Source organism: Podarcis gaigeae, assembly GCF_964106915.1.
Source record: "Podarcis gaigeae genome assembly, chromosome: 4".
In the NCBI taxonomy this organism is placed as follows: Eukaryota; Metazoa; Chordata; class Lepidosauria; order Squamata; family Lacertidae; genus Podarcis; species Podarcis gaigeae.
Window position 1 is genome coordinate 72,387,183 of NC_139677.1, and position 72,089 is coordinate 72,459,271.

Below are 72,089 nucleotides of genomic sequence, written 5' to 3' on the forward strand. Positions count from 1 at the left end.
CTTTAGCTTTTTCTACAACCTCTTCATTCTCTAATAGGTATTCATTCAATCTCCATCTAAATCCACCCTGTGATCTACCTTTTATTTCCAGTGCAACCGGGTTATGATCCGAGAAGGTTCTAGGTTGGATTTCACACTTTGTAGTTCTTAGCGTAAGCTCCCTAGAGACCCAAATTTGATCAATTCTACTCCAGCTCTTATATGGTTCTGAAAAGAAGGTAAATTGCTTCTCTATTGCATGTTTATATCTCCAGATGTCTACTAAATCTAAGTTTTCCTCCATGTTTTTAAAGGATTTCGGCAACTTCCCTTGTTTCTTTTTCCCCTTTTCTATTTGTTTGTCTAATTCCGGTTCTGGCACTCCATTAAAGTCTCCCATTAGGATCGTCTTGTTAGAATCTAATTCCAATAACATTTGTTCCAATTTCTTAAAGAATTCTGGCTTATTCAAATTTGGGGCATATACATTTATCACATTAAGTTTTTCACCTTGGAAGTTAATTTGTATTCCCAAGATTCTTCCTTCGTTATCTTTACAAATCACTTTGGGGTCCCATTTTTCTTTCACATAAATTACCACCCCTCTTTTCTTTTCCGTTGTACAGTTTGTAAACTCCTGGCCCAGCTTTTTATGTATCAGGATATGCTTATGCTTTTTAGTTACGTGGGTCTCCTGTAAACATATTAGGTCCAAATTCTTTCTTTTCAACACATTCACAATTTTATTCCTTTTAACTTTTTCATTCAAACCGTTCACATTCCATGACAAAGTTTTCAAATTCATTATAATGACTACTATTCAATCTACAAAAACTTAGTGTTTTAAATACGAGTGGTTTTGTTCTCTTCCTCCTCCTCTTCTGCTTCCTCCGCCGCTGCTTCCTCTTCTTCCTCTTCTTCGTCTACTTCTTCTTCCCTACTTCTTCTTTCCTGGTCTCTGAACCCTTCTTGGTCTTTTCCTCTTTCCCCCTTCTTTCCTCTCCCCTCCAGGTCTCCACCCCTTCCCTCTTGTCTCTCCTCCATACCTCCCAATTCTTTCTCATATCTGCGCATAAATTTCTTCACTTCTTGTATCTCAGCAATTCTAAATTTTTTATCCTTATAGAAAAAAGAAATCCCTTCAGGAAACTCCCATCTATATTGTATATTGTTCTTTTTTAAGACATTTGTCAGATGTTTGTACCCTTCTCTTTTGCGCAGGAGTCTGGTTGGTATCTCTTTAAAAATAATGATCGGTTTACCATCAATAATTAATTTTTTCTGAAAACTTCTTTTTAATATCATGTTTTTCATTTCTATCGAGTTAAAGATAACCAGACAGTCTCCTGCTATTTTTTTTAATTTCACTTGTTTAGCCCTTGTTTTAATTCTGAAAACGTTTTCCATCGTATATGCAACCTCTTCTTCTTTCAATTCTAGCCATTTCGCTAGCTCTTGGATCATTTTTTCTTTAATGTTTTCATTTATCTCTTCTATTCCCCTAAACTTCAGATTTAGCTGTTTTTGTTTCATTTCAATCATCGCCAAATTATCTAAGATTTGGTCTTGGTTTTTATTTAAATTTTCTATCTCATCTCTTATCTGTCTCTTTTCTTTGTTCTTTCATTTCTTTCTGAATTTTTTTGTTAGTTTCTTCCATAGCCTTCGAACGGGATGTCAGATCTTTAATTTTGCCTGACAGTTCTCCTACAGCTCCCTCTATTTTCTTGTCTATTAACTCATGTATCTCTCCTAATTTTTTTTCCAGGTGTATTTCATTCTGTTTAAATTCTTCCTTTATTTTTAACCATAGAAAATCTAAATCCTTTATCTCCTCTTGGCGGGATGTTTTCCTTTCCAGTGGTGTTCCACCTACCTTTTTCCCATCTTTCCCTGCCATTTTCTTCTTCACCGGTTTCAAAATAGATGTCCTGCAATGCTTATTCTCTCCCCAAGGGGGCGCACACTCTGCACCCTATCTGCTAACTTATTAATCACTTTGTTCCAATACACTTTTATCCGTTCAGGTTGCCACTTCTAAAATACCAGTTACTAGATGGTAATGTTATTTTAGATGGTATTTATAAACAAGGAGCACCGTAAACAGTGAACAATGAGCTATATGGGAGTCAGACAGAGGGGGTAGATATGAAGGTCAGACAAAGCAAACAAAAATTCCCTCCAACAATTTTTATCCTTATTTTCTATCTAAACTTCTAAATTTCTTTTCCTAATTACTCCAATTCAAAATTTCCCCCAGAGTTTCCCCCAGAAGGCTATGTCAATACTTAAGAGTTAAACTCCCAAAAAGGGGAACAGCAAAAAACAAAGACAAAAAATTCTCTCCAACCACAGGAGGCGTAGAAGCATCAGAGCTGTTCTTAGAAGGAAAGAGAGTTTTTTACAAACTGGGCAGGTAGTTGTGCCCAGTCTTGGCAACACAGCTCAATGAAGACCACACCTTTGGGGTTCCAAATACGAAGAACAGGATAACACGAAATTTTTACTTGGCTTCTATCTCCTAATGTTAATGCTAGTATTTATATTCTTCAGCCACTTGCTGGCTTAATCCAAATTCGGGTTGTAAGAGAAGGGTGTGGAAAAGACAGGGGCAGGAACACAGATGTCTTGGCGTCCTAAAATCCTATGGAGAGTCCTAAGGGAAAAAGGAAAAGGCAAAAAACAAGAGGGGAAAAAATAAAATAAAAAATAAAAAATCAGGTATTAATATGTCCTCAATGTTCTGGTTTTGCTTCTCTCCTTTCAAGAGCCGAAAAATCTGAGTGTCAAAGTCTTTTTATGTCTCCAGTATTCAATCAGTCAGTCAGGATGATAAATTGGCTATAAGTCTGTAAGTGCGTCCTCTCAGCTCAGGAGAAGCAAGGGAGAGAGAGAAGAAAAAAGGTCCCCATTCACTCTAATGGGAAATCTAAACATGGCTATATCTTTCCCCCCTTTTGGCTAAAGTGGATAAAAATTCTTTTGTAATTTATTTATTTCTCAAGACTTACATTTTGCTTGATTGTAATTAAATCTCAAAGCAGCTTACAAAATTTACAGGTATAGGAAAGTCTCCAGAGCAGATACAGCCTGCCAAATTGCAGACAAACAGTTTTATGTGCTTCAGGGAAGCACTTGAGAGGTACCAAAGGGATATTGTCTCTCTGATCTTGGTGCTAACCACCAATGCTCTGAGAGATAAACCCTCTGCTTCCTCTTCAAGAGCAAGGAGCTCTCACCCTCACCCACCTGCACTTGAGTCAGGGGAAAATGCTGCATTTTACAGCTGAAAAGCATGCAGAGGGATTATTTCTGATCTCACCACTGTGGTACTTAGCACTAAGATTAATGTTAAAATATCCCTCCACCTGTAGAGAGAGCAGGGTGAAGGGTTTGATCTCCTGAAATTGGGAAAGAAAGCAGTCTGCCTGATCTCCCAGTAAGACAGGGAAATAAAGATATGGGGGCTAGTGGGACAATTTCTATGGCTTCTGTGGTTCTTTAAGGTATATTATGGCAGAGCTGAAAACTTGCCCTAGTGCTTTTGAAAATCACATTTTGATGCTCACTGCATATTTGTTCACGTTCCCAAACTGATCAATGTTTTTGTTTTGTTTTTCATAGTCATGGATGTTTCTCATTTCCCTTCTTTTAAGTGGCCCAGGGTCACTTGCCAAGAATGTCACGGGCTAATGGCAGCCAGGCTTTTGTCTCACTCTCCTTGACTTCATTTGCCCTTGGTCTTCATCTGATCATAGTTACATGTAGAACCAGAACATTCTCAAATGAATGCAGTTTCCTCAGAGAGTTAAGTATTCTTCAAGGCCTTAGGTGTTTATATTGTTCCATTGTTTTGCATTGTTTATTTCCCGCTATTAAAAAAAATAATCCCTGCTACCTTCCATGTTATTTGCTGCATTCATTTCTTTATCCCTTGTGCCTATCAAAAAAATAAAGGGGTCATAGTGTGAAGGTAGGAAAGAGTCACCCTCTGTTAACAGCTAGCCGTTGTGGACTACTAATTCCAGACAGCCCATTATTTCATATAGCGTGTTCTCCTTCATGAAGAGCACATGTTGCGGTGGGGGCTATCAAGACACACACTGTTGCTGGGCGGGAAAGAGATTGGCCACCATTATCACTGAGCTCTTCTTGTTGCTGGGGAGAATTATATGTTGCCATTTTGTGATTGACAGCCGTAGCCTCTTTTTGCTGCGTGCATCGGATCACCCGCCCTCCCTCCCTATTTTCAGGGTTGTTTGCTTGACCCTGCTATGCCTGTCATGGGGTCGCCTGCTTTGGGACAGGGGCCCGGTAGGAATTTTTTTAAAATAAATATTTATTAAAGTTTCAAAAAGTATATTAAAAACAAAACATAACAACAATACAAACAAACACAAACAAAAAACAAGTATAATTTCATTCCCTTATTTTCTTGTGCCTTACTTCCCCAACTTCCTCATACTTCCCCTTTCTGTATTCCAATTTCTAGTTATTAATTCAGCAAATCCTCACCCTTATTTTCCATCTAGTTTTTAACCTTTCTTTTCTATTTACTTAAACCATTACAGCTGGAAACCACATAATTTCTAAACCAACGTCATTCTAGCATTCATTAATTTTACAATGTTTCCTAAGATAGTCCTTAAATTTCTTCCAATCTTCTTCCGCTGTCTCTCTTCCCTGGTCTCTGATTCTGTCAGTCATTTCTGCCAGTCCCATGTAGTCTAGCACCTTCATCTGCCATTCTTCCAAGGTGGGTAGATCTTGTGTCTTCCAATACTTTGCGATGAGTATTCTTGCTGCTGTTGTAGTATACATAAAAAATGTTCTATCCTTCTTTGACACCAATTGGCCGACCATACCCAGGAGAAAGGCCTCTGGTTTCTTCAAGAAGGTATATTTAAATACCTTTTTCATTTCATTATATATCATTTCCCAGAAATCCTTAATCCTTGGGCATGTCCACCAAAGGTGAAAGAATGTACCTTCAGTGGACCCGGTAGGAATTTTGTCCATTTGGCTGATTGGCTGGTGCCATTTGGTTTTTGCCTACTACGTAGCAAATCGTCACAACTTGCAAGGTTGCGGTTAGGCACTGGTTTTAATTGGTTGGTGGAGGGGAATAGATTGGCTGTGCCTGCCCCTCCAAATGCTGCTGCTGCAAGGGTATTCTGTTAAAGGAATCCAGGGGCTCACCATGCTTTTGTCTGAACCCCTGCCAAGGGGCTAGGGCCATGCAAGAGCCCTGGGAGCATTTGGGGAGAGGTGAGGCATGGTACCCAGCTCCGTCTCTCTCCCCAAAATGTTTTCCCTTTCTGACTTTGCTGGTGGGCGAATGTCAGTCTGTCCCTGTGCGGGGTCAGATGGTCGCAACCAATGCCTAAGCAACCACTCACATTGCTCGTAATTTTAATAAAGTTGTGGCCAAAATTATGCCAAAAACCTTAAACTAAAATCATGTGTCAATTGTGTTTTATTTGGGGGGAGGGCTGTCTTGGGGATCTCGACATGCAATCTGGACATTTTTCAAAATAATAGGTTATATGACTGCCTATTGGTTACACAAAATGTAAGAGGGACTCAGTGAATCTTGAGTGAATAAAGCTCTGTCAATACTTGCAAATTTAAAGAGGTAAATGTCCCTCACTTTTATTTGCATGCTTATTTCACACAGATGCAAATTTTGCAATTTATAAACCATCAACTACTCATTTTATATGACCTTTCAGGGAAGTATTTTAATACGTTTAAGACGGTTTGTGGATCCCAGAAAGAATAATATTAATGTAACTTTTATCGGTCCTGGAAAATATATGATTCACTTTCCACAGAATAAAGCAGAACATGATTGATCATCACATAGAAAAGCTTCTGCATCCATTTGTAAACATGTGGGAGCCACTCTCGGATTTTCCATTGGATACACACAGGGTGGGGTCAGTCCACAAATGGAGGGAAGTCCACATCCTTGGGGCAAGGATGAATGGCAATAGAAGTTCAAGCAGAGATAAAATTGATTAAGATGGAAAATCAGCTTCAGCTTCAGTTTCCAGGGGTGACAGACGCAAGGCAGGAGGATGTCTCTCTAAGATCTGATTTGGGTTTCACAACGGCAGTAACTCACTGCTTTATATTTCTGTAAACTATCAGGAGCAGTTATGGAATAGCCAGTCACTTCCTCCCTTTCTACTCCTCATAATACTGCTTTAGTTGAATCTCTAAGGCTGCAGACAAGTTGGAAAGGAGATTGAAACCATTTCCTTTTTATTTTATATCATGGTCAAAAAGGAGTTCCCAGTGTTCCCAACTTCTGGAACTAATGAAAGTAATAAAAAAATTGGAGAGGTGTAAAACTGATATTTTAGCCACTGGCCTATATTGAAACCATTTATGATTAAATGATGCTTCATTCTTGTGGACTGCAAATGAAAGCAAGAGACAGAAAAGGGGTTAAGCATGCATTCGGTCTAGCCATACTATTTCATTAGATTGGACCCTGTTTAAAATCCTGGTGAGTCCTTTGAATTTCTGTTTTATTTGCATTTATGTGTTTTTATACTGTCATTTATTGACTTGAGATCATGTTTTTGTTTTAATATTTTATTTAATGATGTTTGTTAGTGAGATTGTATATCACTTTGAGATTTAATTTTGAAATATGAAGCTTTTTATAAATGTATTTAAATAAAATAAAATAATAAATAAATATGTGACCCACCCTGGGAACTTTGGTAAAGTGCAAATAATAAACGTATCTAATAATACACATTGGTATTTGTGTAGAAGCTAGAGTGACCTCCTGGAACTTTTCTCACAGGGAGAGCTGCCAGTCAAATGCCATGGAGGCTGAAGGAGAAGAGTGGAGAAGCAAGGAAAATAATAAAGAATTTCCTTCTTCTCTCTGCCCAGTCTGTCCCAGTCACTGGTGGCAAGTCTCTCCACTTGTAAAGGATATGATGGAGGGGAAAGAAACTGCACACATCTCGGCTTCTTCTTTAGTCTGTGTTCCATAATGAAAATTCACAGTTAGATTTATTTCAGACACTAGAGCTGTGGTGTCGAAAAATCTCAAAGCAATTGGGTAATGTGAGAAACCAAGGTGAGGAGGAGAAAGCCTAACAAGGAACCTCTATTAATGCCTGAGTCCCTTGATAACAGCAATGACAGAAGTGTAATCCTGAAGTTGACTTCAGTATCAAGTAGATTTTCAATTAAACTGCATATGGCCAGAAGACTTAGCAGTTATCATAAGGATGAGCCCAGGACAATTGCCAAAAATCTGCATACTTAAAAATACTTAATTTCGTTTCATGGGAAGAAGATCATCTGTGACAAGGGAGCAGGTGCTACAAATCAGAATTGTAAAATAATATCTTGTAGGGACAAATTATCTGCGGTATGAATTTAGTGCAAACAAGTCAAAAAGTAGCTTATTCATGGCATTTCAGCAGCGTTTCATTATTCTAATATATGAACTGGTTTGCCAAGTGTACAGAGATTTTGCAGGCCTTGAGAAATATGATTAATTTCTAAGGAAAGGAGTCGTGGAGATCATGCCCATCTAAAAGCCACATAGTTTGGCAACAAACCAACACAAAGTTCAGCACACTTAAGTCAACTGAAATCAATAGGGTTAAGTGCCTTTAGCTGTGTGTTGGATTGTTGCCTTTAACCTGGAAACCTTGTTTTTACAATACCAGAGCTGCAGGTACAAGTTCAGAGCTGTAATTTCTTCTTCTTTATGATCTCTAATTATTAGGAATGCCGCCAAAGTGCATCCCATGTCAGAAGTCTTTTGGGTGAGTCGGTGTGTTAGAGGCCCATTTTGAAAACAAGTACAGTGGTACCTCGGGTTAAGTACTTAATTCGTTCCGGAGGTCCATTCTTAACCTGAAACTGTTCTTAACCTGAAGCACCACTTTAGCTAATGGGGCCTCCCGCTGCCGCCCCGCCGCCAGAGCACGATTTCTGTTCTCATCCTGAAGCAAAGTTCTTAACCCGAGGTACTATTTCTGGGTTAGCGGAGTCTGTAACCTGAAGCATATGTAACCTGAAGCGTATGTTCTCATCCTGAAGTAAAGTTCTTAACCTGAAGCACTATTTCTGGGTTAGCGGAGTCAGTAACCTGAAGCGTATGTAACCTGAAGCTTATGTAACCTGAGGTACCACTGTAGAGTAGATGGTGACCCGTGAAGATCTGTTCCTCAGAACAGAGTTATTCAGATTTGCACAAAGAAAGCTAGCCATACTTAGGTATGGTTGGAGCAGCCTATTTCTGTTCTGAGTTAGTTTCATATGATCTCGATGATACATCTGTTCCAGCCTGTGTTTGTTTGCAAAATTTAAAATAAAATGTACGGGGAAATGTTGCAATTGAAATGCATGCACTTTTCTATAAAGTTTGCAATTCGTATGTGTTCTCCTAAAATACACAGTTTCTATGCTTTTCAGCTCAGTTCCCCCTAAAATACACATTTTTGTATTCTTTTTCTATATATAAATCGCACACTGTTTTAAAACCCAAACTGCATTACAAAATTCAGAGACATTTGTATCCTGATCCATAGCTCCATTCCAATCCACATTATATATTGTTGTTACTAATTAATTAATTAATTAATTAATTACTATCCCACCTATTGAGTGCTTGACAGGACTCAAGGCAGCTTATAGATAATAATAAGAACTGCTAAAACCACAAAAAAATAAGAATGAGTAGGTATTATATATAAATATGTAAAATATATTTTAAAACTATACAAATAATTACAATAAAAATAGCATGGCACCAGCCCTTTCATTAAAAGCAGTTAGTTCCCCAAAGCCTGCTAAAACAAGAAAGTATTTGTCTGCCATCAGAAGGACAACAAGGAGGGAGCCAGTCCAACTTCTCTAGGGAAGGAGTTCCAAGAACTAGGAGCAGCCACAGAGAAGGCCCTCTCTTGTGCCTGTGAGGATGGTGGGACTGAGAAAAGGACCAGAAGCAAAGAATTCACCTTAAAATGAGGATCACACAATTTCTCCTCCATTCTCTTTGCATGGACCCAGACTGATTGCGGAATTCTTCCAGATTCTACAGTTTACAACATAATTGAGTGGAGCAAAATGGAACTAATTAACACTGCCCTCCCACCTAAAGAAACAAAACTGGGTGCTTCTATGAATTCCATGTTCTAGTGCTAAGGAACTCTGTTTAAAGTGAATCCTGCAAAAACATATATTCCATAACTGAGAGCAATAAACGGCAGAGAGGAATCTGATCCATTTTTAATTGTTCAGAGTTAATGTATAATTTTATATAAATAGCTGCTTCATTTATATAGGATAGGAAGGGATAGGAAGGGGATAACGAAGGAGACAAAGACGAGAGATGGATAAAACCTGGTGGTTCCGAGTTCATCTATTGATACTAAATAAGGGAAAATCCAAAGCCCAGCAGTTTTAATCCACAAAATCTCCCCACCTCAAGTTTCAAAATGTTTTTGCTGTTCATCAGATTTCATACTACTTCACATTAGCAGGTATATTCTCAACTTGATAAATACTAAGCCAAAGCAGAAATATTAGATTTTCTGTGCGTGGATATATGCTATCCTCTATTTGGAGAAATAGTTGGTTTTAATGGATTTTTCATGAAAGTTCACAGTGTGGGTTTTCCACTATCACTGGATACAAATCTTTTAAAAACTAAAAGATTTAACGCTATTCTAAAAAGATTGAAAGGACTTGCAGGTACCTAAATGCAAAACTTTAAGAGCATTGGAGAAGTGGGCAGGATTGCTAGTTTTGCAGAGTGTCGCTGTGGAAATGCTCACCCCATCTCTTTCTTTGAAAAGGGAAGGGGAAGAAGTTCCAGATGGCAGTTTTTATCAAACGACCACATCAGTGCCTTGTCCTGCTCAAAGGCAGCAATATGAGGTCTGACACAAGGCATCAAAATGTAATATGAACTTCATAATGCACATCATTTCCTCCTTGGGAACTTGATTTCATTATAAAACTCGGTTGGAAGAAGCTACTATTTCATGTTTATCATTGGAGTATAGCCTTGACCTTCACAAAATATCATTTTTCTTGCTCCTTTATTTTTTAAAAAATAAGATATTTGGATTATGTTTCACCCCACCTCATTATACCCCCCTTTTCCTTCTTGTTGAGTTTGTATTGTGGTAGCATTTGTTTCTGACACATTTTGTTGTAAAGCAGGCATAGGGACAAAGGAAGCTGCCTTATACTGAGTCAGACCATTGGCTCAGCAGTGTCTACACAGACTGACTTTGCATCTCCAGGATTTCAGACAAGGCTCTCGCCCACCACTACCCAGAGATGCTGGGGACTGAACCTGTTACTTTCTGCATACAAGGCAGTGGTAGGAAGGAACAGGATTCATCAAGCTGGGTGTTTGGGTAGACCAGAAGGACACCCACCTTGGCGAGCTTTTTCTGGTAGGCCTTGAACAGCTACACAAACCCATATTTGTGCTCAGCAAAAGCAGCTGTTGATGTGCTGAATGGAGCTGGGCAAGAAAATGGTCTCCACCCCAATCATTCCGCCCGGACACTGAGGTCCAGCACTGAGGGCCTTCTGGCGGTTCCCTCACTGCGAATAGCCAAGTTACAGGGAACCAGGCAGAGGGCCTTCTCGGTAGTGGTGCCCTCCCTGTGGAACGCCCTCCCACCAGATGTCAAAGAGAACAACAACTACTAGACTTTTAGAAGACATCTGAAGGCAGCCCTTTTAGGGAAGTTTTTAATGTTTGATGTATTACAGTATTTTAATATTTTGTTGGAAGCCGCCCCGAGTGGCTGGGAAAGCCCAGCCACATGGGTGGGGTATAAATAAATTGTTGTTGTTATTATTATTATTATTATTATTATTATTATTATTATTATGGCAAGAGAATTGCAAAGTGGATGCCAGTTCTGATGCTTACTAGAGGGTTCAGTCTTGCAGGGCTCTGCTTCCCCAGTGTGTCCCTGCAGGGAATGTGCTTGCAAAGTAGAGGCTGCGTGCCTCTCCTTCTCACCTGACACCACACTGACAGCCCTCTGACAATACTGGATTGCTATGGGCAACCCAACCCAATCCAGGGTGATCCAGAGTTATCTGCATTTGACTCTGCAAAACCACCACCACCAGGCCAATGTCTCCTATTTGGTTTGGGATTTGGACAAATCAGATGCTCAGTCCTAGTCTCTATGGACCACCCTGTCTCATCTACCCTTGCATAACAAATACTTGTGTCCTTAGAGCAGGGGTAGGAACCTTTTTCAATGCCAGCATTGGTCAGGGTCAGAGGCAAAGGTAGTGGAGTAACATGTAAAATTTCACATGTATAGGAGCCTGAGTTTTTACACAAATACCCCTTTCTTTCCTCCATCAAGGCAAGCAAGAGGCATGATAAAAACTCAAGGGCACATTCCAGCCAGGCAAAACCACTCAAGGAGAGTGCAAAGCAGATGTAGCAGGGGGGGGGGTGGTCGGCCTGGGTGATGTATCAACACATTGCCTGTTAGGAAAACAGTCTTTAAGATACATATAAAAGTTCCTGGAAGCTTTAAAGAGGGTTCCAGAATTTTCTGTGTAGGAGTGGCACTCTAGTCCCTCTGCTAGCAGTGCCACTTTCAACATTAGGCAGCTGGTAGCAGAGGGACTCAGGAGCTTTGTCAGTTTCACCCATTATATACTGCTGGGTAAAGCTGCCATCACACACTGCCCCTCATACCACAGAGAGAGGAGCAAGCTGTATCACTAGGCCGATACAGCTTATCCCCCCCTCAGCTTCTTTAAACTGCTCCCACCCCCCAGCTAAGTGAGCCCTGATGTCTCACACGTGGGGGTGGGAGCCACTTGCATGCAAGTGAAAGGGACATTGGGGCTCACTCACTTGGGGGGTGGGAGTACCGGCACCTATTTTTCGGGGGGGGGGACACTGATTCTGCCTATCACTACTCCTCATCCTCTTCATGCTTGCTGCCACCCAACCACTTCTTGGGGCCTTTCAGGTGAGACACAGCATATCCTCTTTGCCACCACTGCTTCCCCTGCTCCTCTCAGTTGGTCAAGCAAACTGAATGTTGTGTTTCACCCTTCTTCCAGAGCAGGAGGGTTCAGTTCTGCTGTCTGAAGGGGTCTGGTTCATTTATTGACTGCTAGAGCTATCCAAAAGCCTATACAATAAAAAAAATAGAAATAGAATTTAACTTCTTGGCACTTTTATATTAAATGGTAACTTAAAGTGTTTAAAGCATCCCTAATTATCAATGAAATCTGCACCTGAAATGTCCATTTCAGATTTCCAGGTATTGTGTCTTAATTCTGTAATTACTGCTCTTCTGTAGTTCAATGAGTTACAGTAAATTATCCTGTGATATCAATATATAAAAAGACAAGAACAGTAGAAGATCCTGCTGAATCAGGCCAAGGGCCTATCAAGTCAATCATCCTGCTTTCACCTTGGATAACCAGGTGCCAGGGGGAAGCCTGCAAGCGGGACCTCACCATAAGAGCACTCTCCCTAGAAATTGGTATTCAGAGATGTCTGACACCAGAGACAATACATCACCGCCATAGCTCATAGCACTTGATATCATTATTATACATTTGTCTAAACCTCTTTAAAGAAACATTTAAGATTGTGACCATTCCTACCCCTTGCAGAGCAGATTTCATATGTTTAACTATGCATTGCACATCCCTTTTTCTGTTCTGAATCTTCCAGTCTTCAGCTTCATTGGACAGCCCCACATGCCAGTATTATGAGAGAGAAAAACGTCTCTCAACCCACTTACTCCACACCATTCATAATTTTCTAACCATTTTTTTTCTCAATTAAAAAGCCCTAAATGTTGCAACCTTTCCTTATAAGGGAATAATTCCATTCTTTTGATCGTTTTGGTTGCCCTTTTCTGAACCTTTTCCAGATCTACATATATCCTTTTTCAGATGAGGCATCCAGAACTGTACATAGTTCTCCACATGGAATTTCTATAATGGAATTATGGAATGGAACAGAATTATGATAGCTAAAAACATGCGAAAGTTGACATGGACTAGAAACAGATAGATTTGCTTATCTCCACGTTTCAGATGTGGCTAGATAGATAGATAGATATGGATTTGTGTGAAAGCTCCACATACCTGAGAGATTATTTCATGCTCAGTAGATCTCAACAACAAGGCTTCCCTTAGTTTACATCACCATTCAGTACCATTTTCCTTTCAACAGGAAACACATATGCTCTTTGCTTTGGTGAATATGGGGAGAAATAGTGCTAACTCTTTGGTTCTTGCTTCCTCCACCAACCGGCATTTTAAGGAAACTGCTTACTTCCCCGACTCATAGCTCTGTGCTGCTCTCTGCTGTTTGCTTGAAACTTATCTGATAAAGTAGTAGCTTTTATAAAGATATATTAATGGGGTATAGGAAAATAAGGAGGAGGTTGTCCTCCTGCTCAGAACTCAGTCACTTAGCTACATTGGCATATTAAATATAATCAAGAGCAAACTGCCTTCATTACATTTAATTTTATTTTGGTGTGCCATTCTTTTGTGTAAAATAACTGAGCCCCATGTTTTTGGAATCCCTATATTCCCTTAAGCACATACATGTTTAGTTGTAAGCACAACACACTTTTTTTAAAAAAACCTGTCTTTATTTGTAAGATCCATGAGGAGAGATTCCCAAACATGCAGACTTTGTCATGCTGTTGTTGCATTTGAAAAAGAAAGAGGACCCGACTTTCTAGATATAACTGAGGTTCTTTTTTTATAAGGTGGCACATATTTACACTATCACCTATTGTGATTGAATGATATATATTTGCCGATTAAGTGCTTGACTGATGGTTCCCAGCACGCCAGAATATTTATTCTTGAGTGATCAGCTTCCTCACCCTCAAGGGAGTCTCCATTCATTCTAATGCAGCAGATCTGCAGCTGCAATTTATTGAGCATGTTTATCTGTCTCCTTCATTGAAATGAACATGAACCCATGTGCATAACAAAAGCTCACTGCACAGAGCAGAGGAGTACATGCAGTGCTCTTAATATCTCTTCTAGGGATGATCAAGGGCACAAGTTGCCTTTTTACTAGTGCTGTGCTAAAATACTATCACCCCTCCCTCCCTCCCTCAATTCTCCGTCAATTAATGAGAAATGGAAGGGCATTTGAAAATTATCAAATGGGACGCAGGACCTGGATGGGGTGCAGGGGTTTTGGTGCACATACCTTACTCTCAAAGTGCCCTAGGGGTTGTTTTTGAAAGACCTTGCATTATATGAGTATGGCTCTTGTGGTCTGCACAATGTGGCCTTCCTGGATGCCAGGGTTTCCTGACATGCTTAGCTGGGCTATCCTGAGGATCATTATTCCTCATGACGCAGACTTTTTTTTAAGGTCAAAGGAAGCACTTCCCTTAAAACCAAAATCAATGAGTGCACCTATCTCTGGCAGCCAGTAGTAGGAGTGGCCACAGGCAAAAAATGGCAGTGGAATTGATGTGACACTTATCTTTGTACAGTAGGCTACATTTCAGCTATGCAAAAGTCAAAGGTTTCTACTCATACACATCTCTGCATCCTCCATCTAGGCAAAAAACAGCCATTACCACATTTTAAGGACATATTGAAGCTAGGCAACAGCACTTCTTCAGGCAGTGAAGGAGGACCAGTGTGGGGTATGGCCTGGGAAATGACTGTGTCCTGATGAAATAATTGAGAGCTGAGCAGAGAGGTATCAAGTGCTGAATCTGGCTCCCATGCCCTGGGCCCCTAACTCACAGAATAAATTGAAGATCTTAGCTGAAGGCTTGATGTTTTAATTCATTTTTGTTTCCCTTATTGGGTTGTAGCCAATGTTATTTCAATTCAGAATAGACCCATTGAAACTAATGGACCTTATATAGTTTTTCCCCTCCTCAGATTTTGGGGTATAAGTAACTTGAGGGTTGCAAACTTGTTTGTTTTTTCTCTACTTCAAGTGCAAATAAACTTTGCCCTCCAGATGTTGCTGAACTTGTCACCCCATGTCATTGACCATGCTTGCTGGGGCTGATAGGAGTTGTAGTTTAGCAAGATTTGGAGTGCCAAAGGGTCCCCCTATCTGTCCTACATCACCCGAGCTACATTTAATATTCACTGATTTAACCTGGTGAAATCAAAATAAGATAACCGGAAGCAGCTCCCTAGTTAAAGTGGAACTATTGCTTACTGCAAGGGAGAGTGGGAGTGGCAAGGTGACAGAGAGGTCAGCATGGTGCAAACACATTGGTGGAGGTAATGTGACACCACTGCCATTGTGTTTGCATCGTGCTGAGCTCTCCGCCACCTCATCCCTCCTCATAGCAATAGCAGCCCATCTGCTGGGAAGCTAGCACAGTGGCAAGCCGCTTCTGAAGACAACCATTCAACTTCCGTCCAATTCAATTGGATACTTCACATTAACTGTTGGTTGCCAACAAAGCAGTGGTGTTCAGGGAGAGATAGAGAAAGTAGTTAAGCAACTCTCATATGGAAGAACAAGGTTGGCAGCTTATAGGGCTGAGCATTTAGCAAGCAGATGAAAGCTAATATCTTAAATCAGGGCAGAGGTCCTTTTAATTTCAGTGGACTTTGGTGGCAGCCAGTCTGATCAAATGCAACACCCAGTGGTGAAACTGACATGTCTGCTGTTTAAAGATTTCCTTTGAGTAGCAACAGATAAGAGAACAATACACTCCAGCTCTTATCTACTGCAGTGAATACATTAGGTGGCAATGATAAGGTTGAAAATGAGGCATAGGCATGTTGAGTCTAATGACTTGTTAAGTGCAAGTGTCAGCTTCTTTTTTTAAAAGAAAACTTCAGGAAGAATTGCACAGTCCCTCCAAATTTATTTAAATTGCCACCCTCAACACACAAACAGAATATTATACATTAATTAAAATAAGAAAGTTGTTAGCTTCCCTGTATCACTAATGGAGACTGGCAGAGGAGTCACTTGGAAAGTTAAAAATAGAAGTCAGGCTGCCATGAGTGAAGGCAAAAATTCCAGGAAGACAGCTGCTTTATCAGGAAAATGGAGATTACAAATGTCTTTGTGGTGATGAGGGAGCCTGAGATATTTTGGAAATCACCACCTCCACAGGTAGGTATGTGTGTGGGGAACAGGATATCCTTCACTTCTTGCAATGACTGCCTTGAAGAATGCACAAATCCATAGGGTATGGGAGCAAATAAAATATACATGCAATCAAACCATCTTTACATGCTCTCTCTTCAAAAAAACACCAAACCCATGGTACCTTTAATCTGGTATGTTTAAATATTCTTTTATCAGTGGTTCTAGAAGGCAGGTTCCCAAAAAATCTCCTATAGTCAACATAAATGTCCCTGTGAATCTGCAGAGGTAGAATTGGTAACTCATGTTCTTATGCCTTGCTCTTTTTATTGTGATATTTGTAAGATTGAAGCCTTTTACAGAGATTCCCAGGATGATTGGATGCATTTTATCCTTTTTTCCTCCTTTTCGATTACAACACATTAATCTTTTCTAGGGTGGCTAAAAATTATGCTGCTGGTGAATGCAAAACTCACCAGGGACTAATTTTGGGGAAACTTACAATTTTGTTTTCTTTGCCTGGCGTTCTACAGTACAATACAATTATTAGTAATTTTATTATAATGATTCTTTATTTTGCTTTGTTTGGTGTTGTTTTATATATTTGTACAAAGTTTCTTTTTGAATATTGGTCACTGACTGTCATAAAGACATTGAATGGAATACTCTTAATTTATCACTATAATGTCTGAAGCTTTCCATCCAAGTTGCTTAATCTTGTACCCATTAACCAGAATAAAATTAACAGATGCAACTTCCCTAGGGAAAGAACATAAATTTTACCCTTAGGAATTTGCAGTCACTGATGGTGTAAAGTGTTACTTGAGTCACATTTGAAGGTGTGCCTACCTGATTCACATTTTCTGAAAAAATATGTGAGCCAAAACTTAGCTATCCTTTATAATTCACACTCTGCAAATTTTGTGATGAGTCGTCCAACCAAAACAATGTGTACTAAAATGCACATATCGGGGGAAATGTGCATAAACATGCATATATTGGGGAAAATACCTGTAGATTTAAGAAATACAATAAAATTGCAAACTCATGCAGACATGTGGCAAACTGAACGTAAGAATGGGAAAATGATAAATAAAGACCATATTCACACTGTACATTTAAACAACTATGATAGCACTTTAAACCCCTCAATTCTCGGAGTACTAAATGGGGTTTGTTAAGCCACTTTGGGAATTGTTACTCTTTGAGGGTAACAGGGGTCTCCTAACAACTCTAAACACCCTTAACTACAACTCCCAGAATACTTTGGGGAAGCCATGGCTCTTTAAAGTGGCATCATAGTGCTTTAAATGTATGGTGTGATTATGGCCTGAGAGGGACTGAAACTGGTAGATTCATCTACTCCTCATTGTAAGAAGTCATTCATCCTGTCCTGGTCCCATTCTGACTGTCCCTTAGTCATTTGTGAAATCAGGGACCTGAAGGAATTGCAGCATCCCACAAGTTTGGTATGTATTTTGTAGGAAAGAGTAATGCTGCAATACACTTTATCATTAGAATTTGAGCCAGGAATTAGAATGCACCTGAGAAACAAACACTTCACCAAAACAAACATTATTCCCCAACACCGACTTTACAACAAATATTTATCATTATATTATTATCTCCAAAGACAATCTATACACTGAATAGTTAGTATGTCTCAAAAACAGGCACTAGTGACAGTAATATCATACCAAACAGAAGGGTATTCTTCACCCAGTTAATTATGTAGCTTCCTCAAAGAGAGTTCTCTCACCCATTCCCCCCCCCCAAAAAAAAAAACCTTTCCTCAGTTGCAGGAAGAATTGGTTCAGGTACATGGCCTGACATTGGATTTTGCTGTTTTTTCATTGATCGGGTTTCTGATGAGCAATTGACATGTGGGTATCTGTCAGCATGTTTCTTCTAGACATACTTAGCAGGTTTATTGTTAGAAATTTCAGGTGGCATTCAACTGTTTTACTGAGAGTAGACCTACTGAAATGAATGAACCACACTTCATCATGTTCAAGAATGTATTCTGAGGTAAAAGTTTATCGAAGATATAAAGTGGCATTCAACTAACTTTTAATTTGAATATTTCAAATCCTCTGTATGTACAAGTTAGCCAAGAAGATAGTAAATATGATGCACAGGTGCATTTATTGTAGGCAACATTTTTCAGTCCCTGTTACTGGTTAACCAAGACTGTAAATCCCAAGAAGCAGCATAAGGAACTCATTAAATGTGGTCTGCATTACGCGTTGATGGTTATTCCTTCCATTTAACAAGGTAGACACTGCTATTTAATATCAACTGATGACTTTCAGATGCTGAGGTTCGGTAATCCATGCCTGAGTCTGAAATACGGCATGTTAAACATGGTTGCTACAGATCTGAAATCAAAAAATGTTTGATTCATATCACTGGAAGGTCTGATTTTAAATGAAGCAGATGTCTAACTTTAAAGAAATTGAAAAGGCTGTATCGGTACTATTTTAACACCAAATAAACCTCTAAATATATATTTTTTTTAACAGAGGAGATACTGAGTCCAAATGTAACAGTTTCTTTGTAAACATCTGGTTGACCACTGTAAAAGCAGAATGCTGGATTAGATAACCTTTGGTTTCATCCAGCAGGCTTCCTATGTCCCTTAAGTATCTTCTGTGATAGTAGATATGCAATGGGAGAGATTAGCAGGGGAGAATGTACCCTGTAGCACTGGCAGGGGGCTGACCTTTACTCCTTCAGATGTTGCTGGACTACAGCTCCCATCATCACTGCCCATTGGGGCCGTGATATCTGGGACTGGTGGGAGTTGGGGGAAAACATCTAGAGGGCCAGAGGTGAACCATCCTTACTTTTCTGCAATTCACTCGCCTGTTTTGCCTATAGAGTCAGGTCAAGGACAGAAAGGGGAAAGCCTTTATTTGAAAGTGATTCCATATTGTAGGGTATAGCCAACCCTCTTCTCACATTTCTCTCAATTTATTCACTCAATGGGTGGAGAGGGGTAGACTACAGCCATTGCATCTGACATGTGTATGGCAGCTGGCTCTGCCACCAACATGCTTAGCCCGTATACCGTATTTCTCTGTGTATAAGACGTTTGGTGGCTTCGGTGAGGCGTGCGATCGGCAGTGGCGGTCAGGCGGGTGAGCAGTTTTCAGCAATCCCCCCCGAAAAGCTCAACAACTCTGGGCAATATCTCTCCCCCCCCATTTTCTTTGGTGTCCCAAAAAATAGGGGTCGTCTTAAACACCGTGTTATACACGGAAAAATACGGTAGTCATCCCTGTGCCAGGGGAAACTATTCAGCCAGCAACCATGTTTCTGTACTATATTGACTGGGGTGCCCCTGCCTACCTGCCTCTCCCCTGACCTTGAAAAGTACAGACCAAAATCTTCTCTCACTTGATTGCTACTCGGAGACTGCTCCCAGTCTCACCTGGGAAATTAGTTCACCAGACACCACTGTAAGATATCATCATTTTTGTGGGGCTATAACAAGTCATTTCCCAAGAGCAGGCTTATCCTAATGTAGAGGCCATTGCTGGAACTGGGGAGCTGGCAAGCTATTTTGAAGCTAAACTAAATTGACGTTAGCTTAAATGTCATCTTCTGGGCATTAAACTATTAAAGGTATAAGCACCCTTAGAGCAGAGTGGGAAATTAGATTGAAGAGTCATTTCTTTCTAGAGGAAAATATGTTGCCTCTGAATATTTGGAGTGGAATTCACTCATAACTACCATAAGTAAGGAGCAAGTGAAGGATGGGGGAAACCTCCATATAGATCCTTTTGAATACAGCCTACCAGTGTTGTACAGGGTGTGAGGAGGGGCAGGATACCAGGGGCTGGTCCAGAACAGATGTTTAAACATTTGAAATAAGGGCAGTAATATACACCAACATTGAACAGAGCACTAGTTTCACTGAAAAAGCTGAGTTACAGATAGGTAGCCGTGTTGGTCTGCCATAGTCAAAACAAAAAAATTCCTTCCAGTAGCACCTTAAAGACCAACTAAGTTAGTTCTTGGTATGAGCTTTCGTGTGCATGCACACTTCTTCAGATACTGAAGAATACTTCAGATACTTCAGGTATCTGAAGAAGTGTGCATGCACACGAAAGCTCATACCAAGAACTAACTTAGTTGGTCTTTAAGGTGCTACTGGAAGGAATTTTTTTGTTTTGAAAAAGCTGAATTTAGGTAGCTTTAAGACAACATGAAAGTAAGGAAAGAACAACTGCTATTTGATCCCATCATATGTTTTACATTACTTGCTTAGGCAACTTAAATTATTTTGTTCACGTATTTCAAAATTCATCACATAATTAGTCTGACCATTGCATTTTGTGTTTTATCTTGATATGTTTTATAAGTATTTTTTCAATGAAAGTTTCAGTTAAAGTGAGCAATATTATCATAAATGACATTTAGCTAGTGACAGAATTGTAATTGCTTCCTCAATTCAACAGAAAATTCTATAATTGTCACCTTCTGCTAGAATTATGTGCTGGGTATTTGTATTTGCATTTGCAACTGATTAAACTGTTGTTAATTTATACATACATTATTCATGTTTGTTTCATAGGAATAGTTTACTAAGTTTTAAATTGAAAGGTACTTACCAACCCCTATTTTCCCTTTTACATTTTTTTTTCATTAGTGAGTGCATTTTTCTGGTATACACATAGTTGACAGGAACGTAAGGTATTATTTATTGATTTGCTGGCTGTTATTTCTGGGGGGGGGGGGGGAGTGCTAAGCAACTACTGCTATAGTATACTCACACATATTGTGACTCATAAGCTTTATGAGGCTTATTATCCAATTTATCCTAGCCATGAAATAGGCTTTCTTTGAAATCCTTAAGGCTGCTGACATTGCTGCATTTAAAATTTGAACATAAACCTATGCACTTGTATCTTAAGTTATAATGGTTTCTGATCAAATATGCAGCTATTTTGTGTACATGTTAAGGACGTTTCCGTGTGCGGCTCTGGCTCGCCAGATGCAGCTTTGTCACGCTGGCCACGTGACCCGGAAGTGTCTCCGGACAGCGCTGGCCCCTGGCCTCTTGAGTGAGATGGGCGCACAACCCCAGAGTCTGTCAAGACTGGCCCGTACGGGCAGGGGTACCTTTACCTTTACCTTAAGGAGGATGTAAGTTGAATTGATACAGTTCATAACAGCTGGCCATTGTAGCCCACAGCAGACTGCTCCAGAGATCAACTGCACACTTGGGGGGGGGGGGGGTTGGAAAAAGGCATGTTTCTTGGAGACTATGCATACTGACCAGAGAATGTGCAAAATTCAGCTGAGATATGGATGCTTCCCAAAGCCTGTTGATAATTATGTATACTGAGCAGGAAATGTACACCATTCCCTCTTCAGGGAAGTATATGCATATTCTCCATGAGAGCTGATAAATGTGCATAACAGCCAGTTGTTATGCACATTAATCACTCAACTTACATTCCTTACTGAAGAAAAGAAGTAAGCATTTTCTACACATTCAAAGACATGGAAAACTCATTGCCTACTACAAGACAAATATATATGTGTCCATACTGGAATATCCAGAAATGACTTGCCAAGACTGTGTGTGGAGCTGCTATGCTACCTTCCTGGCAGACGGGTTGATGGTAGTGGTGGAGAGGTTGCTATGTTGCAAATGTACTAGCAAGAAGACTGAACTGGCTCCATCAATGTGTTTGAATGTGTGAATGCATCTGGGGGAAGCTGTAATCACTGCAGTAGTTCCCATCCTTAGTAGATTGTGCAAACCAGCATTCTGTCCTACACATGTATTCTGATATTTGCTAACTGGCTAATCAGCAATATTCTCCCACTCAGAAGACCTGCTAGACGAGGCCTTCTCACTCTGTTGCTCACTTCTGGGTTGAGCCTGTTCTTCCCACTTAGACCATCATGGGGGCTTATTGGACCCATGCTGTGTCTAGAAACCTTATCTCTCTAATGTTTGCCCGTTCCTTTTTTGAGCATCTATGGCTACCATTCTAAGGAAATTTACTTGGAAGTAAGCTACAGCAAACTCGTTAGAGGATCTTTTTTGAAGCATATGTGCTTAAGATCAGCTTGCCAGACATTTCTCTCACTTTTCCACTTGGCACATCGCTTGGAAAAAACTCTGCTCCTTGGCAGAGATCCCATATAAATGATTTTGTCTTAATGAGCCAATTAAGAAAAATCTAAGCAGTGGTCATCAAACATTAATGCCACATAAACTGGTTTTTGGAGTAATATTTTGTATGTGTGCACACACACACACACACACACATATATATATATATATATATATATATATATATATATATATATATATTCTAACATCAAAAATCATTCCATGGGGAAGTTTTCTTGTATGCCTTGAATCTAGTTTTTTATTTGGACTCCTAGTTTCTGCTCATCAGAACAATCACACCAGAGACTGAAGTCCTTGAAATGCCCAAGCTGTCAAAAGGTTCACCACAAAACTATGCTGTGTGTGCATGTTGTGTATGAATTACAACATCCCCTTACACATTCAGACATGCAAAAAACAAAACAAAATGCAGAGCATTTGTCACATGCAGTATTGTCATTTTCTAGTTGAAAGAAAATCATGCAGAAACTGAACCATGAATATCACATCAGTGTAAGATCAATCTGCATTCTGGCTCGATCTTCAGATAATATTGATAGGGAAATTAGGAGCAAGCCCAAAATGAGAAGAGGTATATATGCCTAAGGTATGCTGATAATATTAGGGCACAAAGGAAAAAGGAGGGGGGGAACCAATCAATTACTTGATTGTGAGCTTTTTAGGACCCTGTAGTTATTGTTTTATCTGAACATATGCAATCAGCAACCCTTGCCTTTATCACTAGTGATCATAATGACTCAAGTGAAGTGCTCAATGAGAAGAGATCTAATTATCAATTGATGAATCATGGTATACAATTTTGGCTGTAATCAATCATGTTCTGAATGGAATCCAAGTTACATGCAAGTAATTATCTACTTTGGATTAGAAGGCAGGGTGATTTATTTGTCAGATGGGTAATGCCATCTGATAAATAGCAGATAAGGCTGGTACAGGAGTTAGCTGCATAGCAAAAGGTTCATTCACTTTCTAAAGGCATGGCTGTTCTAGTTTAGAAAGTTTTGCCTGAAAGGCAAGACTTTTTTGGTGTGGCGATCCCACCTCGCACTCTTTTCCCTTTTTCCATTGAATTATCTTACAAACTTTCCAGTTTTGAAGACACTTTTCATATATACCTTTAATTTAACTTTGCAAAACACCTGAATCCACAAGACGTTATAATTCAGAATGGAGTATACATAAATTTATACAGGAATCCACAAAACCCACTCCATTCCAATGGAAAGACTGAAGAAAAAGTCAAAAGCAAAACTTAGATAGGTTAATGGAAGTCATTCCCCATGTATGCCATATCCTCAACATAGTTGATTGTTGGAATAACAACAGCAACAGCAGCAACAACATTTTTTAATTTATTTATACCCTGCCCATCTGGCTGGGTTTCCTCAGCCACTCTGGGAGGCTCCCAGCAGAATATTAAAAACATGATGAAACACCAAACATTAATTCCGCCCCCCCCAAACACAGACTATACTCAGGCTTTTTTTATTATTATTCAAAGAGGTGTGGTAACTCCAAGATCAGCCCTATCTTTGCCCTATTGGCCTTTTTTTGTCCATCGACTAGATCATAGAATAGAATCATAGAGTTGGAAGAGACCACAAGGCCCATCGAGTCCAACCCCCTGCCAAGCAGGAAACACCATCAGAGCACTCCTGACATATGGTTGTCAAGCCTCTGCTTAAAGACCTCCAAAGAAGGAGACTCCACCACACTCCTTGGCAGCAAATTCCACTGTCGAACAGCTCTTACTGTCAGGAAGTTCTTCCTAATGTTTAGGTGGAATCTTCTTTCTTGTAGTTTGGATCCATTGCTCTGTGTCCGCTTCTCTGGAGCAGCAGAAAACAACCTTTCTCCCTCCTCTATGTGACATCCTTTTATGTATTTGAACATGGAATTTGAAGATGAGGGAATCCTATCCTTGATAAACAACTCGGAAAATGAGGTCCATGTTGGTGTATGCACCTTCTTCTATTATCACAAATGCCAAGTGCCCATTGTGTCATTTAGGTATCCCCATGAAATGAAGTGGAAGTAGAAGCAGAAGTAGAAGTGGAAACAGTAGCACTTTAATATTTACTAAGGCTGTAACATGATTAATGAAATTTTAATAGATTAATAATATGAATATTAGTTGATTAGCCTATTGATTAAATGTGCATAAACTTCCATTTGGGTTAAGCAAGAAACGCTGAAGCAAGAAGTGCACACTTTCTTTGATTTTAAATCTTGCACACATATGTTTTAACAGGCATAATCTGAGAAGAGGCGTTCCAGACTATAAGAGCACTAAGGGTGATAGGGAGAAAAAAATGGATGTGCAATGGGTATGGCAGCAGTGGATCTAAGGAAGCCTTGCATCTATAGGATCTAAAACTCCATCACTCCCCCAACACCCCCCCCCCAAATGGAGCAGACAGGGATCAATTAGAGGAAAATTACAACAAAAACGTAGAGACTGTAAGAGAATCAGAAATAAAAATCTGGCAAGGTAAAAAAACAACAAAAAAATTGTCTGTATAGTTCCTCTCCCTCTGTGTGTGTGTGTGTGTTTCTGAGAGAGAGAGAGAGAGAGAGAGAGAGAGAGAGAAGGAGATAGTTTTTGGATCAGGCTATGTGATTAGGATTCTCGGCAGATTCTGGGGAGATGAACTGACAAGTGAAGATCGCTACAAAGAGAAAATATCTACCACCTTGTCTTATAGATGGAAATACTCTCTAAAGTCCATGCGTACCACTAAGGAAACGATAAACATTCATTAAGAGCAGCACTTAAACTATCCTCTATTAGGTAGGATGTTCAATATGTGCAAATGTTTTCATTGCTGAGCTTCCTTCACTGATGCTCCCTGTTAATTGATGCTTACTCACTAATTGTGCTGACTTCTAGTATCAGGCTGAAAATTACACGAAAGGCCAGAGAGAAGTACTGCACTGTATCCATTAAGAGTGGTCAAGTATCTCAATGCTTATGCACATTTCATGAAAATGGAATGAGAATGTTTTTCCCTCCCTAAAGCACTGCAAGGGTACGCAAAAACCCCCAAGAGAGATCAACTGGAATGAACAAATATATGTTACATAAACTAAAACAACCAATAATAAGGGAGTAGCACTAGCATTATTGTTTCTTCATTAGCTGTAAACACATATCCAGGTGAGAATGTTAGGGGAATCTTGATTCTATCTCACAGCAGCACTTATACCAGCCTTGATGTATAGTAACTAGAAGCTGTGCACAAATGGCCTCTTAAACTCTCCACCCTATCTGTGGGCAAATAATTTCACCAAATTTTAATTTGGTCAGGATAAATTTTGTAATAGTTCCTTGAGGGTGGCGCTCAGCATTAGCAGTGGCACCAGAAGTACATTTAGGGGAGTGTGGCTGGTTCAGTTGCACTGCGAAGGGAGCCTTAACTGCAGGGGACACAGCAACTATTCTTTAGAATGGAGTGTGAAAGGCACTAAATTTTTATGTCGCACAGGGTGCCATAAAATTTGATACCCCAAGTCCCACCACTAGTGGCAGTAGCACCTCTTTTCTACCTAAGTTTTGACTGAAAGTGGTGAGAAGAACCACAATGGTGTGGTCAGCCTGGCTGCCATTTTGCATATGACATTCCAGACCTATCATCATTCCAGACCATTTTGAGGCGAAACAGTGGCTGCCACTCACCCACAAAATGATGGAGAATATTTGAAGAAAAAAAATGCAAAGTTCTTCTTGGTTTCTCAGCAGGTGAGAAAAAATAAAATCTCGTTATTTTGCTCAAGGAAGAACTTTTGGCCCAGGTCTAATAGCAACAGTTGTGGACACTGTCCCATACAGAAACCTGGGTGCAACAGAACATTGCTATATTTGGCTAAATACACATTCTATGTGTACATGGGTGCATGGACTTTCGGGGACTGGTTCAGAAGCCCTTTTGACTCCTACTGCCATGCCAGAGTAGGAGCAAGCCTTTTGTTGAGTTATAATTAAAGTAACCTTCTACCAGTACTGAAAATCTGCCTCCAAATCTTAGGAGGTGTGATCAGGTAAGTTGTGGGTTGTGGAGTTCCAAATTATGCCTTGTCCCATTAGAATTTCATTTTATAAGAAAATATCTATAAGAAACTGTCAGCGTATTGTGACAAGGATTTTATGTAATTTGAATTTTAGTCAGGCCGTCAAGTTACTTCTTTTTCTCTTCCGACCACCTTGACCTTCTCTAATAACCATGGAGTTAACACAGAGTTTATAAAACAGGTATTATTTATTTAATGGCCCATAACAGCTTCCATAGAGAATTTATATTTCACAGATCATTGATTTGATAGATTGTGACAGCTCTTCTGAAGATGTTCTGGTCTACTGGGTCATTACGGACACCATGCATAGACAGTAAATCCATGTCCTAAACACCCTGGTAACCATTTTAACAAAGAAATATCAAGCTAAAATAGCAAAAGCAAGCTCCTGCACACTATTTAGTTTGCATTATTTGTATACATTTCAAGTAACTTAATGAACAATATGACAGCTATAGTTTGCAAGCCACCAACACACTCTGTGCATCTCAGAGCTGCTATCTAAAAACTGTTAATTCAACCTATTAGATGGAGGTGCTTTACTTAGAGACATCAAATACTCATGCAGCCCTTGTAGAAGCATAGCTCAATAGATTCGACTATCTGTTGCTGGCGGACTGATCCTTGGATCTCCCATTTTACTACGAATTCACAGGAATCTGAAGAAGTTAGGGCTTGTAAGATTGCTACTTAATACAAAGAGAGAAAGAGATAACTACAACTCAGAATTGCAACATAATTTGCTCTTCATTACCTCTGAGCCCTTATGTTGTCTGAAGATCCCAACATGCATTCATTGTGAGTTTGCTGCTCCATAATTAGTCCATAAATTTCAGTTGTATCTGTACTAATAGTTTTTAAGGCAGTGAAATATTATAGAGGCACTATCAACAACTCATTACTACACACTACTCATTTCATCTCCTATGCAATGCAAGGAAAATTCACCTACCCAAATAAAGAATCTGACTTCACATCATGATACGAGGATAAAATATATTATGTTATTTTATTTACAGGGATGGAGAATCTATGGCCGAAAAGATATTGTTGGGCTATTACTCTTGTCATTCCTGATCATTGCTTTGGGGGGGGGGCAAGGAGCCCATTGAACTTGGATTCCAAAGCAGTCTCACCTGATTCAATTGGGGTGAGTCATGACTAGTGATGTGAGGTGAGAATATTCTTGAGAAAATACTCTGGAGAACATTCTCCACAAACTGTAAATTCTGTGTTGTCTATACCTCATTAATCGAGAATATTCTCCAAAAGATTATTCTCGAGAATTTAACATCACTAATCATGACATGGATCAGAGATCATGGTTTCACTTCAGAATGAGCAGTTCTATGGATTCCTTTATGAGATGTTACATGGGTTGCATGTTGCCTTTGTTTCTCTCTTTTAAAAGATATTTCTTTTAAACTTCTGAAAATAGGACACCACAGCCTGGAATGGCTAGCATATAGGGTACCTTGCCGTCACTCACTTTGAAAACACACCAAGTCCCTTTGTGAACAATTGGACTTGATGACATCCTACCACTCTTCAGGGGAATTATACAACAGAAAAAATGGCTGCCTCTAGTGTTTCTACAATGGCAGCCATATTTTCCCATTCAACTCCGCTTGAGAATGCTGGCTCTATCACTCCCAGGAAGACTTTCTGAATTTTCAGCTTCTTTAGGCTATGGACAGCTGGCCTTTTTGAAAAAGTTTACAAGTAAATTTATTTTGGGAGGAATGGAGGTTGTGTGCAATTGTATTCCATGATGCATTTTAAAATGTGTTTCCACACGGATTTTAGATGATTTCCCATTACTGTAAAAATCATCCCAGACATGGAACTGATTTCAACCTGTACTCATACAGAAATGGGGCAGATCAGAATTTAATATTGCCCACCCATTCCTACTATTAGCCTCATTGATTGGTGCTGATGGGAGTTAAAAGTCCGATTCCTGTTAGAAAGTTTGTCATTTACTATTTTACATAGCAAACAATATAATGTCGCTGTGCACTTTTGAAACTGCTTTCTATTGACAAATGATGTTTTCCAGAGCTGCTGAAATTATTTACTCTGCATGCATTGATTTGTAATTGTTCCTGCTGATATTTTCAGGCCCACTTACTCTGTCACAAGCTCTGCATAAGACTATCATGCTGGATGAATGACATTTAACAAGTCAAAGATCAGCTCGGAATAGCTTCATTTCTTAACTGGTTAACAATCAAATGAAAGCAATGAATAGCAAACAGCATAGCCAGCAAAATTATTGAACTCGGTTTTACAATATATATAAAAATGAACTCATAAATGAGATTAAACTTCATATAGATATGCTCTAGCTTTCAAATGTGAAGATTAATCATGAATCTAGTATTTGAAATCAATTTGTCAGCTACTAAGGCCCAATTTATGTCAAGATGTTATTGTGATGTTTGAACAGAAAAACTTATATTTTTAGTAGAGTATCCTTAAAGTACACACCTTATGTTCCCTTAACACTCATCAGGGAAGAGGCACTGGGACTTCTTAGCTCAGCTACTCCATGAAAATAAGCTTACTTCATATTGTGTAGCCAGCCTGTCTAATATCTTTTCTGGGGTGTGAGAGTGATTGCATCCATAGAGTCCAAAGTGGATGGGGATTAGGACTTTATGAGTAGGCAGAAATGTGAAGATCCAAAGTACACTTGGAGATGGGGGAGAAATTCTGTATGATTCACAGTATAATGTCAAGCTCCCACATTTGCACTCCCCCAAACAATGCACAAACTGAAACACAGATATCCTTAAAAACGCACACTTCTCTAAATTTTGGAATGCAGTACTGCAATCAAAGAGTGATAACAATAATGTGTATATTACAGGAAATTGTGCATAAAAGTTCATACAATACTGAAAACAACATACAAAAACATATTAGGGAAAATTACTTGTAAAAAATTATATATTGGAGAAGATAGCATACAAAATGTGTATATATGTATTGATTAGGACACATTAACATTAAAATGCTGATTTATTTATTTCATTTATCCCTCATCTTGTCAATGTAAAAAAGCAAAAGCCTACATCTGATATGTTAAAAAGTTACCTAATTTAGAACCCTGAGGAACCCCACTTTAAAGGCTCCATAGAGGTACTCCTCAAGCACCACCCTCTAGAAATGACCATCCAAGTAGACTGGAATCACCACAAAATGATACCACCCGTACTAATTCCTTCCATTCCAGAAGGATATCATGGTCAATGGCATCAAAAGTCACTGAGAGGTTGAGGAGAATTAACAAGGACACATTTCCTCTGTCTCTCTCCTGAGAGATGTCATCATACAGGGTGCCCAAACCAGGCATAAACCCTGACTAAAATGGATCTAGAAAATAAATTTCCTACAAGAGTGTCTGGATCTGGTTCACAACCACCTACTCAAGAACCTTGTCCAAGAAGGGGAGATTGGCACCTGGCCGGAAATTCAGGGAGGGTTTCTTGAGGTGTGGCTTTATCACTGCTGTCAGGGCAGTTGTCAGGAGCAGGTGAGGAATAACTCACAAGGTGTCAGTGAAGTTAACTCATTATGCAAATAAACAAAACAGCTCAACCTTAGTAAGCACAACAACTCCTTCAAGTAGATCTTGCCCCAATTAGGCAGTTGGGAAGACTGAAGGTCTCTGCCTTCCCACAACTGTCAAGTCTCAATTTCCTTCAGATCCTTCCCAAATAAACTGGGGCTCCTTCAACTTGTCTGTCTTTGCTCCACTCTCTTCTTACCTCTTCAGGTTCTGGGAGACCAGGGGGAGAAGAGCTGGTCACACCAGGAGGGGGAGACTCCCTGCCTTCTTCAGCAGTTGGCCTTTTCTCTGCCTCTTGGCCTCCCTCCTCTGCAGCCTCTGCTTTTGCCTCTGATTCTGGAGCCTCTGCTTTTGCCTCTAATTCTCTCACAGCCTCTTCTTGCTCACTAAACCCTCTTCAGCTTCCAGCACCTCCTTCTCCCAGTCTGCTCCCTATTCTCCCTCTGACCATTCATCATTGCTACACCACCACCAATCCCCTAGTTTTGAGCCTTTTCCCCTTGGGGGTTCCTCAGCTGGTGCTTCCCACCTATCCTCTACATGCAGCCAGTCCATAACACCTGCCTCCTTCAAGCAGGCAGTGACCAGCCCCTCTCACAAGGAGGTATTAACCACTTCCCTGGCTCAGCCAGCTGTCCCCTTCCTGCTAATTTTTATCAGCCAAGATGGCCAAGATTCCAGAGCATGTGGTCACCCTTGCCAAATGCAAGCTCCTTGCCCATGACCTCGGGCCTTTACTTTGAAACTAAAAGAAAATATCAAGCAAGTGACACTGACATATGTAACCTAAAACTAGCTCAAACAACTTTCTCTCAGATTTTATTTGAATCTGCCATCGAGATGAAGTCATAGTTTGCCGTACTAAGCAAATTTTAATGGCCCAAATTACAAGCTAGTAAAATTAGAGGTCATCTCACAAATAGTGAGAGACCTTGAACTGCAGAGTTGTTGATGGTGCTTCTATAATATTTCACTGGCTTAAATCCTATTGGCACAGATACACTAGAAATTTATGGACTAATTATGGAGTAGCAAACTCATGATGAAAGCATGCAAACACAAAACAAGATGGAACAAGCAGGAGGAAACAAAGCAGGGAGAAATTTGTTAACAAAGAGCTCAGAGTACATTAAAAGTTTCAAATCATGCGCCTCTGCCCATTACATAATAAGCTCAAATTGGCTCTCTCATCTCTAAATATGTTGACTGGCTGCTGACAAAACAGAACAATGGGCTAGATGTGTCTGATCTACCAAGGCATATTTTATGTTCCAAATCTCTTAGCTAAATAGACAGTACAGTTCTCAGGATAATGAAGTGCATTGTTATAAAGTTGAGACTGAACTATAATGAGAATTTGGCAATCTGCATTTAGAATCTTTGGCCAAACCAATAGCACCTGGGGACCATAGTATGAAAAGCTTAACTAGGGAACACAAGCACACAGATACAAGTGACATTTATCCATTGGAATTACTCCAAACGGAGATTTTTTGTCAAGAGAGATAGAGAAATTGTTGCCAAGGAAACAAAAACATGCAATGCAAAATAATGAGCTTTGTATCAGTATTGATTACACATCACCATTCTGCATTCATATTAAAATGAATATTGTACTAATGGTATGAATCACTGACCAAATCATGTGTCGACAAATCTATTTTCCTTTAAAAAATCTGAAGTGAAAAAATAAGCATACAGGAGAGGTGAAGAGGACTATCCTATGTTTTCTTATGGGAAGGAAATTCATCATCCTCAGGTACAATATGATTCTAGATTTTGTTCTGTGTATTGTTGTATGTGACAAGTAGCTATTGTAATCTTTTATTAGTGATGAAAGAGAGACACGCATCAGTCCTTGAGAACGGAGGCCAATACCGAACCATATTCTAAATTTCTTGGCACCGTTTTGATCCACCTACAGTTGAGTTGTTCTTTACTGTTTGACACGGATGCTTATCTCATCCATAGGGTTTCTGTTTATGTTTTGGCAGCCTCAATAATGAATGAAAATATTGTTTCTAGTGTCTTAAGTCAATTCTAGCAGCTTAATGACATTGTACTCTTCGACTTAATATCAACTGAGTATGATGAATGCTGGATATTGTTCAAAGTCTTTCTTAAAACCTGATCTATTATTTAAGGAATAGACAGCTGTTCTGAAATCTTCAAGTTTAACATTTAAACTTTTTTAAAATCAAAAAGAGAGGAAGGATGAATAAATAAATAAATAGTGGGATCAAATTGATTAGCAGAATGATTGGCAATATATTTATTTCCTGTCATGAAGGAAAGTGCATTCTGCTTTCTAACACCAAAGCTGCTGATGCAAACCTGGCTCTGTGCCATAGTCCTTTAGTATCAAACCTCTCCTGTGCTAAATTTTGTGCACATGTGAATGCCGTTTATGCAAGTTAGAAAGTGGAAGAGAGCTACCCCCCCCTTTAGTCTACTCAGTGGCCAGATTACATTTGAATTGCAAAAACCTAGTAAAGGTCTTTCAGCATTATATAAAAATACACTTATTAAAAGTTTTGAAAAATCTGAAAAATAATATTTGGCTACCAAGTGGGGGAAAAAGGTGGGGGATGCTAAATTCAGCATGGCTACAATTTACCTATTTACCCAGGTGACTGGCTAATGAGTTATTTCATTTATAGGGTTGTCATACATTCGGATTTGATTGAACATATCCGGAATACTGCAGCTGCAAACAGTGTCCGGGCAGAAATTGGCATAATATCTGGTAAATATCTGGACATAGGCAGTGTAGGCAGTGTTGTTTTTGCAGATTTTCTTTAGAAATAGCTCAAAAATGTCCAATTTCTTTGCAATTTTGCAACAGAAGCTCAACAACTTTGGGCAAAACTAAAAAAGCTCAACAACTTTTCTGTCCGGATTTTCACTTTTTGAAATATGGCAACTCTATTTTAGGATACCCACTGGCAAGGCTTACTTTTTTCCTATTTTAAAAAAAGAATGATATCCAGAAGTTTTTGAAGGTATCATAAATGATACTACTATTATATACTGGTGTGACCCATCATATTACTGGCTGATATATTTTCTGTGCTCATATTTCCAAAATTTGAGAGACAACTTGTATTTCAAGAACTTTTTTGGCCGCCAGCTTTCATAGATTTCTGCTCATAACATCTGCTCCGGCACATAGTATCAGAGAAAAGCAGAACTGCATGAAAACAATATGGAAGGAAACGGAAGAAGAGTGTCAGTAGCATATCAACAGAATAAAGGGGATGTGCAGACAGTGAAATCAAAAGGGTCCCTGAAGGATCATAAAGCAAGTGTAGGATACAGCACAAAGGTTAATACAGTAAGTATCCCAGGATATTTGAATGAAATAGCATATAGATGTGAAGCATAGGAAGAGAGGCCTCTTGACATCAGTGTAATCCCATTTCTATAGCTAGTTTATATTCATTATGTCTTTTGAAGACATATGAGAAGAACTTTCATCTGGAAAAGGGACCAGCTTGTGGTTCTTCCAAAACTCTTTCTGAGGGCTTCAAAAAAGCTTGCTTAAGTTTTCCATTATATATATAGAAAAGCCACACACATTTCTAAGGAAAGGAGTCGCAGAATTCTAAAATGAGGAGTTCTTTGGGGGGAAAAAACGTTAGGAGATTCAAAAGGGGGAAAATGGGCCAATTTTCTGTAGATCTTTTCTGAAATGGCCAGTTGAACTAGTTTTACTTCATTTCTAAAAGAAGTCTATACGAATCTCAGAAAGAAACTCTATAGGAACTGTAAATGGAAAACATTGTCATAAATTGTCCTTTTGAAGTTCAGTTGGCTGGATACAATAATGCTTTTTATCTCTAAATGAGACTAAAGGAGGAAATTATTACCAAAAAAACCCCTCTAGCTTTTAGTTAAAGTCTAAAAAGAGCAATGAAGACAGAAATGAACAACAGCCATTATTTAGATCAAATTGCCAAGATGTGCCCTGGCCTACTAAGAAAAAGAGTTTGAAAGGCTACCATAACTTCATCAGTGGCAACAAACTTCTAAGGGTTTCTATGAATTTATTCAATGCACTGTTCCCAATGCCATTAGTAACACAAAAGAGTTATTCTGGGAGAAAGCTTGAAAGATGGTAGATTGATAAGTGTGCTATCATCTGTGATGTCAGTGCACTTCCTATGACTCAGATCCTACCCCTTTAGTAAATTATATCCAAGGCAGCATTGAGTAGATATAATAGTAATAATAATAATAATAATAATAATAATAATAATAATAATAATAATAATAGATTAATAATGCCTCGCCCATCTGGCTGCATTTCCCAACCCAACCAAATGTTAAAAACACAACAAAGCATTAAATATTAAAAACTTCCCTAAACAGGGCTGCCTTCAGATGTCTTTTAAAAGTAAGATAGTTGCTTATTTCCTTAACATGTGATGGGAGGGTGTTCCACTACCGAGAAGGCCCTCTGCCTGGTTCCCTGTAACTTGGCTTCTTGCAGTGAGGGAACCGGCAGAAGGCCCTCGGTGCTGGACCTCAGTGTCCGGGTAGAACGATGGGGGTGGAGACGCTCCTTCAGGTATACTGGGCCGAGGCCATTTAGGGCTTTAAAGGTCAGCACCAACACTTTGAATTGTGCTCGGAAACGTACTGGGAGCCAATGTAGGTCTCTTAGGACCAGTGTTATATGGTCTCAATGGTCACTCCCAGTCAGCAGTCTAGCTGCCACATTCTGGATTAGTTGCAGTTTCTGAGTCACCTTCAAAGGTAGCCCCACATAGAGTACATTGCAGTAGTCCAAGCAGGAGATAAATAGAGCATGCACCACTTTGGCAAGGCAGTCGAGATAATCTGGATTTGTCCTCTACTCAGTCTCATGTTACTTCCACCCTGTCATCATGCTATCTGGAAAGAAGATAGAATGAAAATATATTGAAAAGAACCATGCCCATGTAGTCCTGATGTTCACCAACATATTGCCACATCCCATAAACTGCAACTGTTTGGGATTGTACCATGTAAAGAAGCTTCCACACCACCATATGTTTGTAAAGAGTTTTAGACTGCAATCCAATACACACTTAGTTTGGAAAGGCCTCATTCAAAATAAAGGTACTTCTGAGTTAACATGTACAGCAGGGGCAGCCAACATGGTGACTGTTGGGAGCAACTGAGCCAGAATGACCAATGGTCAAGGAAGATAGAAGTTGTAGTCCAACGACATCTGGAGGGTACTCTATCAGCTATCCCTGATGAACAGGATTGCACTGTCTACCTTGGAAATCTTTAACATGATTTGAAAACTCTTTATTTATCAAAGTACACTAGAGTCCATAGAATCATGATATTCATTTATGCACATATATGCACAAGTATATATACTTGTCGTTGAGCAAAAAAATATATTTTAAGAAATCCCTTAAAAGAAAATTAGGCACACAGATATTTCTGAAGGTGATGTCTGAATAACAGAACTTAAGGAACTATTCAAACAATGAGCTGTAACTAAAAATAATGCAGTGTAAAAGTGAACAAATTCTGCATTAGATAAGGGCATGCCTTTAGTCTTTATTCTTCAGATACATATTTTAATAACAGGATGACATACTACTGTCAGTGAAAGCTTTAGGGGGATATCTGAGATTTTGCCTTGCCTCTGCTTTCTGCTGCAGTCATATCTTTTATGGTATAATGGGGAGCGGGGTTTAGAGCAGGCATGGATAGTCTGTGGTCCTCTTAATGCTGTTAGATTCCAACTACCATCAGCCCCAGTCAGCATGGCCAACAGTCAGGAATGATGGGAGTTGTAGTTCAACAGCATCATGTTAGCCACTCCTAGGATTGTGATATCTCCAAGAGAGGGTCATAAGAACAAAGACACCTTTTAAAACAGGAGTCTATGGTCACACCTGTACCATAAATTTAAAAAGCTAAAAAGAAGAAGAAGAAAGGAGTGAATGGTGCTGTGGTCTAGACCACTGAGCCTCTTGGGCTTGCTGATCGGGTAGTCAGTGCTTCAAATCCATGTGACAGTGTGAGCTCCTGTTGCTCTGTCCCAGCTCCTGCCAACCTAGCAGTTCAAAAGCACACTAGTGCAAGTAGATAAAGGTAAGCGGAAAGGTAAACAGCATTTCTGTGTGCTTTGGTTTCTGTCATGGTGTTCCATTTTGCCAGAAGCGATTTAGTCATGCTGGCCACATGACTCAGAAAGCTGTCTGTGGACAAACATTGGCTCCCTTGGCCTGAAGCGAGATGAGCACTGCAACCCCATAATTGCCTTTGACTGGACTTAACCATCCAGGGGTCCTTTACCTTTTAAGTCTATGCATTTAAAACATTATTATACCACTTTGACAGACATGGCTTCCCCCAAATATTCATGGGAACTATAACTTGATAAGTAGTTTTCCAGCGTTTTCTTTTTTCTTTCTTGGTGGCTGGGAAACGATGAGTGTTAAAGTGGTATAAGAATGCTTTCAATGTATGGTGTGCCTGTGACCTGCATTTCTTCTTCATTCTACTTTTAACACCTACTTCGAGCTCATTTGTTGCTTGACATACAGTCACAGAGAAGCTGAGCCACTTGATAAGCTATCAATGATGTGAAAGATTAACTACTCACATGTAGCTGCACTTTCAATCATGTTGTCACAAAGATGCAAACCCTCTTTTGTGATTCGTAAAGTCATGGAGAAAAGTCCGGGAACTATGCAGGAAAGCTCTTCCCATAAACAGGTTGGCATAATTAGCAGGTGGCATTTCACAGAGCTGTGTTTCAACAGGTATACAATACCTTGCCTGCATGAAATGAATCTGTTGACCTCATTCTGAACTGTTAGCAGAACATTAAAGAATTTAAATGCATTTGTTGAACTGAAGTATTTTCCATGGGTCACGTGAACAGGGTCATTACATAATCACATTTTGTGGAGCAACACGAGTCATAAATAAGTTTATCAGAAGAGTTAAACCAAGGATAGATATTTTTACTTTGATATATTAGCCAAGAACAGTAGGGAATAGCCAGTACACTCAACCGAGTACAGGAATGTCCCTTGCATAATAATTTCTTCTCCGGCTTGCCTCCTCTCTCCATGTTCATGAAGAATTATAAAGCTTTCTTAGCTCAAGGAAATTAAGTTAACAAGTTTGGGAACAGATTGATCATGTGAACAAACCTTGAGAGTCCAGTGCAGTCTATGGCTGTTGGCAACATCAATTGCTGCAATGACTTGCCTATCAAAATTTCATCATGCAAAAGTGATAGATGAGATCTGAAGGGTCACTAGGGGGGCTTTCTTGATGTCTGGACAACTGCCCAATTGCTGGTGCTAATGATCGATTTAATTCAAGGGGACTGGGCAGGCCCTCATCACAGATTATCATGAATAGTTGCCGAGAATAAATATGTCAACATACAGCAAACAAGGATATTTGCTCCAGATAAAGCAACATCTTCACCAGGAAGGCTGAACCATCCAGTGATGACCATTGCCTAGAATGATGTCTAGTGAGCTGACCTAGAACAGTGAGGTTTCCCTTGCCCAATATACAGATATTTTGTTTTGTTTTGTATATATCTACCCTACTATTTCTCAGGTTACAATTATTCACCAATAAAATGCCGAGCCAACAACAAAATACCAAGTATTACCTGATGGTCGTGAGGACAGAGCCAAATTCCCCATTTCCTCAGCTACTAACTGCACTACTGGTAGACAGCACAGTCCATTTAAATGCCCCAGTGGTGGACCTGAGGGAAGCCTTGGTTTCCCTGGTTCACTGCCAAAACGTTGTCCTCAAACTAGGCCACCATAGGCCAGTTTAAGTTTGAATTTTGGTGGGTGATCCTATCACCCCCTGCAGCTGGCCACAGATATACACAAATGGCTAGGCATGAGGGATGAAGGTGCCACACTCCACATACACCACACACACACACCCCGGTTCCTGTGAGCTGCCACCCCATTCCTGGGAAGGGTCTTTATTAACATCATTTCTATTTTGTTAACTTTTAGGCATCAGAGTAAGCCAATTCTATTTTTGCAGGCTTTGAAATAGATATTTTATTACTTTTGTCAGTTCTGTTTTTATCATCCTCACTATTTCTTCACTATCATCCCTCCCCTGTATACACACCACTTTCTTACATTTTGGTTATATATTGGATTTCTAATGTATTGCTTTGATTGCTTTAACTGACATCTTTGTTGATGACTGCATTGACCGTTTTATACTGAAAGGTAGAATAGACATTTTTTTTTAATAGATAGAAAAATCTTTTGAATTCCCAAAGCACAGAACCAGAAAATATGATCAGATTTGAGACTCACATTGTCACACTAGTCATGCACCATTTATACTCAGTAAGTTGAGAAACTAGTAAGGTTAACACCAGAGCAATTGGCGCCCCAGTGCAGGAAGAGGTTTATCCTGAGAGCATCTTTATCAAGATAGCTGATCTCCCTGGAATTCAGAATTCCTGAAGCAATAATAGATAAGGACACAGATATTGCTAATATTTTTGTGCATTTGAAGCTGCTGTTCTTCAGCAATGTGGTTCTTTTTGATGTACTTTTTTGAATATTAGTATGAGAACTGCCATCTGGGCTAGAGAGATTATATAATGAAAAGTAAATGCAACTTAGAGGTAATATCTATATCAGAGATGGGGTTTGCACACATATTTTCAAATACAGTTATGGATCTTAATAGAATGCCTCTGTTCTCTGAAATGAAATGTCGTACTGCAAAAAATAAATAAATATCATGACAAAAAGGTTTTGCCTGCCCTTAATCTGATTGAGTGCAAGCACTTGGCTCTTTTCAATAAGGTAATGGAAATGTAACATACCACAAGCTTACCTCTTGGGGGTGCTGAACCTGATATCTAATAATGAACTCATAAGGGAGGGCTGCTCTTTTATTAACTGATTACATTCCAAGTGATTTACTTTCCTACTGAAGAATAGGGAAAACTTCTACCATATACCCTGGGAAGCACATGTGTCCCACTTATTTTGTAAAATGAGCCCATCCATGTACTTTATTGCCCATAAAACCTCATGCCAATAGGGATCATGACGCCATTCTGCTGGATTGAAGAAGTGCAGCAATCATGAGGATTATGGGATATCCTACCTTGTCAAGGAGTAGGTGTATATCATACATATATTTGCCAGGACTACATTAGAGATAGATTACCCTACTTTAGGGTAAACAGGTGGAATAGGGAAAAGATTGAAAAACATGAGCAACATAGAATTATATGTGTGTGTTAGAGAGAAAGACAGAGATTAGAATCTGTAATTGCACTGAACTCCATGCAGTTGGAAAGGAAAGGAAAAAATAGCTTTCAAGCTTTCAAACCATGATTGCATTTCACCTTTTATGGCTTTAAATATAACATCAACCTATTGGATGGGACTGCTATAGAGTAGACATGTGTTGTTCCTATGGTGCCATACTTAATACATTCTTGTCTATATTTCTCTGTTGCTCAGAGAAAAAGTTTCTTGCTCTTTTGCTCTTAAATACAGCCTCACATTTACTCTGCAGTTAAGAAAATGAAAGGCTTCCTGCCTTATATTAAGTCAGACCTTTAGTTCATCTAATTCAGTATGTATGCATGAATGTATGTATGTATGTATGTATTTGGAACAAAAACATTTATTTGTGAAACTACATGCAATTAAGAAACTGAGCTTCTGGAAAACCTTTAGTTCTTGCATGCCTTTTACTACTCCCCACCCAGTAATCCTTGATTTATTCTCTGCTTCTTAAGTGAATAACATTTTAAAAGGTGAAATTCTTTTAGATATCATGAACTGTGGCTATGGCTCTCCTTGATCTCCTTTTGTCTTGGCAAAAAGTATAACTGGGACATTCCTCAATGCTTTTTTCATCTTTATTTTCCTTCCTTCCTTCCTTCCTTCCTTCCTTCCTTCCTTCCTTCCTTCCTTTTCTTTTTTGCAGTTGGGACACATTATGATTTTTTGAACTTTCCCTGGAATCAGTGATGTAAACTAATCTGTTAAGAGTGTTTGTCTAAACCAGATTCTGCCTTAGGATAAGGAGTTGGATGGGGGAAAAAAATGGAATACCATTTACAAATTTCACATAGAAAAAAATGTTTTTAAAGCACCAGTCACCCCAAATTTTGAGTGGCTGTAGAACAAAAAAATAATTTATGCAGACATTACATAAGCTAAAAGTCTGAAGAGTAGTTCTCCCCCTACCACTCTCAGGATAGCTATCACATGTTTGTGTCAAGCTAAAATCATTTTTTGTCAGTCATAGGCTATGGTATCTTAGGCCTGTCATCATATGCTGTCTTTGCATGATAGATTGTGATTGCTGCAAACAGTTGTCTTGCATATGGTAATGAGACATAAAGAGACAGCCCAAACAAGATTGAGTTTAAATTTTAAATTCATTAAATGTACACTCAATCAAAGCAGCAACTAGCCACCACATGACCAGAGGGCAATGAGTGACTATAGAAGCAACTGTTAGAGCCAACAACAAAAAGCACCCCTTCCATCTTGCTCAATAGCACCCCATGCTGCTCACTTGTTCATTCCATTTATATATATATATATATATATATATATATATATATATATATATATGTGCTTTCGTAGATTTTCACGGGTACAGGAATGCAGGTTTTGGTGTCCTCGGGTGTCTTCCCGTGTAAAAGTTGGGGTGTCTAGGCGACGTTTCGACGAGGTCTCACTCCCAGAACATTGGAGGCTAGACACCACACCCCCTCTACAGTATTTATAGGAACTCAAACATTGAGATCCCGCTCTGTTCCAGTAACAAGAAGCCGAAAGCACCAGCCTGAAGATGACGAGTGAGACCTCGTCGAAACGTCGCCTAGACACCCCAACTTTTACACGGGAAGACACCCGAGGACACCAAAACCTGCATATATATATATATATATATATATATATATATATATGCTGCCCATCTGACTGGATTGCCCCAGCCACACCAGGTGGCTTCCAAGAAAAACCTCAAGCATTAAAATGTCTCCCTGTCCAGGACTGCCTTCAGAGCCTTCAGACAGCGGTGGAGAAAGCCGCTTGGGCGCCTGGGGCGGGGTGCACCGTGGGGCCTCTGGAATCTGCCTGCCTCCTCTCACCCAGTCGCCCTACAGCTGGAAGGGGGGGGAGAAGGTAGCAGGCGGACCGTTTGGGCAGCACGGAGCCTGCACACGCACAAGCCACCAAGTCTTTCCCAGGAGAGTCATGTGGCTCGGGCGCACTGCAGGCGCCGCGGTGAGTGCCGCCCAGAATTTTGTCACCACCCTCAGTGGTGACACCCAGGGCGGACTGCACCCACTGCACCTCTCTTCCTCTGCCCCTGCCTTCAGAAGACAGTGAGATACATATTTTATCTCCTTTATATCTGATGGAAGGGTGCTCCACAGGGTGGGTGTGACTACCAAGAAGGCCCTTTGCTTCGTTCCCTGTAACCTCATGTCTAGCAGATAGACCTCAGTGTCCGGGCTGAACGATGTGGGAGAGAGACTCCTTCAGGTATACAGGGCCTAAGCTCTTTAGGGCTTTAAAGGTCAGCACCAAAACTTCCAACTGCACTGTACTGGCCTCTGTAGAATGTTAGAATATATGCATATGGCATGCATATATGTCCACATATATGTCCCTCTTCTTTCCTGATTCAGAACTTGGGTCATTTGTAGACCTACAGAAAACTGCATGATGGTTTTTAAGTGGCAAGCATGCTGGAGTGACTATTGCTAATGTAGAAAGGAAAGGAAATTACCACCTGAAACACTGTACAAACTACAGTTGTGATTAGGATAGTTGGTGTGGGCTGCAACTGTTCTGGATGGCTTAAAGAGTATGATTAATTTGCCATTTAGCAGAGGTACTTTAATATAATTAGAGTTACAGATAACCCTTAGTCCAACTCTATTATCATGCTTTAAAACAGGGAACACAGATAATATATTGCCATCAATGGACGCTCAACTATTAGAAGCAAAGCTTGTCGGTAATAAATTTTGATAATATGTCTAAACTCTTACAGCCATTTATTTCTGCAAAATGCATTTGTAAACAAGTGTGGGCCGTAATTAACCATTTTAATCATTCACCATCACTTCAAAAACTAGAATAATAAAAAGAAACACAATAGGGTCCAAATTTAAAGCTTCAATTCATATACATAGTTAGGTGTGGAACCTATTAGTCATGGAAGTGAACTGAATTTTATCTCAACTTGCCCTTGCAAAAATATTCATAAACAGGACATTGCTCATGGAGAGAACTAGCTCTTTCATATCCTATCACTTTATAAATGAAATATAATAATTTGTCGCAAGAAATAACAAAAAAGGCATATTGAGTTAACGAATAATGCCTGAGCATTTGCTTCCAGGCACATGAGGAAACTTATATCATAGTTGCTAGTGTATTGTGAGGTGTCTTAACAGTGTTGGTATTGAAAATCTTGAAAATGACGCAAAACGTGCAGGGCTGTATTATGAGTTCAATGTACTGGACTTGAAACTGCCCCCCCCCCCCGATGCATTGGGGAGATGTGTAGTGAAGATGAAACAGACAGAAAAGTAGCAATAGGGTGGCTCTCAAGACGCAGTTACTTATCTCGGCTTTGCTGTACATATTGCACTTATGTAACCAACTCCATCAGTCACATCCATAGTGGAAAGCTGTGTGATCTGCTGTTGATATTTTCATGACAAAGAGACTTTGCACTTCGTATATCGTGTAGTGGCGATGAAGTCTGTGTAGGGCACATGTGCTGGCAAAAGCACTGAATTGGCCTCACTAAAATGTTTGCACTGCAACAGAATTATTGCTTCCTCGTCTTCTTTGTTCCAGGATGCAGCAGAAACTCAGCTGGAGGGTGATCAGCTAAGCAGCAGTGGTGGCACAGTCCCAATGCACCATCCAATTCCGTTATCATGATACAAGTGGACACAGACCTAAGGGGTCTTACTCTAAATCTTTGTACTTCATTCAGGAGCTGGAAGGCCTGTGTGTTTAGACCAAACCATATAGTAACCATATAGTGTGTACCAGCCACAATATTTGATTTGTATCTTGCCTTTGGGGAGTAACTTCATCTGTTTCAAAGCTTTTGGAGAGAAGTGGGGCAATTTGCACTCTTACCCCAGACATCCAAGGCACTTTCATAGTAGTGTAGCCTTATTAGACTTTACCAATTGGTGGGCTCTGCGTTGCTCCCAGACGGGAGGAAGGAAGTCAAATGACATCAAGGGTTGGTTCAGAGAAAGAGTTCTTAATTTCTGCTCTCCTGAGCAGCAGAAAGGCACTTGCGTGGTCAGTCCACAGCAAGTCCAAAGAAATGACAGATTTCATGCAGTATATATATCCTCCAGGCACCTTCTTCCCCCCTCCCGAGGAATCCAGGCACGTCAGCTTGTACACGCAGGTTGACATCACAGATGTTCCTGCTCCGGTACTCTTAACCATAAAAGGGTTTTCCTTCCTGTACTTCTGACCATAAAAGGGTATTCCTGTTCCCATACTCTTATCTTGGAGCAAGAGGTCACCAACTCCAAGAACACATTCTGGTGCTGTTCCCGGACTAGGTCTGTGCATCAGAGTGTGGTAAGATAAGACCCAGACATGTCATCCCTACTCCACTGGAACAGCCAAGGTCATCCATTGCCGTGACTGATAAAGGAGAGAGCTTTGTTTATACAGCTGTGTTCTTGTTATGCATTTTGCTCAACAGCTCAAGTTAATGCATTTTAGAAATGATCCCTTGGAGAAAGAAGAAAAGGGGGGTTTTGGGTCCCATTTCAAACTGACTACACAGAAACCCATTCCTTCAGTAGAAGCTAAAAACTTGCTTATTTTACAACTGACTCCATTTTCAGGTCTTTCCCTCTTTTATGACAACAATTTTTTTCTGGCAGTAATTGTGCACATCCAGTCATCAAAAACAACAACAAACACCTACCAGTAACACCTTCCTCAATCATGAAATTCAAGTGGAAGGAAGCGAATGTGAGAAACAAGTAAAACTCAACTCTGGGACAACAAGGAACATAAATGAAATTGTGAAGTGTGTCAGAAAAATGTAAATGAAGCACATATGATTGAATTCAGCTAAGTATTGGTACGATTAATCTACAGTGAATGCTTTGAGTAATGCAGGTTCAGTATGCTTCCCGACCCAACCCCCTCCTGTGCTGGAAATTGATATTAGATATCATTCTAACACACTATTGTAATTTAGAGACAAACATGCAGTTTCCTGTAGGGCAGGAAGGCTTTCCCCCAATACATGCACAATTTGAGACTGCTGAATGGAATGGAAATTGGAATAGAATGGTTGATAGGTTCTGCATATATCACAGGCCTGCTGCATAGCTGTATTTGAGAATATATATATATATATATATTGAACATTGGAGGCTAGACACCACACCCCCTCTACAGTATTTATAGGAACTCAAACATTGAGATCCCGCTCTGTTCCAGTAACAAGAAGCCGAAAGCACCAGCCTGAAGATGACGAGTGAGACCTCGTCGAAACGTCGCCTAGACACCCCAACTTTTACACGGGAAGACACCCGAGGACACCAAAACCTGCATTCCTGTACCCGTGAAAATCTACGAAAGCATATATATATATATATATATATATATATATATATATATATATATTTGCTTTCGTAGATTTTCACGGGTACAGGAATGCAGGTTTTGGTGTCCTCGGGTGTCTTCCCGTGTAAAAGTTTTACACTTTTACACGGGAAGACACCCGAGGACACCAAAACCTGCATATATATATATATATATATATAGAGGCAGGCTTGGGGCATATTGGTTAATAGCCTTGGGGTTGCTTGCTTCCCTTTTCTGTCGCTTCAATGCATGACTTTGCTTGCTTTCTCGAATTCACTAGGGTTATTTGATCAAACTGGCATATGCTCTGCTATACTTGCTCTATGCTACTGAAAAATATTGGATGGGATTATTAGGTTTGATCTGGGGGCTGGTGATTACATCAGCTAGATAGAAATCAACTAAGCCTGTCTATTTCCAAATTCTTCTAGGTCCATTTTTTCTGTTCAGTAGGTCCACCACTGGTAAGAAGATGCATCAAGGGAAATGCATTACTGTGTGTGGTCTCTGAAGAATGAAGGAGGCATTGTAAATAGATGGCACTTTGTGCCATCATGTACAGTTAAGCACAGTTAATGCTGCTAACCCTTGAACTGGAAATTCACAAGCAGCCCTAAAGCAACCGAGCTTGCTGGCTTTCTTGTTCAAAGTTCCTTCATGACACTGCCTGTATTTCCTGAGCCTATAGGCAATGACTGACTTGTTCCGGATTATTATTATTTTTTAAAAGTGTGATTAATAGCAGTGAAAGCTAACTGCAGCAACTTAGCAAGATGTGAGCTTCCTAGAAACAAACATATTGGGCAGGGGAAGCAGAATGGCGAGTACACTACAAAATATTTTTTAAAGGGAGACAGTACAAGAGAGAGAGGAGAGGAGGGAGGGAATCGAAACAGGAGATCAAGAGCTCGGAGCTTGGAGGTAAATCAAAGCTTTATAATGCAGGATAAATGCTGAAGAGGTTTTCAGGGAGAGGGAAGTGTTGCTGCTGGAGCACATGATCTACTGTAGCCCTTTGCACTTTTATATTCAGATTATTGCTCGCAGCAAGTTCTGCTGGCTTCTGAGCTTTTCCTTTTGTCTCTGGGATGATTATAAAGACAGATATTCCCTCTAGGTGTTCTCTTGCTCTCTGCCTCACTGTTTCCCTCCTGCACTTGCTGCTGTTCTTCCTGCCTCTCTCATTATTTGCTGAGGCTTTCAAGTGCTCCACGACAGGATCCTCAGAACAAAAGGCCGTCATTACATTTATCCCTATTTATCCTCCTCCAATTTAAAATGAATGTGGGTCTCCTACTGAAATCGGCAGCATGAAGATTCATCTTGGTTGTCGCCTTCACCCTTCCTTTGCTTCAGTCACTTTGAATGCTGCAGCAGTTTCATCCGTTAGATTTATCAGCAACCTAATCAACCAGTAACTATCTAGTATAAAATACAAATATGTTTCTGTTAGGTTTCTGCCAACAAACCTAAGGCATGTTAGAGCTAGAAAAACACACGCAGAGAGACCTGTTGCTTATTACTTTCTAATCCCTGTCATGGATGCAATGGCAAATTAGGCATCTGTCTCTGAAGATAAGGATGGGGAGGAATTATACATGGGATCTTTGCTGGTGTTTGGTTTGTGCCTCCCTTTCATCTTATATTGCTTTCAGAAGTCACACCTTGCATTGGCAGGTACCTGTACATTTAACTAATGTAAGTAACAAATTTCTTCTAGTTGCTACCAAATTTTGAGGTAAATTTGAAGAACCCTGGTCAAATGAAACATTTGCGGAAAGTAAAAAAGTGATTTTGATGAGACTACTGAATTTTTTTCAGGAGTATCTGCACATTCCTGATAACTTTTTGGAGATAACACTTGAATGTGTGCAGAAATTACTGAACACTATACTGGGCAATCCAGAAGGAAGCAGGTATTTCAATGCTCCTGCAAAAACCTGAAAGCTGCTAATCATCAGTACTAATCAGTCACCCATTCTGGTTCTACAAAGCAAAGGTTAATAGATTACACATACACACACAGAGAGATAGAGAGAGAGAGAGAGAGAGAGAGAGAGAGAGAGAATGTGTACAATATTAAAAGTGTAGACTTATAAGGAACTAAATAAAACATTGGGGAAAGGGTTAAAAAAACTTATCACATGTGATTCCAATTTGCATGCAAGATCATTTGGACCAGAATGATAGCTTCCGATGAGAAATTCAGTAGTGGTGAAACATTCCTACTCCCCGCCCCACTCCCATGCAAGCTCTGTTCAAAACCAATTGTTATCAATGCAGGAACTATCCTGTGTTTACGATGTTTCCTAAAACTCAAAGCATGACAACCATTCTCTCATCAGTTCTCATCACTTGATGTGTTAGCTTCCTTTGACTTTCAGTAATAGAAGCAGGGAGAAGATGCTGTCCAAAGAGAACAGTGTCTCACAGTGTATCCAGTATGGAGCAGCTGGAAGAGGAGGAAAGGGCAGAGGGTGAAGAAAGAGCTGGGGGGGGGGGCTCTTCCAAGCTTTTGGACCCTTGGGAAACACAACAAAGCTGATGCCCCTGAAACTGGGTGTGAAGAGAGCAGCTGAATGGGACACAGCTCTGGACAGCCTGAGGAAGTATCATCCACCTTGGGCCTGCCCATAAAAAGGAAGTCTAGTGTGAGAGACTAGGATGTCCACTATTTCTAGGAACTCCTCCCATTGTGAGACTTCTATGGGTGAGCTAAAAATTCCATGGGACATTTCCTTTCTTCTTCTTTCCAACCCTCTAAATATTTCCCTAATCTGCCCCAGAAGAGGGAATAGAATTTCACTCACACAAAACTGGATTCCACCTTGTATTTCCCTCCATTTTAAATGAAGCTTAAAATGAAATGATAGTTATATGATGAATGAATCTTTGAAATAAAGTCTACAAATTGCTAAAATCTAATACAGAGCAGGAGTCACAGAAGACCCATAGCTCAATTGTCGAGAGCATCCTCTGCAATGCCAAATATCTCTACTTAGGGATGGATGGATCTGTCAATTTTGGTTTATATCTGTTTCTTGTTTAACCAGTCTTAAATTCAGATTGTCCCATTTTTACATCAATTTACATAGGTTTTTTTTATCTTGCATTGTTTTTACTTTATATGTAAAGAACAATTTTACATATAAAATTTTACTTTATATGTAAAGAACAATATATGTTCTTTTTAATGCAGTTTTAAGGGTGGAGAAATGCATTACAAAATTTGGAGAAGTGAGAAGGAAAAGACAAAAAAAAATGAGTACTCAGTGGAGCACAAAATCTGGAAGAATGATCTTTCCAATGTATTCTGATGTTCTGTTTCATTTCAGTCATGCCTTCTTGACATCACTATCCATATTATTTTTTTACATGAACATGACCATTGTGATTAATCAAAAACTAGAATAGTTGTTTTATGATGCCATATGATTCCTACATTGATATATTCTCAGTAAATGTGTCTCCTCTATATTGTCATTTATCCTTGTGAGTTGCCTCTTTTATGTCCTGCCCTCCAAAAGTGAAGGTTAAACCCAAACAGAAGCTGTATATTTCCATAGCTGGCACACACATCTACGAAGAACACACTAAGTTGTTGGCACACACTTTGTAGTTACAAAGAGCACACTAAATATAATATAACTATAATTCTTATGTAGTGTTTTTATGCTGCAGTTCAATATGATCAAACAAATTTTAGCATGACATGGTGGTGAGGAAAAGGGATTTTTTAAAAATGTGAGACATTGGCACAATATGACGTTAAGCAATTTCAAACCATCATTGACTATAGTAAGCACAATGTAGTACTTTTCTTTTTCTTTTTCACTGCAACAGACAGCTGACTAATGTTAAGCTCGTGGTCTATTAAGACTCCTAGATCCTTTTCACATCTCTTTCCTCAAAGAAGATGACTGATCTCATTGCAGTGTGCTAAACACATTTCCTGATCCCCTTGAAAAAGGGTCTGGTGTTTGGTTCAGAGTTAGAAATGTTGCCCATGCTCATCAACTTTCATTCGAGGCTTTAAAGCAGGCATCATATTGCAATGTATTTCATACAGGCAGGCAGGCATTTTATTTGTAAGCTGCTTTCCATAGTCAAAACCATGTCAAGGCGGCTTATAACATGAAAAAAAAATACATAATTACAAATATAATAAAAATAGTCATAAACATTCAATAAAACACATCAAAATGTATACATCTAAATTAACAATTTCCACATTAAATCATAATAAGATCTAAAAATAAAGATGCAAAAAATAATATAAATAGCAGCAACAAAGCCTGCCAACAAAACCACTAAGCAACACCCCAGCCCAAGAGTCTGTTCAACTCCCTCAGCTTTTGTAGCTGGAGTTAGTCAGGGCTCTGCCATCCCAGGTCAGGTGGAAAAAAGATGCAAGGCAGGGAACAGGTCTTCTGGGACTTACAACCAATATTTCCCCCTTTCCTCCTTCCTTTCAAAATATTCAGCAGTTACAAGGACTTGAAATTTGTTTGGTCACTAACATATTACAATTATCATTTGGGGTTGGCTTTTTTAAATGCTCAGTGAATATATCTGTTAAGCATACCTGAAATATAACATCAGAAATATATTGGGCAGACTACCTACTTTTTTTGTTTGTTGTACTGGTGCCAAACTTATTTGGTGGTCTTATTGACTATTTCAAATTGTTCAAGAGTTGCCAAGATTTTGTCTTTCAAAGTATTGTTGTATGTAATGTTATGACACAAACACCGCCCTCAGTTAACTAAGGTAAAAATAGAACTCTATAAATGAACTGAAAATCAGAACTCCATTCCCAGGGAGACCCTTCTAGAAGTTTCTCTGTTAGCCTTTTATGGAGCACTGAAGATTTGATTGATTAATTTGCCTTTGTCCTACCAGAGTGAATATTGCTTTTGAATATGGCTTTCAGTTGGCCTCTCCTTGATTGTGCTTTTGTTTCTATCTGCTCATGTTTTTGCTATCACTTCTTTTAATTTGGAATTTCTCTCTTTGTGTAATTATTTGCATATTGCTTCTATTTTTCTTAATCAACTTCAAGACCAGTACCTGGAATGGCAGGATATACATTTAATAAGAAAGTGAGTTGCGTGTGTAGGTCCCCAGGCCACCCCTCAAATAACTTCACACATAACACGTAAGTTTAGTTTTGTTTTTTTGGGCACTATTTTGGCCACAACTTTATTAAAATACAAAATCAGTGAGTGGTTGTTTAGACATTGGTTATGACTATCTGTCCCCCCACCTGGGACAGAACTGACATCCCGAGGTCCGATCGGTAGCCAGTAGAAGGGAAAGTCAAACTTGGGGGTCATTTGAGCTAAGCGTCAGACACACGCCACTCACCCCAGCAGCTCCCCGAAAGCTTGCCGGCCCTGGTCCCATGACAGGGATTCCCATGACAGGGATTGGGCGGCCCTGGTCCCATGACAGGGATTGGATGAAATCGTGGCAAGCCCCAGGATTCCTTTAACGGAATTCCCTTCAGTGCAATAGGAGGGGCAGGCACAGCCTATCCTGACCCCTCCACCACCAGCATCTTATAACCAATGCCTAACTGCAACCTTACAAATTGTGACGAATTGCTGAGTAGTAGGCAAAAACCAAATGGCACAGCCAATCACCAAATGGCAAAATTCCTATTAGGCCCCTGCGCCAAGGCACACGACCCCATGACAGGCAAAGCAAGGTCAACTGGAAAAGAGGGTGGGCGGGCGGGTGATCCGATGCACTCTGCAAAGAGAAAGAGAAACCAGAGTGCACCAATATTTAAAGACTATGGTCCCACCCACCCAATTTGCAACATACAATTTGCCCCAGCAACCCGGTTATCCAATCACAATGCCAGGCAACAACTATTAACCTGCCTGGCAACAAGAGGCCTGGCCCGGTGGCCCACACCGCAACACGTGCTCTCATTTATTGGAGAACACGCTGTACATGATTTGTCAAAGGGGCATGATATTAGACACTTTGACTTCTTTTCCACAGTGGCTCTCCAGTGAAAATACTACATTGTAAATGAACTGGACTATTTTTCACAAGTAGAAAACATTAGTAGATGAATAATGGAAACAGGAAATAAAGTAACCACAATTCCATTCCAGATTCAAAACCATGCTTATCTTCTGTTGCAAAAACAGTCTCTTGTGGTACCTTAAAAAGGGACAAACTTCTGTTGGAGTGAGATTTTTTGAGTAAGAGATTGCTCCATTAGATTCAGTTACCAATGAAATACATCATTTGCAGATTTTTGTAAAAAGGTGATTTAGCATCATCATTTTCTTAAGATATTCTTCAAAGAGCGTTGCTCCGTTACCACAATTATATATGGCAGTTTAATTAAATTATATATTTCTCAAAAAGATATATTTCATAATTGAGCATGAACTTTTAAATATTTATGGCACAGTGCTAGTTCAATGGAGATATATAAGGACAGAGTTGATCTCTCTACTTATTCCAAGAATGTTACCAGTTTGAAATCAAATGCTGCCTTAAAAAAAAGTCAAACCAATGCTCTATCTAGTACACTAAAAAAAAGCCTACAGGTTATGCACGTTTAACTTGTGAACATTCAGTTTTACACATGTGGCAGAAATAAAATTAAAATTAAAAGGGGATGGAAAGGAAGTGTGGTTTCAAGAAAAATGATGTTGGCAATCCCACCTGCCATTTAACCCAATGGGTTTTGACTATACACAGTTTAAGCTTTAGGCACAATCCGTAGAACAAAACCCTCATGTAAGTTGCAGGCTCCACCTGCTACTTTATATCTTTCAGTTGGAGATGTCAGGGAGTGAACCCAAAGCAAATATATATGTGCATTAAAAAGCACATACATATCCATTTGATCCCACTGAAAGTTAAACAAAAATAAAACCATAACAAAGATGAAATGGGACTATTTTCTGGTGGTTGCCACACACACACACACACGCACACACACACTAAAAAAACCCTCTTACATATTCCATTCTTCAGGTTTAGTTTTTGTTGTAATTAGATTGGTTGTAGCTGGCCACTTTTGCCTAACACGTTTATTGACTGTTGCCTGGAATTTTTTTAAAAGTCAGCAATCAAAGGATGCACAAATTGACTGGACTTATCACAAAATCATAGAACTGTAGAGTTGGAAAAAACCATGGAGATCATCTAGTCCAATGCAGGAATCTTTCACTCAACATGGGGCTCCAATTTACGACCCTGTTATGCTCTACTGATTACCGTAAGCTATACCTCAGCACTGGAATCATTTGTAAGAGTAATGAATGTTCAAACCACAACTTGTGTAAAAAATTGATTTTTTTTCTTTTCTTTTCTTTTTTAATCCTCTCATGAGCCAAAACCATAGACTCACTGATGATTAAAATGAAGGTGGCATGACCTCATCAGAAAACATTCTATCTGCCATGAAATGTGTGGCATTCCCTTTGGGTCAAGAAAATCTTTACACTAATATCATATATCCAACATCTTCCCTAAATGCTAAAAACACTAAAGGCCATAAGAATATAATTTACCCGTATCCTGAACTCTACTCAACAGTTAAACCTATGACCTATCTATGACAAAGACTATTCTAGTGGCAGTAACAGATGCCATTTTGTGGCTGTGGAGAAGAGGTCAAATCTATAAGCTACTTAAGTCCATCTCTATATATTGATTCTTTCAGGGCATACCCTACTTCCCATTTATAGAACATCCCCCGATTGGGCAATGTGTCACTTAAAAATTGTTCTCTGAAACAGGAGTTAGAAGGTTGCAAAAAGAATCATTCTCCATCCCTCACAGGCCACACACAGAAAGAGTTCAGAAGTAATCCATATGATCTCTGTTCCCACTGAAAGGTTCAGAAAAGGGCAACCACAATGATTAAGGGGATACAGCAACTCCCAATGAGGAAAGGTTATGACATTTGGGGCTTTTTAGTTTAGAGAAAAGGCAAATAAGAGGAGACATGATAGAGAAGTATAAAATTATGCATGGTGTGGAGGAAGTGGGCAGAGAAAAGTATTTATCCTCTTATAACACTAGAACTCAGGGACATTCAATGAAGTTAATGTTGGAAGACTTAGAACAGATAAAAGAAAGCACTTCTTCATACTGCACTTAGCTGAAGTGTCAAAATGAATAAATTAATTAAAAAAATTGTCCAGTAGCACCTTAGAGAACATTTAAGTTTGTTCTGGGTAAAAGCTTTCGTGGGCATGCACACTTCTTCAGATTACAGTGGTACCTCGGGTTACATACGCTTCAGGTTACAGACTCTGCTAACCCAGAAATAGTACCTCGGGTTAAGAACTTTGCTTCAGTATGAGAACAGAAATCGGGTGGCGGCAGTGCAGTGGCAGCAGGAGGCCCCATTAGCTAAAGTGGTGCTTCAAGTTAAGAACAGTTTCAGGTTAAGAATGGACCTCCGGAATGAATTAAGTACGTAACCAGAGGTACCACTGTAGTTAAACTGTGGAACTCTCTCTGACAGGAGGCAGTGATGGCCACCAAATTGGATGGCTTACAAAGAGGATTAGACAAATTCATGGCAATGAGGCGCTATCCATAGCGACTAGGAACAATGCCTTTGTTTTACGTCCACTTTCAGTCAATATACCTCTGAATTCCAGTTGCTGTTTTGTTTTTGTTTTAATTTTTTTAATCATTTTTTCAATACAAACAACAACCACAATAAACACATACAAGAAAAACTACAATAATAACACAATTTAACATTTCAGATTTGAGTACTGATATACCTATGACTACACATTTTTAACAATATTTCCCCACCTCTCTTCCCCTATTTTCCCCCACTGTCTGCCTTATCGCTTAAATATCCCTTCCAGATTTCTTCATATTTATCCATTCTTAATTTGCGTCGACGTACAATTTGTTTGTATGAAGCTAGTCTGTCCATATTATCAATCCATGTGCTCAATGGAATCTTTTTGCGGCTCTTCCAATTCATCAAAACAAGTTTTTTTGCTTCTAATATGGCACAGTACATCCAATTTGTTTGACCCCTTGTAATCTCGTGGGGACACAGCCGTTGTGCTTGTGGGTTTCCCATAGAAATCTGATTGGCCTCTTCGAGAACTGGATGCTGGACTAGATGGGCCTTTGGCCTGATCCATCAGGCTCTTATGTTCTTCCTGGGAGCTGAGCCCTTTTGGCCCCCTGAATATTTTCGTGGTGGGGGCCACCTCCCCCAATGTCCAAAAAGTGTTGAGGCAAAGCACAGAGCTGAATGCTTTTGCTGTGGAGGGGGAGGCGGGTCATAGAATCATAGAATTGGAAGAGACCACAAGGGCCATCAAGTCCAACCCCCTGCCAAGCAGGAAACACCATCAGAGCACTCCTGACATATGGTTGTCAAGCCTCTGCTTAAAGACCTCCAAAGAAGGAGACTCCACCACACTCCTTGGCAGCAAATTCCACTGTCAAACAGCTCTTACTGTCAGGAAGTTCTTCCTAATGTTTAGGTGGAATCTTCTTTCTTGTAGTTTGGATCCATTGCTCCGTGTCTGCTTCTCTGGAGCAGCAGAAAACAACCTTTCTCCCTCCTCTATGTGACATCCTTTTATATATTTGAACATGGCTATCATATCACCCCTTACACTCCTCTTCTCCAGGCTAAACATGCCCAGCTCCCTTAGCCGTTCCTCATAAGGCATCGTTTCCTGGCCTTTGACCATTTTGGTTACCCTCCTCTGGACACGTTCCAGTTTGTCAGTGTCCTTCTTGAACTGTGGTGGCCAGAACTGGACACAGTACTCCAGGTGAGGTCTGACCAGAGCAGAATACAGTGGCACTATTACTTCCCTTGATCTAGATGCTATACTCCTATTGATGCAGCCCAGAATTGCATTGGCTTTTTTAGCTGCCGCGTCACACTGTTGGCTCATGTCAAGTTTGTGGTCAACCAAGACACCAAGATCCTTTTCACATGTACTGCTCTCAAGCCAGGTGTCACCCATCTTGTATTTGTGCCTCTCATTTTTTTTGCCCAAGTGCAATACTTTACATTTCTCCCTGTTAAAATTCATCTTGTTTGTTTTGGCCCAGTTCTCTAATCTGTCAAGGTCATTTTGAAGAGTGATCCTGTCCTCTGGGGTGTTAGCCACCCCTCCCAGTTTGGTGTCATCTGCAAATTTGATCAGGATGCCCTTGAGTCCATCATCCAAATCTTTGATAAAGATGTTGAATAAGACCGGGCCCAAGACAGAACCCTGTGGCACCCCACTAGTCACTCTTCTCCAGGATGAAGAGGAACCATTGATGAGCACCCTTTGGGTTCAGTCAGTCAGCCAGTTACAAATCCTCTGAGTGGTAGCATAGTCAAGACTGCATTTCACCAGCTTCTTTACAAGAATATCATGGGGCACCTTGTCAAATGCCTTGCTGAAATCAAGGTAGGCTACATCCACTGTGTTCCCTTCAAAGCAGCCTCCTGCCAGTGGCGGTGCCAGGAGGAGGTGGAGGAGGGCAAACATCTTCAGTTCAAATAGGCCACAAATTTACTGTTTAGAGATATAAGTAAGCTGTGGCATACAGTGTGTGTGTGGGGGGGAGTATTTGATCCCCTGCTAAATTTCTGGACTTATTCGTAAGAGGGCAAACAGGCAAATTTAGCAGAGGATCAAATACTCTCCCCCCTCTTGTAGGGATTGGTTATATATCCTAAATCATCCAGCCTGACTGCTGGTTGCTAATTTTGCAGGGTTGATCCTGGGTTAAGGCTCTTCCTATGATGTACATCAAATAGGAGCACTCCCTCCAACACCACCATTCTGGGAACCTTTAACGGGGTACCTCCAATTCCCAGAAGCAGGTGTGGGTGGGCTCCCAAACCCCCCACCCCTTCCACCTAGACTAAGGATCTAACCCAATGCCTTATCTGCCAACAAGTTGTGACAATTGATATGAGGTAGGCAAAACCCTCAGAGAGGCCCAGTTTGTCTGCAGGCAAATTCATCTTTGTCCCTGAATACAGCGACCAAATATTCCCATAGCAAGATCTTAGGTAGGGCATCCTCTCTCACCTCCAAGCAGGACCATATGCTACATAGAGTGGGAGATGGGGAATCCAGCTCCAACTGAGCAGATGAGTGCCCAGTGATTGGACATGAGTGAAGACTAGGGGCTGAAGTCTTCACTCAGGTCTACCACTCAAGCCACACCCCCTTGCTTGCACACGATCGGTCCATTCAAATGCAGTTTCATGAGATGGGGATGCTTGCTTCCCATCCATCTGTTTCGGGCACACAATACTCCCCACAGCCTTGTAGATTACGCAACAGACACACAACCCAATTGGGCATACCATTCCTTATGTTAAATCATCATATGTGTAGGCCTAATCATGTGGATATTTTCATCTTAGTATCAGCAGTCCACATGGAAGGGATATGCTAGTATGAAATGATCCAGGTGATCCACACAATGCTGATGTCCCTTACATTACTGGTGTGCAATGGGAGCCAGGTATGGGGGATCAGTTCTAACCAAATTATATAATATAACCTTTTCTTAAGATTATTATTATTATTATTCTCTTGCTAATTATGCATTTATATGTGAATTTTATATCCAACTTCTTTTACTAATGTTTTCTTTTGAAAGGTTAAGTTTTTTTTGTTAATTTTGCTGTGTTGTGTGCATTCTGCACTTGACATCCTTTGTAATATTTTATTTTGAAATCTTTAAGATAATATGCTAGTCTCCTGTTAATTATCTTGCTTTGAATGCATACTTTATATCTGACTTTCTTCTGTAATGCTTTATTCTACATTGTTCCATTTTATACTTTAATGGAAGTTGTAAATGAATTTGAGATTTTTCCCCCTGTAAAATTTAAAACAATATAGAAATGAAAAGAAAAAATAATAATAGCGATCCCATCTATGCCTGAAAAATATCAAAGTAAATAGATTTTAGATGTGGACATTAATAGTCCTCCACCTTCTGACTTTGTTCCAATATCAACATGTCCTATACAGAATCAGGGTGTATCACTGTATGCAGTTGTGACATTTTCATTGATATCAGTATTATCTGGATTCTACCCTTCTCTAATTCAGCAAATATAGATTAAAGTGAAGCAGATTTTGAAGTTCTATTTGGGGACTTCTGGAAGTATTCTATCTTTGACTAATTGGGCAACTCTGCAGAGACACTTATTGATAAGAGTGTCTACTAGAAATTACATATCTGGAGAAGGAAAAGGCACTGGAAAGGATTCATGCACCTTACTAACTGATAAAAAAATTAGATGGTTCCTGTCTCATTCTGTTTGAGAAGACATGCTACCCAACTGCACCCATTCCTTGGAAATGCTTAAGAGGAATATGGTGGTGGGCAGGTTCGCTGTGAGGTTTTCCATATCTCCTAAGCATGTAGATGCAAGGAAATAATTATCACCACTGCCCAGCTCCTCCTCCTCTTCCTCCTACTAATTTTATTATCTGTACCCCACCCATCTGACTGGGTTGCCCCACCCACTCTGGGAGGCTTCCAACAGATATAAAAACATAATAAAACATTACACATTAAAAAGCTTCCCTTATGGGGCTGCCTTCAGATGTTAATCTGCCTTCAGAGAAAGTTCACCTAGTTATTAATCTCCTTGATATCTGATGGGAGGGTGTTCCCCAAGGTGGGTGCCATTGCCAAGAAGGCCCTCTCCCTGGTTCCCTGTAGCTTCACTTCTTGCAGTGAGGGACTGCCAGAAGGCCCTCGGTGCTAGATCTCAGTGAACCATGGGTGTAAAGAAGCTCCTTCAGGTATACAAGGCTGAGGGCCTCTTTGGATAGCAAAGAAACAGCCGTCATCTTGATTACACCAACACAAACTCATTTTATGAACATAAGGAAGGATTTTTCAACTATCCCATTCAATATTTAAAAGGAATATAGGAAGCAGCCTGATACTGAGTAAGACCATTGGGTCCATCTATCCTGAATGGCAGTGGATTTCCAGGGTTTCAGAGAGACGACTTTACGAATCTTGGAGATGGCAGGGATTGAACCTGGGAACTCTGAATTCAAGGCAAATGTTCTACCACAGAGCTACTGTCATCCCCCATTGTTTAATTCATGCTTTGTGGTTTCAAGATCCTTTGATACTGTATCCATTTCAATATAGTTCCTTTGCTAAGCATAGTAAATAACCTTTTGAGACATCAAGGTGAATAAAACATGAGCTTTCATATGAAAAAGTACCAGATACCATTGTAGAATCAAAGAAAGCAAGATAGCCATGATTCCAGTCTGTCTGAGTACAATTTCCAACCAGTACTTTGGCAGACACCATAGATGCCAGCCATATGTTTTGAATCATCTACTTTTTATCACATGTCAGATGTGCAGTGTAATGTTACTAGTCAGTGAAGTACAACGTGGATTGGAGTCACAGAAAAACAAGCACGGTAATAACATGTACATTTAGATCCGACAGCTGCTATCCATTTGGGGAACAAACATCTTTTTATCATAAAATGAAAAAGCAAGGAAGAGAATTTCAGGAAAATGGACCTAATATTATTGCCAGTGGCCTCCAGTTTACCACCTTTCAATTTTAAACTTTGGCCTTCAAAAGATTTCGGGCAGAAGACTTTACAATTCATGGTTTGTGTCTGTGTGTGTGTGTGTGTGTGTGTGTGTGTGTGTTCTAAACACAAAACAACCCATTGCTGATAACCTCCTCTCTCCTTTTAGATTTACACTTTTATTTTGGTGTGTAAAGGACACATCTAAAACATGCACACAAAATGTCAATAAAGGAAAATGTTTTAGAATAAAGCTGTGTAGACACCATACCTTTAAATAATCCTGGAAAGTGTAGTTTTTTTAAAGAGTGCTGGGAATTGTAGCTCTGTAAGGGGTAAACTGGTTGGATGGTTCCAGTTACAGATAGGTAGCCGTGTTGGTCTGCCATAGTCAAAACAAAAAAAATTCCTTCTTCAGATATCTGAAGAAGTGTGCATGCACACGAAAGCTCATACCAAGAACTAACTTAGTTGGTCTTTAAGGTGCTACTGGAAGGAATTTTTTTTGTTCTGGTTGGATGGTGTTCTTGGTGTTCAGCATGAGTTTGATCAAACTGCAGGAACAGTGGAGGACAGAAGTGCCTGGCGTGCTCTGGTCCATGGGGTCACGAAGAGTCAGACACGACTAAACAACTAAACAACAACAAAGGGGTAAACCACAGTTTCCAGGTTTTTTGGGAAGAGACGTGATTCGAATCTGCTATAAAGGTATTTCATTCCTTTTTAAGCGCCTTAGCTTTCTTAAGCACATCCATTTTATCCTTTGCCTAGGGGGTACATGACACTTAGGAAATTTGGGGCAACAATAGCAAGTGACATAATGGAAATATCATACCAAAATTAAATAAAGGGACGAGGACGGGGAGAAACTTGATACGGCACAAGCTACAACTCTCTCAATGAAAGATCTGCACCACATTGGAAGAGTCCATGATCCCACGCCTTCCCAACTTTTGAGTAAGATGACAAAGCTACTATGGGAAGGAGTTACAATTTAGTGTTCACTTCAATCCAGGTACTGTCATTTGAAAGGATTCTTGATTCATGTGGGTTTCTTTCTATGAGGCAAAGAGGTTACACCTTGAAGCCACAGCGCTTTGGAAATATTAAAAGCAGATGGCAGGTTTCAAAGCAGTTCAGATCGCAAAGTGAGATGAAAAAGCTTGAGAGCACAGCTTTGAAATGAAGTGATATTAGCTTGGGGTCTTATGAGCAAACAGCTTAATATAGTGATCTCAATCATCTCCCCCCACCTGCAATCTCAGGGGAGATAACTTGATAAATTGATGCATTACAATATTTTACACATCATTTTCCAGGTCAGCTTAGGAAGACGGACGCCCTTTCTCTAAGAAAACCCATGAACACACGTACACAAACAGAACAGGCAGGCAGAAGGATAAAGAAAACAGGGGCGCCGGGAGAGAAAGAGATGGGGGGGGGGGGAACCTTTCTGAAGTTATTGGTGATGCTTATCTAAAAATGAAACCTGCAGCTTCTGAAAACATCTGCACTTGCACATTATGATTGCCACAGTGACAGATACTGCAATAAACTGGTATTAAAAAAAGAAATTATGTCTTCCTTCAGAGATTCTAAAACTATTTTTAAAGTCTCTGGAAACAGAAGGCACTGAAGCATTTGAATAAACAGCACATCTTTTTAATGTTTCTTCTGGATGAAATTCTGAGAAAAGCATGATGATTGACTGCTAGAGCTGGAAAGAGAAAGGGATCGTATTTTGACCAGAGCTTATCACAAGGAAATGGATGTGGCACAAGCTTTGAACTCATTATCTGAACACTCAGATGTGTTTTAATACTGTGTTGTGTTTTCTTTTTCTATGCTAAGTGATTAGAATTGCATCAAGTAACACTCAGAATGATGCCAAAAGCCAATTAACAGTGCAAGCCCTATTCATAAATATGGGATTTATTACCAGGTAAGCAGGTTTAGGATTGCAATCTAAAAATTGTTAGAGAAATAGGCTTAAAGTTAAGGTCTTAACAATGGTTATTGTTCAGTGTAGGTAGTAATGTTGCTGTTTTGCTATCAAGGGAGTATCTAGCACAGGAATATAAAAATTTCTTTGTACAGTATTCAGGCTACTTTTATAGAAAATATCTATAGAAATTATTTTCTGTAGACTTCTCGAGAATTATCTTCTCTAGATATTTCTTTGCTCCCCCAGCTCTTGTTAGCAGACCTTGCAGCTAGGGTGAATTAGAGTGAAATAATTGCTTACAGTTTCTGGAGTTCAAAGGCTTTATTCAGGTAGGAACTATTTACAGGATGAGTGGAGATGAGAAAGAAAAAAAATAGCAGACATCTCGTCTCAACAGATCGGCAGAGAACAACAAACAAAATGACTTTAGTTTTAGGGGTGGAGTTAACCCCTTTTCTCCCTACTTTTCTTCCCCACTCAGCAGGCTGCTAAAGGAAGGCCATATCTGAACCCCACTTTCTTCCAATATTCCCTCAGTTTGGCCCCCTGCTGCTGATTTTCACCTACTTTCCTTCTCTCCTTCACACCTGCATGAATTTAGGCTGAAGACTGCATGCTGCCTTTGCGCTACAGATTCCCCACCCCTGATCTAGATGCAACTACACCAACAAGTGCATGTCTAAAGGAGGTTTAATATGACTATTTATCACTGGTTTTACAAAGGGCTTTTTTAAGAATAAAAGGTGCTTGTACTCAATATGAAGTTGTTAGAGTAAGTGCCATTTGGGGGGAAAGGTACTGGTACTGTGTACCCTTGAGTATCACCATAAAATAGTGATTTTTTTTTTTTACATAATATGAATAACTGTGTATTATTTACCTGCTGCTACAGCAAACTGTGGCATTTTGAGATAGTATGGTCTGCATGCAGGTTCACAATTTGTGATTGAAGACAGTGACGGAATGCTCTTTACACACAGAAATGTTTCCCTGTTTGTAAAAAAATAAGATGTCAGGAAGTATGGTTCTAGTCTAGCATTCTACCTACAGGCTAGCTTTCAGTGTACAATAATGGCTGCTTCTTTTTGCATGAAAGAAGGTTGCATCCTATGAGTGCTCAGTTGTAGCCTGAAGTGGCAGATTTTTGATTTATGAAAATGAAAGCCAAATGTGAAAGTAAAAGTGTACACATATGAGAGTTGGCACTTGAAATCATCACCATTTGTTATCATTTCTGCTAAGGAAATACTTAATTTTCTTGACTAAATTGAAGAAGAAATGTATACATGGTCACTGACAACAAAATGAATAAAGAATATTTTTGCTTCTATTCCACACCACTAAGAGGGCAATATTAATGCACATTTATTTGAGTGGAAATCCCACCAATTTTAAAGGAACTTACTTTTCAGTAACTTTTAACTACATATGCATAGCTAGGACAAGCATGGCTATTTTGATGTGTGTGTCACTTTATTCCAATTAAACCAATTAAATGATAATTTTCATTACTTTATTAAAAAGTGGGTATCATGCCTCTCTTGAAATGGAGGTGACAAGGAATATGTTCAATTCTGTGCAACACACACCCAAACACCAAAGAGAAAAAGAACCCATCATATTTAAAACATGACACTGACAAATACAAAAAACACTTGCTCAATATTCATACAACAGCGTTTGGAATGTGCCCTGTTTATCAGTCAAAAGGTTTAATGGGAGGAGAGAAGAAAGGAAGGACTTTTTGCACGTGTGTTAGAGCTGTGTCTGTTTCAATATCAAACATTTTTGAAGCAAAGTGTTCTTCCATTTTGTGCATTTGTTTCCAGCTGTTGTTATTCTGTTCTATTGCTGGTGCTAGACGGGCACCATTTTCATTTCATCCAACCACCATTATGTGGTTCCAGCCTATGAGGAATCCTGAAATCAATCAAATTGCCCACAAAGGCAAATAAAGACAAGCTCTCCTTTCCTGTACCTCTAGTCACACTAGAAAACACATACACATGGATATGCATCAAAATGTACATTCTGAGACATCTATGCTTGAATGAATTGGGGGGAGGGGTATCTAGATGCACATCTGCACTGTGTCTTGCTATGCCACACAGCAACAAAATAAAAGAGGTATACATTCACACTCCCCTCCCTGGACATTTTTTCAAGCATCTCTGTTCCCAAAATGGGAGCAATTTCCAGATATATGAAAAGGTTAATGAAACTTGCCCACTCCTATCTGGTTCAGCCCAGCCTATTGTTGTTGTGGCTGCTGCCACCACCACAGAATTATCCAAGAAATAATGTTGGGGTAGGGTGATTGCTCACAAGTGGGTTGGGGCAAATTGAGCGCTCATGGGGAGAGCGGCTTTGACTCTGTTGTGCTTCTGATGATGTCAATTGAAGTTTGAAGGGGAATGGGACTCAGAATGGGGAACAGAGTTTGGGGAACATTAATACAGCTTGAGCCAAAATGTAAGAATTGCACAATGTGTTCTTGAAGTGAAAGGCAAATGTCTTTAGTGTCTGGTGAGTAGGGTTAGGGTACTAACCAGTGCAGTAAATGTGCTTTATCATCATGATTAAATTTTCAAAATTAGTCAGACCCCATGCTTCACTTTTGTAAGAGTCAGTTGTTTTATACTAGCATGTTTTAGATCATGCCACCCCTAGAACATTTTAAATCAGGATCCATCAAAGTCCTACCTCTACCTGTTATTTGTTGTGATAGTACCAACATACTTTGTAGTTTTCACTTTAGGGATGTGAGATGTGGGAAACCACAAACACTTGTAAGAGAGTACATTTCTATATTACTATATCAGAGCCAAGTACGAACAAAGAATGGTTCCCCTAATTCTAAGCCTCACTGATTAAACCCTTACCTTTCATTTAATCAACTATAAATTTAGTTGATTAATCTACTGATTAAAACTTGCATTCAACTGAGTCTTGGGAATCCCTGTCAGGCAGGAGCAACTAATCATTTCCATACTTATATTATCTCTGCTCAGGAAATTACAGGAAAAGTGTTTCTATTGTTCTGGAGCAGTTGCTCAAATTTGTATCATGCTATTCACATTTAATTTAACAAAGGAAATGATTTAAAAGATCTAAGAAAGCAAAGCATGAACCACAGCAACATATATTTAACTTGCTTTGAGCTGGTCTATTGCACAGCCCAGTCTCTGAGTAATTAAACATTTGGTATACCCTAGGATACTAGTTAACACCAATGTATCATCCATTGTCAACTCTTCTTTGCAAATACAAACAGTGATGCTCCCTGGAGTTTTAATGAACCTAAGTGCAAAAACCCTTCTGCTCATTGCAAAAACACACACTGAGCATGTAAACCTTAAGAAAAGAAAGAAGGGCAACACAGATTAAGCATCATCATCTGTGCTAAGAAAAAGACAAGTATAAACAGAGCTGGAAATATAGCAGACATTCAAGGTGTGTATCTTTTATGATATTGAAGTCTGATTCTGGGCAGTTTGAAAGCAGCTGGGTTGTGCTGAGATGGAAGATAACTCACTATCAGAAGGATGATAGATAAGTGATCATTTGTTGTTGTTTAGTTGTTTAGTTGTGTCTGACTCTTCGTGATCCCATGGACCAGAGCACGCCAGGCACTCCTGTCTTCCACTGCCTCCCGCAGTTTGGTCAGACTCATGTTGGTAGCTTCGAGAACACTGTCCAGCCATCTCGTCCTCTGCCGTCCCCTTCTCCTTGTGGCCTCAATCTTTCCCAAAATCAAGGTCTTTTCCAGGGAGTCTTCTCTTCTCATGAGGTGGCCAAAGTATTGGAGCCTCAACTTCAGGATCTGTCCTTCCAGTGAGCACTCAGGGCTGATTCCCTACAGAATGGATAGGTTTGATCTTCTTGCAGTCCATGGGACTCTCAAGAGTGTCCTCCAGCACCATAATTCAAAAGCATCAATTCTTCGGCGATCAGCCTTCTTTATGGTCCAGCTCTCGCTTCCATACATCACTACTGGGAAAACCACAGCTTTGACTATATGGACTCACTGTTAAAACCGTGTTTATGGAAGACAATCTTACTTGGCTATGAGTGATCGCCAAAGAAGAAGAGAAGATATGATTCACAATCATCCATCTTATTTCAGCACCAGTTTGGACATATGGGCTACTTGTGAAGAAATAATGCTAATGGCAGCTGGCAATGTTTTTATATATCTTTTCTTTCTTTCTTTTTGTTATATTTGCAAATTCTAAAAACAACAACACATGCCCTTTATATAATATCGTCAGGAAAATAATTACCTCTTGCAAAAGCAAATTCAAGTAGGTTCTGAATGGATTTAGAAGGAATCTTGAAACTTTATGGTAATTCATCTGTACTTATGTAATATTGTAATATGAAGTGATTTTTATTAGAGTTTTGTTGATTATTGATAATGCCTGTTAAAAGAATAAATGAAACGTGGGAAATGTTCATTTCCCAAAACTTAAAATTCCAATTTTCCCCAAATTAATCACTTAAAAAAATCCTCTTGAGATACATGATCCAATAAAACATAAAACCTAATGATGCTATTTGATTATCCTATCATTTAAGATTCTGCCCCACTCTCAACTTATATCCAGCTGGCACCATATCTGATCCTTTGGTGAAAGGAAGAGCAGTAGCACAGAAGAAATATATAGATAGATAAAGGCTTCCATTCTGACCCCTTTACACTAAGATTGAATTGCTATATTCCCAACTGACCTGAAAAAATATTGAAGAAAAAGGGACCAGTTTTTATTTAAATTTATTGGCACGGGCAGAAATCAATATGTGTAAAGTGTAGAAGTCTCATTTTTGCTCATTTGCACATTGCAGACAATTCTCACCATGGAGCACTCAGCTACAGTCTGAGCTCACTGTAGAACCTTTGCATCTTTATATCACCACTGAGGGAACATGGAATCGGGGATTTTGGGGGGTGGAGGGGGAACAATCAGGAACAGGGAAATTGTTGTGAGAGTCAGTCTTCATTTTTACTGCATAAGGAAATAATTTACTGAGGTAAAAATTATTATGTGTGGGTGGGAATAGATGTCAGAGAAACGAATGGCTGTGAGCATTTTAAGAACATGAGATGATAGATTAGTGGTAGAGCAAATGCTTTCAATCTGGAAGGTTCTATGTTCAGACCCTGACATCTCCAGTTAAAGAAGTCAAATATTAGGTAACATGAAACAACTGTGCCTGAGACCTGGAGAGTTCCTGCCGGTTGTTGTTGTTTAGTCGTTTAGTTGTGTCCAACTCTTCATGACCCCATGGACCAGAGCATGCCAGGCAGTAAGAGTACACAATACTGGTACAGATAGACAAACAGTCTGGCCTAGTATTATACAGTTTACTATGTTCCTATTACACTGCTTCCTATGGTTCTATCTTCAGAATGCTTCTGCTTCTGCCTCTGTCAGATCAGGTCCTGAGATAATACATATTTGAAAAGGCACTTTCATTGCTATTTTGGGGGATATACAGTTGTACCTTGGTTTTCAAACAGCTTAGTTCTCGAACGTTTTGGCTCCTGAACACCGCAAACCCGGAAGTGAGTGTTCCGGTTTGTGAACTATTTTTGGAAGCCAAATGTCCGATGGGGCTTCTGCGGCTTCTGATTGGCTGCAGGAACTTCCTGCAGCCAATCAGAAGCTGCACTTTGGTTTCCAAACATTTTGGAAGTCGAACGGACTTCCAGAACAGAGCCTGTTCGACTTCTGATATACGACTGTGCATGGAATTATTAAGTTCCCTCCCAACCCAGTCAGGGAAGATGTATCGAGTAGAAGAAATCGATAATAACATTTGAAGTTGAAAGTACATGAGATGACAACACACAGCTAACCAGGCGGAGCTGGGAAATAATGAGGACTCAACATTTTAATGTCACTGGGCACCTACAGTATGTGTGACACAAGAGGAAGGAAGGGAGAAGGGGGAGGAGAGGAGATGGAGAAGGGAGAGGTATGTATGACTTGCTGGCAAGACACCAGCAAGCTGCTTAACCATAGCAAGATGCCAGAGCATACATCCTGAACGAAGACATTCACACAAACAAAATGTGCTAGCCCAGTAATGCTCAGATAAGCACAAATTCTCTGCAACAGGTTATGAACCAATAAAGCTTAAATGACACATGCCCTTTCAATAGGGAAAAGGTGAAGTAACAGGACTGTGTGTGGTAGCATTGCAGGACGGAAAGGAGAAAATTGGGTGTGTGCTTACTCGACTAGGTTTAATATTTTGGTTCATTGTTACATGATATTATAGTGTTTGATGGGGCTGGAAGATTACATTGCTGCCAGAATATTACTTTGTTTGATATTAAAATGTCAGTGAACATACCTTTCAATTATTTCTCATTCCCTAGGATATGATTCGCACAGCACCCAAAGCTATCTGCTTTCCATAGAAACCTGATGGGATCACCGTTAATCTAACATATCAGATATGAACATGTGTTTTTATAAAAGCTAGAGAAATGGAGCTTACTTTTCCTCAATCCTACAGCCCACAGTCAAGCAGTGAGAGTGATTATAGGTAGTGACTTTAGTTATAGGCTCATCAGTATCAGTGATGAAACAGAACAATCAAACAGTGCTCAGGATCAAGAAGTAATCTATTGTCCATATTGCCAGAAACAGGAAGCACGATTGTGCTCAAGACAACATTGAAGACCCTTGTCCATACTGGTGGTGGATTTTCAAAACACTCCCACCCACCCCCTTTCAAATTCTGTAAAATAAACAGTGCTATTTTTCTAGAAAAAAAGGTGCCGAAACTCACCGTGACTGCCTCCCTTGTTCTCTTAGAATGACAATGGTGGTCACCTGAGAGGTGCTGGAACTCAGTTCCTGTGAGTTCTGGCTGAAAAAACCCCCAAACAAAACCCTTATCCTAAATACTATGTATTGTGGTAATGTGAAGAGTTCTTGCGGTTCATCATTTTCTCCATGTCCAAATTTCCTCAGAGGGTTTAGCCAACCATGGAGTTAGTGTTGTCAAATGTTTTGCAACATGAACTTTGCAAATCATTTTGCAGATTAGTCACAACGATAGATTAGACATCACAAGATTAGGCACCATATTTTTTTGCTTTTATGTTCCATGGGTCAGTTTGGTTGCTACTGACTGCTTGTAAAAGGCACTATTGACCATGTTCAAACTTCTCAGTCCAGCTGTGTAGGATTCTTCAGCCTACACTGCTGAGACTAAAACTAGCATGCAGTCTGCACAGCTGAAGTCATATAATGAGTGTGGATATTTCCTAGTGTCTTGCCAGCCCAGATTTTGGCATGCCATAACAATGTCATTGCCACACAGACTGGAGATTATGGGTCACAATATGTAGTGATGAGAGGGATTAGACTAATACACCAAGGACAATGCTCACAGTGGTGGCTCACCCCTGCAGATCATCATCATTAAACACTTTTAGAGCACCTAAAATTTCCTAAGCATTGTAGATATATCAAAAGATAATGAGACAGTTCCCGCTGCAGTCTCACAGTCTAAAAAGACACAGAGCATAATGAAAAAGGAAATGGGAAGGAAGACAGAAGCAAGCATTTGAACTGCTATATCTTCACTAGCTGATGGATGGTGTCAGGATGGTGTTCTCCTGCAATGATGTTCTTCCTGGGATGCAGAGGTTCAATAGTTATTGGTAGAGAATATCCCTTCAGCTTTGTCATCCCATAGTTTATCCTTGACTATACCCCATCTATGGATTCTTTCATGCAGAGACCCAAAAAGTGGTCCCCTGCAGGTGTTGTGGATGGGAGACCAGAGAACCACAGACTAAAAATGAGCACCAGCTATTCAGCTGCAGCATTGTACATCTCTGGTTGTACACTTGGAGGCTTCCGTGAGGTTAAGTTGAACCTAAATTTTAAATATGGCTATATTGCCATTGCAGAAGCCAATCTAATATTTTCTACATGCTCTCTTTCTCTTAGTGAACCGTCACCCTCCTCAAAAACTTGAGAAAGAGAGCTGGAGGCTGACAAAAAAATGTGTCACTTAACCGCATGCCACTAATAAGTATAGGCAAACTGTTGAACTTTGGAAATACCAAATGTTGTTTTTATATATATATATAAAATGATCAAGCCTTAGATGCAACCCAACATATTGCAGTAATTAAAAGAAACAGAACATAAAGTCGAGGCACAGCTTAGACATTTGGAAGCTACAGATGCCATTGTAGAGTATATGTGGCCTTATAAATCACTTGTATACACAGTGTGAAATGCTTGTGGTTTTAAATGCTACCATTGAAAGGCAGTTAATGGTAGCGATGCTACTTGAATGCCTTCACAGCATTTCCCAAGCCTGTTTCCTCCTCAACATCAAGCCTGCCTTCTGTCACTGCAGCAGCATACGAACAAATATAAGAATTTACTGCCTTTGAAATAGCAGTAATCACCTGGTAAATATAGTGAGACATATTTGTCTTGTTAATATCACTTGTATCTGCCAACTGTGGCTCCCCAGGGCATAACAATTAAGTCTGCCAGCACTTCACAAGCCCATCCTAGGCAAAGCATGGCATATGGATTTGAGTATCAGGATCTTTTTGTGCTACTTGGTGGGAAGCATGGAATTCCCATTCATTTTCTCCTTCCCCCAGAAAAGAAGGGGGCAGAATTATGAGTTGTACATCCTTCTGCTGGATGATGCTCCCAGAGGAGCAATAAACACTCCCTTTAATGGAATGTATTTCTCTTCCTTGAGTATATTTATAGGTGCTATGACATCATAATGCTGGGAACAAAAATATTTATGCGTTTTCTGTAAGAGATTCATTTACATGAAGGCTATTACAGTAAATGAGGGATTAAAACATAAAGATCAACACGTGCTATTTCATGTGAACCATATGCTTGTTGCGCTATAGCTTCTCCTTAGACATCAGTCACACATTTTGCCATAATTACTACAGGAGAGACTCAAAGGTATGAAATATTAGTACTAGGGCACTAAATAGTCAGAAAGAAAAATAGAGCATGAAACATTTCACCTGGAATTAGTTCAAGTTTCTCGTTACCTGCTGCACTAATTATCCTTCAGATGTGTCCTCTAATTTCTCTCTGCACCTCTCATGTACTGTTCCACAAGATAATTGATGCCCATTACACCCAGCTCTCCCTGTTTGAAAATCCCTGTAATTTAAAAAATAAGAAGTCTATTTTCCCATGCATGTAATAAAGTTCGTGTCACACACAGCAATCTGGACTAATACTATATATATTCAACAGGGAGACCAGTTAACACTCAAGAGATGGACTCAAATAACATTTTGCTTTAGTCTGAAATCAAGTTTTGATGCAATTGCTATTAATATTTATGTTAACTGTCATCAAAGCCTAAATAGATGTGTTAATATCAGACTCTAAGCATTCTGGAATCACATTATATTTTAGCTGCAGAGAAACAAGCTGTTGTAGATGTAAAAGCTCTGTGATTTCTGCTGCAGTGTTGATTGTTTCCTTTGAAAATGCTTTCCCATCTTCCTTCCAGATGTTCACAAAGCAAGGACCGGGTGTTGTGGATAAATAAAAAGCATGCAGTTGCCAGGGCAAAATGGCAGTGTATTAAAATGTTACCTCTGATGATTGAAAAACAACCATTTGTCTATGCCTTCTCTACGATCTTCTAGAAATGTGTAAAGTTACAATCAATGTCCCAAATCTGGTGAAAGTCAACAGTCACATGCAAATGCTGCCAACGAAGGTTGAAAAGTGGGTTATCTGTCTCTTTGCAGCAACACACAAATTTAATTGCCTTCAGAAGTAAATGCTGGCAAGCACACTGAAGTGGTGGTTGACACTTAACTGGGCATCTCTTAGTTTGCAAGCTAGAAAAGCAATAACCTGAAGGGGGGAAATGGGTGATGGATTGGAAGCATGGAGGGGAAAAATGTAGAAGCCAAGAACATTGGGGGCAAACATCACCTTGATCCCACTAACAAAATAGGCTTGGAGGGCTGCAGACTGTGGGTCATGGAATTACCAGGATGTGCTTATAATGTACTGAGTCTAGAGTAGGGGTAGTCAACAGGATGCTCTCCAGATGTTGTCTGGAGTCAACCTGGCCAATAGGGATGATGGGAGTTGCAGCCCAGCAGCATCCACATGCTGGCAGCCCCAATCTAGACCCTAAGAGACATGTTGCAACTCTAATGATATATAGAAAGTAAATTCTGTCGTATTGCAACCTGGTGACCCAGAAGGGAGTAGAAAACCCAAGAAGTGAGGAAGGAGCTGAATTTCATATATTTATGCAAGCCAACCTGTTTCTTGGCTCCAGGATTGTGGTAGGCATTTATTATTGAAATACCATTTCTCAGTAAAAGATTGTGTACATGCTTTAGAGAACAGGCGCTCAAGAGATATTCAGCAAGGGAAGCAGAGATAGTTATTGGAAGGAGAGAAAGCAGCATCATTGGCAACAACAGAGATTGCAGAAAATTAAGAAATGGGGCAATTAAAGGATACACATTAATTTCAAGATAGAAATGGCACGGAGACATACGCTGATGGAATGAGCATCATATGTTTACATACACAAAAAGCAACTCTCACTAGATTAGTGATGCAACCAAACAAATGAACAAATGAAAAGAAATGTTCGCACAAAGATGTACCAGTTTTTAAAAGGGCAGCAAAGATGCATTTGTTGGATCATACAAAAACTGTAAAATGACAGCCTTCCTTTAAAGCATGCCATTTGGATTACTCATAAATCAATTTGAATTATTTGTTGAGTGTATGCTGGTTCCAAAATGTGGTTTGGGTTCTATATAGGCTAGTCTATGGTGGGCTCTTGGATGAACTGAACTGCCTTGGCTTGTTGGAGGGAATGTTGCAGGAAGGAGGCAATGAGGCCGCGTCAATATTTCTTTCCAAAATTATGATAGTTGGATTCTAGCAAATATTACGATTCATCTTTTAAAAAGCAACCTAAACAAACAAAGCAATATCTTTATAAGGAAAGGGAGAGAAAACGCTTTTAAATACCCTAGCCTTATTGATTTCAGGAGGTGTAATCTGGAGTGATTTTAAAACAGAAAACACTAATCAGTAAACTGCACTTTCCCTCATCCTTTGGCACCAACCCAACTAATTTTCTGTTGTTGTTGTTGTTGTTTTAAAAAGACCAAGTAATAGTCCTAATGATAAGCACCACCTTTCTTGGTATGATAAAAACCTGGCATGCCATAAATAACAAATTGTTCTATAATTTCAAAAAATGACTACTTCTGTTGATTGGCCAGATTGTTTGCTGGCTTAAAACTTGGATGGATTTCAGTCTAATTAAGGGGTAGCCATTTTCTCATTTTTAAAATTAAATGGCACGTACACACACAAGCAACCTGCAGCATCTTTAACAATGAGAATGCCTTGTTCTTAACGTTTGCTCAGTAACTTACTTATTTATTATTTCATATTTACTGCATTTATATCTCACCTTTCCCCCCAAGGAGCTCAAGGTGGCATACATCGTTCTCCCCTCCTCTTTAATCTCCACAACTACCCTGTGAGGTAGGTTTGACTGAGAGGCAGTGACTGGCCCAAGGTCACTCAGTGAGTTTCATGGCTGAGCAGAGATAAAGAATCTCATGCTCCACTGACTGAGTTATCTCAGTCAATAAAACAATGCAGAAATACTGGGGAGGCCATTTTGATTTAAGGACGAATCAAATTTAATGGCTCAAGGGCAGTCCTAGAGAAGATTATGGATATACATTTTATTAATTGTGGCTAACATAAAACCCTGTCTCAGAATGACAACACACACCACACTTTTTGGGAAAAGATCAGTTGCTGTTTATTATTATTTCATTCAAAACAATACAATATTGTTTTCAAAGACCATTTCTCTATTGAGTCCAGTAGTGTCTGCTTATACTGGCAGCCTGCTCTCTGTTTATATGAACTTCCCAGGGATTGAGTGTGCGATGGTCTTCATGCAGAGCATTTTCTCGGCCACCGAGCTATGGTCCTTCCGCTCTTGTTAAGGAAATTGTGTCAAC

The 72,089-nt window shown here is 39.7% G+C and overlaps 1 long non-coding RNA gene across 1 annotated transcript; it reads right to left on the minus strand.

Moving 5' to 3' along the window:
* Positions 1 to 45,443: 45,443 nt before the first annotated feature.
* On the minus strand, positions 45,444 to 55,720 carry LOC310843946. Its single transcript, XR_014563812.1, has 2 exons — positions 55,589 to 55,720; positions 45,444 to 45,950 (listed from the first exon to the last, which is right to left on the minus strand). It is a non-coding gene; the product is annotated as an uncharacterized lncRNA (long non-coding RNA).
* Between the last annotated feature and the right edge of the window lie 16,369 nt (positions 55,721 to 72,089).